The 72,089-nt window shown below is 31.3% G+C and overlaps 4 protein-coding genes, 3 long non-coding RNA genes and 1 other non-coding gene across 26 annotated transcripts; 5 read left to right on the forward strand and 3 right to left on the reverse strand.

The window, feature by feature from the left end:
- The first annotated feature begins 4,334 nt into the window (after positions 1–4,334).
- Positions 4,335–25,712, forward strand: LOC101256439 (uncharacterized). 19 transcript variants are annotated; one of them, XR_011215103.1, is made up of 16 exons: positions 4,335–6,421; positions 6,521–6,625; positions 6,725–6,821; positions 7,351–7,485; positions 7,604–7,718; positions 7,795–7,877; positions 8,739–8,782; positions 11,094–11,273; positions 12,428–12,490; positions 12,682–12,721; positions 14,579–16,632; positions 16,722–19,324; positions 19,520–19,630; positions 23,757–23,826; positions 24,794–24,860; positions 25,192–25,712. XR_011215103.1 is itself a non-coding variant. In XM_069294597.1 (6 exons), exons 1-5 carry the CDS (start codon positions 6,401–6,403, stop codon positions 8,765–8,767), a joined length of 387 nt encoding a protein of 128 aa, XP_069150698.1. In that variant the 5' UTR covers positions 4,335–6,400; the 3' UTR covers positions 8,768–8,782; positions 10,763–10,900. The 19 variants fall into 19 exon arrangements, 3 of the variants coding, with proteins under 3 accessions (XP_069150698.1, XP_069150696.1, XP_069150697.1); XR_011215104.1 differs by having other exon boundaries at positions 7,604–7,708; XR_011215089.1 differs by lacking the exon at positions 7,604–7,718.
- Positions 25,713–25,882: 170 nt separating this feature from the next.
- LOC138342260 (uncharacterized) lies at positions 25,883–26,289 on the forward strand. Its single transcript, XR_011215106.1, has 2 exons — positions 25,883–26,042; positions 26,125–26,289. It is a non-coding gene; the product is annotated as an uncharacterized lncRNA (long non-coding RNA).
- A 6,276-nt stretch (positions 26,290–32,565) lies between these two features.
- On the forward strand, positions 32,566–34,344 carry TCP5 (TCP transcription factor 5). The gene is made up of 2 exons (NM_001246863.2): positions 32,566–32,705; positions 33,035–34,344. Exon 2 carries the CDS (start codon positions 33,095–33,097, stop codon positions 33,947–33,949), a length of 855 nt encoding a protein of 284 aa, NP_001233792.1. The 5' UTR covers positions 32,566–32,705; positions 33,035–33,094; the 3' UTR covers positions 33,950–34,344.
- A 5,617-nt stretch (positions 34,345–39,961) lies between these two features.
- Positions 39,962–40,033, reverse strand: TRNAT-CGU (transfer RNA threonine (anticodon CGU)). The gene has a single exon. It is a non-coding gene; the product is annotated as a tRNA-Thr (tRNA).
- A 389-nt stretch (positions 40,034–40,422) lies between these two features.
- On the reverse strand, positions 40,423–45,756 carry TRM1/2/3/4/5 (TONNEAU1 recruiting motif 1/2/3/4/5). The gene is made up of 7 exons (XM_004233612.5): positions 45,392–45,756; positions 45,070–45,280; positions 43,947–43,993; positions 42,691–43,862; positions 42,036–42,558; positions 41,804–41,954; positions 40,423–41,374 (listed from the first exon to the last, which is right to left on the reverse strand). Exons 2-7 carry the CDS (start codon positions 45,221–45,223, stop codon positions 40,596–40,598), a joined length of 2,826 nt encoding a protein of 941 aa, XP_004233660.1. The 5' UTR covers positions 45,224–45,280; positions 45,392–45,756; the 3' UTR covers positions 40,423–40,595.
- On the forward strand, positions 42,743–44,394 carry LOC138342259 (uncharacterized). Its single transcript, XR_011215105.1, has 2 exons — positions 42,743–42,883; positions 42,974–44,394. It is a non-coding gene; the product is annotated as an uncharacterized lncRNA (long non-coding RNA).
- An 18,566-nt stretch (positions 45,757–64,322) lies between the features above and the next one.
- Positions 64,323–69,913, forward strand: LOC101255847 (putative methylesterase 11, chloroplastic). Its single transcript, XM_004232105.5, has 5 exons — positions 64,323–65,016; positions 66,472–66,708; positions 67,543–67,686; positions 68,658–68,789; positions 69,390–69,913. The coding sequence occupies exons 1-5, from the start codon at positions 64,663–64,665 to the stop codon at positions 69,660–69,662; spliced, it is 1,140 nt and encodes a 379-aa protein (XP_004232153.1). The 5' UTR covers positions 64,323–64,662; the 3' UTR covers positions 69,663–69,913.
- A 189-nt stretch (positions 69,914–70,102) lies between these two features.
- On the reverse strand, positions 70,103–71,375 carry LOC112940948 (uncharacterized). Its single transcript, XR_003245660.2, has 2 exons — positions 71,086–71,375; positions 70,103–70,491 (listed from the first exon to the last, which is right to left on the reverse strand). It is a non-coding gene; the product is annotated as an uncharacterized lncRNA (long non-coding RNA).
- Positions 71,376–72,089: the final 714 nt, after the last annotated feature.

Genomic DNA, 72,089 nt, shown 5'->3' on the forward strand with positions numbered 1-72,089 from the left:
GAATTTGGTGTTGGGTTGGAGATGGTCTTAGTCTAGCTAATGTGGAACTATCAAAATTTCTACAACAGTGTAGTCCATTGACACTTACAAGTACTCATATTTCACCTCATTGAATTAACTCTAATATTTCTCGTGTGAAATCTTGCTTATGTTCTTACTTAATTGTCATGTCATGTTCTCTGACTAAACTCCCCTTCTTTTTTTTTTTTGGTTACTTTATTGTTTTAATTAACTTCGATTTATTGCCCATATGTAGCTATTTTAGTAGTTTATTGTAGAGATTCTTTATATGTGTGCTTTATGGAGTTTACATTGCAATTATATCTCGTAATGTTAGCATACAACTTTCAAATTTCTATAATTTATTTTTCACTTTTTAATACTTATGGATGCTATTATGTTTGGTGTTAATTCAATATTATTACACAAAAATCTTATTTGTATAGATATTCTTGTGACTTGGACATTTTCTTTTATAGTGCAATCTCGTTGATAATTAAATGAGATGTTAATTGATAATTAGTAATTGTATGGAGCAACTAAAGTTATGGAAGTTTTGGTCTATTATTTATTTGAATTTAAGACTAATCTTTTCATTCTTATGTCTTTTCTCATCCTCCTTCAATGTTATTATGCAAAATTTCTAATGATTTTAGAATCTCGTACTTTGTGAATTATATTTTGTTTATTTATATATTAAGATATTTTTTTGTGCCGTTATATCTACTTTTCGGTGTATTTGAGATAATTAAGAATTTATTTTAACATTTAAAATAATTGTATTGTTACTTTGCTAAGTACGAGTCATGTTGACTTTGTGGCAGTTAAATGAAAATAACATGGATATTTTCTAGTTTAAGTGAAACAAAGTAATATGAATATGTTAAAAGTTTAAAATAAGATTTTATGGTCATAAGAGATGGATGTATTTAATTTTTGCTGTTTAGGATTAAAATTTTGAATTATAAATTTTGTAATCTAAATAGATATGTGAATATTGCATCTTTCTTCTTGCGATAGAAGTTAAACTCAGCTCTGACAGCTAATTATGTTCTTCCCATCCATAGTGACTGCAAGTTTACTTTTTATTGTATTTGAAAAATGAAGTATTCGCAAACTTTTTTTTTATTGTATTTTAAGGAGGAATAAGACCAAAAAAATGAGAATTAATGACGAGAAGAATATAGTTAGGGTCAATTTGGAAAGTCACTTGGTAATTGAAATTGGTGTAATTAATTACACTTACCTGTTTGGTTGCCACATTGTAATTACACTAAAATTACACATGTCGTGTTTGAATGTCAAAATGTAATAACACATGTTCTGTTTGTATGCATAAACGCAATCACAAAATTATGATAAATTTTAAAAATAAGAATTAATTATTTAAAATTTATACTAGACAAATAAGAAACTTTATAAATGACATTAAATTAAATAGTTAAGATATATATTCTTTTTTGAAAATATATTAATGAATAAACATATTTTCCGTAACTAATATTATGAAAAAATAATTGATTTATATTTTTAAAATTAATATCTTTCAATTGAATTGATCGTAACAACTAAAAATATGAAGTTTTCACGAACATCGTGAAATGCATGTTTGATAATAAGAATAATATATAAATAAAATGTCATAAATTATTAAATGTTTGACAAAAATGTTATCTATCAAGTCTAATTAAAAAAAATATTGTGCAATGTAAATTCAATATCTACTAAACAAATGAAACTGAAAATATGGCATAGCAAAATTTTGAACATAATACTCTTATAACAAATTTCAACATAGCAATAAATATGATTTATTCTTATTTTTCTTAGTTAAGAAAACGTAAGTCTATAAATTCTATTTTAATTAAAAATTAAAATACTAATAAAATCATGCTAATGAGAATATAAACATGGCAGATAGAAATAGATAATACGAAAAAAATTACATAAATACACGTAAAGTAAAGTTGAAAATAAGAAGAAAATAAAATATATAATAATGTAAAATAATAAATAAACTTTTACAAATTTTTAGAATAATAATAATAAAAAAAATTAAAATAATAGAAGCAAAGAAAATTAAAATAAAAATTGAAATAAAAAAATTAAAAAGTAATCAAGTGGTAATTACACCATGCAATATTAGAAATTCACCGCCTCTGCGGTTGAATTATAGAGTATAATCACCTCTGTCACTGACCAAGTAATTAAATATCCTTTCAAACAGGACAAAACAATTTAATTATATCAAATCTAATTACCAATATATCCTTCCAAACAGGTCCTAAGTTTTTGTTAAAATAGGCTTACTATCACTGAACAACTTGAAAATTAACTAATTTAAGTTAGTATATGATAACAATTTTCATATTATAAATGGAATAGTTATTTTTTAATTATTATTGTTATAATCAATGAAACAGAATTTTTTAATTAAAAAATTTGAAAAATAAATAAACAAGTACTAAAATAAAATAAAATAGAATAAATATATTATTATTAACGCGTTTATTTTTCTCCGCGTGTTCAAATGCTATAAATAAGAGCTCACTGCCCACTACAGAACTTCATACGCTATACTCACCACCGTCGCAGAACCGGAAGCTACCGGAGTATAGAACTCGCCACCGTCGCAGAAGCGGAAGCTAGCGGAGTATAGAACTCACCACCGTCGCAGGACCGGAACTTCATACGCAACCGGATGAAACCCCTAAAACCGAATCAATTTTCCCGCCGTCAGCTTCCCATCATGTTCGAATTCTTGAAAAATCTGGTAACTCGATGGTACTGTAAGATTTTCTTATCCATGTTTAAAATAATCAAAGAAATCATTCTTTATTTTAAGAAATTCAATAAATCTTTTCTTTCTTAAAAAATCAAGAATTTGTTTTCACTTCTTTAAGGAGAGAGGGGATGAATGCCCGAGACTATTTCTGTCAATGGGGTTTTCTTGGATTATTGCACAAGTGTTGTTGACTAGTTCTTATAAAACAGACTTGAATTTCTGTCAGGGGTTCCTGAATAATTTAACCTGGGTTATTGATGAGTTGCTTTAAAACAGACTCAAATTTCTGTATGGGTTTTCTTGAATGATTTTAAAAAAGATGTACTAATTTACCCCTTCAAAGGTATTGAATGGAAAGTTGTGGAGTTGTTCTTGAAGCCCCATTCGCACAATTCTAGTTTAATTATAAGAAGTTAAGTATTTTTGAATGAAGACACTCAATTAGGCAAACTTCCGTAAATGTCCTCAGTGACCAATTTCCTTTACATGGTCTATAGTATAGACCTTTTGACTTCGATTGTTTCTTCAAAATGGAAAATTGTGCCAGGTAAGAGAATGGTGAATTATATGGTTCGTGTTTTCTGATTTTGTTAATGTTTTGAGGATCTGTAGAGGTGGGCTGCTGCTAAGAACATCATAGTTATGTGAGTAACGATGAAAGTTGTGCTTTCATGCAGTTTTAATCTTTTACACTATAGTTGCACCTGCAAATTTGTGTGTTGCTTGCAAAATAGGCAGTGACCAGAGAGGAGGCTCTTCATTGAATTCTTATGTTACTTCCTTTGCTACTTTGCACGATGAGAGCATATGTTTTATATGAAAATTGATATTCTCAGATGCTCCTTTTCGGTGTATCATAATTTTCTTTATACACAACCCTTAGTTCTTTTTTCAATGAGATTTACTTCCTTAGAGGACTGTCCTTTCTATTTTCTTATGCTTATAACTTGTGTACTCTTAGTTTGAACTTTAACCCAGTGTCAACTTTCCACCCGGTGTACCTGCTATATATAGATGGATGACAATGGTAAGTTTAGTTTCTTTGACATCGATTTAATGCATTTTGATGTGCAGAAAGTTCTACTCAATTTGTATTTTACTTTATCACTTCTTTTGAACGATCTGGTGTCTCATGCTGATGGGAGAAAGATATGGTAACATTTTTGGAAAATGTTAGACTCACATCATCTCTTTTTTTTAATGATGCTGCTGTACATAATTTATTTTGCGTGACAACTATGATGTTCATAACTTGGAATGGTTGTTTAGTCTATAGGATTACATGCATTACCAACTGATAGGCCGGTTGATGGTTTGTGTACATTAATATCTTTTTACAGATGTTCTTTATTTATTGTTTTGTGGTTTTACTTGTAATTGGGAGAACTGGAATGGCTGTACACAACACAAAATATTGATGCTTACATTTTGTTTCTGCTTTTATTTTAAGATCTTCATGTCCATCACTTTCCTGGTGCTCAATTTGACCTATTAAATATGCTAAAACTGTTGATGTTTGGTAGTATTGTAGGGACTCAAGAAATTTCGAGGATACTATTTTATGCATCCTTCGTTTCAAAAGTATCAACTTACCTCCTTCAGTTAAGAGTTACTGAGTTGATATCTTTTCTCTTCTTTGAAGTAATAAAAGAGAGAGATATATTAATGACATGGATCCTAGAGGAACTTGCTTCATTTGAACACTTCTTTTTGAGAATTAAAAATACTGCTTCATTTGAATACTTTAAAGCTTCTTTAACGTTATAACAGACAACAGTTCTAATAAATACAAGAAATTATTAATTAGAATGGGACGATTAAGGAAAAGCGAGAATAGGCTTTGACGAAGTGACAAAATTTTCATATTTTTCTTTAATGAGTTGAGGAAGTGGGAGCACATGTAAACATAAGATGACGTTTAGTTCTTCTTAGTTTTCGACTGCAGACCATGACTAGATCAAACTTTAGAGCTGTTGCACTTTTTAGGATTACTGGATTTTGTTTCACTGATTACTTTGTCTGATAATGTAGACTCTTTGCTATGAACTGGATTAGGATGATAATGACTTCAATGCCATGTTATTTAATTGTTAGAAGTGCTGGTCATCACCAGCTCATAATTTCTACTTTGTGTACCATATGTAGGTTAAGAGAGGAGTGATTTGAGTTATTATCTGAAAGAAGCAAAATAAAAAGAGGTGTGTGTGTGTGTGTGGGGGGGGGGGGGTTCTTGTTTGTCTATTAGAACATGTCACTTGTTCATTTTTGTTCCATGTTAGATGTGCAATCCAATTGCCAGAATATGTGCAACATTTATATCCCTAGTTGGCACCATTGATACTGCTTCTGTTAATCTGATAAAGCTATTTTGATGTGCTTTATCGGTGAGAGCAATTCACTCGACATTTTTATTCAACTCTTAGGATTCATTGTATATGACGTTATTTGTACATGTGGCTTTGTTGAAGTATCCTTCTCATCTATTGCTATCCCATTCCCTGCACCATTTTTCAGATATATTATACCTGTGAATTATGATATCAGGAAAAAGAGGTGCAGGATCCAGAGTTACAAAGCGACACTTGAACTTCTTTCCTGCAGCCAAGAAATTGATTGGAGAATGCACTGTCAGGAGTGCAATTCGATCTTCACAGATTATTCTGTGGGGAAGTGCTTCTGCAAAGCATGATCCTGAGTCCAGATTCCTCTGTCAGATCAAAAATTCAAGTCAGTCAATACTCAAATGATTGCTCTCTTGCTCCATTGCACAATCGGTGTGAATTGGAAATCCAGAAACTCTGCACACCCCTTTCATCTAATGTTTTACCTACGGAGGATGGTTTCCTGGATAACGAATTCAGTGTTTCAGCTAGCTCCAGTTACAAATCAGACTGCCTATTAGTTCTATGACTTCCTTTTCTCTTGAGCTACTTTTGGAAAGCCTAGATAAGAATATAGTTGTTGAAGTATCCTCCTCATCTGTTGCTATCCCATTCCCTGCTCCACTTTTCAGATATACCTGTGAATTATGAGATCAGGAAAAAGAGGTGCAGGACCCAGAGTTGCAAAGTGACACTTGAACTTCGTTCCTGCAGCCAAAGAAATTGACCGGAGAGTGCACTGTCAGGAGTTAGATTCGATCTTCACGGATTATTCTGTGGGGAAGTACTTCTGAAAAGCAAGATCCTGAGTCCAGATTCCTCTGTCAGATCAAAAGTACTTCACGGATTGTTTCCACATGCTGCAAAAAGAGATCTCGATTTTATGCTTGTTCTAAAGAGGATATGAGTATTATAGGGGAAGTTGATGCTTGGGATGTTTATAGTTCAGGTCCTTCTGCATTCTATTATGATGGAGATGATTTGTCACATATACATTCTCATGGTGAAGAAAACCTTAAAAATTATTTGACACTCGAGCTATGCTCTTCTCTAGGGTGGATGGGAACTCGGGTAAATGGATTGATGCTGGAAATCGAGGTAAAACAGATGAGCTTATAAGGAAGAAGATCGGAATAAGTCATTCAGGTCATTCATTTTACAAAAGCATGAAGTTCTTTGCCACAAATGAGTCTTCAAGAATGGCAGCAGTAAATAACAAATATTATGACTGTTCATGATGCGCCGCTCACGCCAGGTAATTTGTCCTCGAGTGCTTGTTTGTATTAATAATCAATGATGCAGAAAATGTGCCCAACTAATTAATGTTCTTTTCCATCGTGCTGAAACTACATAGGTAAGGAGACTGCAGCAGTCTGCAGAGGCTATCTGCTCGGAGCTTCCACATCAATATAATCAATCTTCCACCCCAAGTCGTGGTGATGGTGTATTCTATGATGAAAGTTAGGTCGTGTTATCAACTTTCTTGGAAGGGTTAGGTTTCTTTCTGATAAGGAATCAATTATGTTAGTTACTCACACGGCCTGATGTTTCTCTCAGCAGGCCAAGTGTGAAAATGAAACTAGTTAACATCTGGAACAACAAATTACAATCTCAAGGAGAGTGTACAAGTACACACGATGAGGAGTCAATAGAAGGTAAACCATTCGGCCATTCCTGCCATTTGTTCCTGTCCTGAATAAGAGCTGAAATTTTTCTAGTGCATGTTTCAGTTAATTAGCTTCATTTCTTTCACCCAATTTTTCAAGATTATCTTAAACTACATTCTTATTAATCATGAAAGCATTATAGATTACCATGTCTCGTTACATGCTTCCTGGGCCGCATAAACTCTTTCAAATCCCATCTGATCTTGTAATAGAATTGTCATGCCCCGACATTTTTTACTTACAATTTCAGAATTCGCACCAACAAAAACTCAAAAAGTTTCTTATTTCTCGGACAAAATTTCAGAAGTTGCACCAAAAATGATTTTGAGATATTTTTCTTAATTCCTTTGTCTTTGTTTTCATTTGTGTTGGAACAATGACCCTGATATGGATAGAGTGGAAAAGATTCAAAGGAATGAGGATAAATATAACACGGCTACTAATTTTGGGGAGCAGCATAATTGATGGATTGATTGGTGATGTTACCATTCTATTTATTTATTGTTTATTTTCGTAGGTGCAATTATGCTTGGAGATGCGTTGTTACCTTCAACATGTTCTTTCATTGTTGAGGAGTTAAGGCAGACTTCATGTTTTAAGTTAGTGGAAAATTGCATTTCAGGAAATATCTGGTTTGGAACTTCATTTGATGGTATGCTTAAGAGAGGAATTCCATATTATTAATGACTGCAGTATCTTTTCCTTTGTTTGTGTGCTTAATGGGACCAACTACTGTTTCTCTTGTCAACTTGGGTTCTCTGCTTGAGCAGATTGCTAAGTTAGGTTCATTGAGTAGGGGTTCCTCCAAGGCATGGCATGAATAGCATCGTCATGAAATCAACCTAGAGCGTTTTGCAGAACAACTAAGATCATCCGTATCCTAATGTCTAAAAGCTCTTGTGTGAGTATACATAAATTTGTTTCTTCTTTCTGCCTACCAAACAATAATTTTGCACTGCAGATATCTATTTTGCGATCATCATATTGAAGGAGAATCTGATCTGGAGCACAATGCATCTAAACAGATTCAACAAATAAATGCATGTACTAATCTAACTCTAGCCTTTGGTGGCAGCAACTCTCTTTCTCTCTTCTTCACACATAAATGAAAAATTGGATGCTGCAATAGATTGACAGTTTTTATGCAAGTACTGCTACTCAGTGTATACAATATAGGGAAATGCTATGATAATGAAAACAGTAATTTGATTGGAACATCATGCATTTTGCTAGTTGTTAATACAGGATTTAGGAAGTCACTTTAACTAATAGGAAATAAGAATTGGGATTAGGAATTATTGGGAATAAAGCTACACTGAGTTATAAATACACAAGGGCTGAGAGAGATTGCCCACCTCTGTTCTCAAACCTTTTACGACACTTTATAGCTTATTCTCTTCAAATACTCCTCTTTTAGAAGGATATATTTCTGTATAAATGTGGAAAACAAAGCATGACAAACACTTCTTCTCTGGCTAGTTATTCCATTTTGCGGTATCAATACCAGAGTTTATATTAGTTCTGTGGTCCATGTTAAAAAGCAAGAAGGATCTTTTAGGATTTAAGCCTTTCAAATGTCATTTGTGCGCATTGTCTCTTTATGTCCATTTTGTGTTTTAATTGGATTAATTATAAAAAGTGAATTACAAATTGTGAGTTCTATCGGAAGAGCTTTTTTGTTGTAGTACCATCAGGTACAAGATGATGCTAGAGGTTCTCTCTCTTTGAGTTATAAGGCCTTGAAGCTTGAATAAATTCCAACTTAATTTGGAAAACTATTCATGACATCGTTCATGTTTTAGGAAATACTCCACTATCTAAAAACTAAAAAGATTCTCTTGCAAATGTTTCAAAAGAAAATGATATTTGTTTTTTTTATAATACATGTGGTTCCGTGTATTTTAGGCATTAATTCAATTGATGTGGACCTGTAAGAATTTCTTCAACAGGTTAGTCCATTGACACTCACAAGCTCTCATATTTCACTCCTTTATTTAATTAGTCTTTCTTGCTTAAACGTTGTGTCATGTTCTTTGAATTAACTCCAACATTACCTCCTTCCCCAATTAATGCCTTCCTTTAGTTTATTCTACACCTCTTTTTTTTTTTTGATGATCATACATCAACAAGAACCGAAGAAGCCGAAGGCTCCCAATGAGATTCGGTAAGATGCTGCTTTTATACCTTTTTGCCCTTCAAACTTCATCTTTAGACAAACTTTTGTTATTCATTACTTGTATTTGTTTTCCATTTCAATTTCCCCTTACATCATCAACTATTTCAAAGATGAAGACAAATGTGTAGTTGTTTGTACTTCACGCCACTCTATGAAATTATTTCTATGTGGAATCTGTTTGTCGCCAAGTTAAGGTAAACAACTTAGGTGACATTTATTTACAACTTTGAAGAGTTCGACTATTTGGTTATTCTGAAAAGGTGATTGGTACATTACTTTTCTATTTTCTAATTCTGATAACGTAATTGGAAGTTCCTACTAATGTTCAGACCAAAAATATTACTTAATTCATTCAAATTGAAGTAATACTTACAAAATGTATGTATAAAGATAAAACAGATGAACAAGGTTATTGTCGATGATATTGACAGTTGATATGTATGTTTCTTTTGTTTAAATTCAATTTTTTTTAGAAATTTTTAAGCTTGGATGCTATTAAAAGCTAACAGTTACTATGCTTTTCATTGGGAGCTAAAAGGATTTGGTAGTTTCTTTCTAGAAAAAGAAAAAAGAAACATCGATGGTCTTACCTTTCGTAGTTTTTTTAGATAAATATTAGTGTTTTTTAGTGATGAATGTTGAGGTTCAAGAAATAATGTTGTTCCTTCTATGTTTATTCCATATTTAAATCACTATATTGCATTCATAATCATTATATTCTTCTTTGTTGAAATGAATTTACCTTCCATCATGAATTCATGTATTATACTAATTGGCCAAATTTTTCATTAGTTTCACTTTTTTTTACAAAAAAAACCGCATCCACACATAAGCCACTCACAAATACAAACTATTCTTTGTTCTTGAAGAAAAAAAGAAATTCATAGATCATTTAACTACAAGATATAGAATGGCAACACATATTAGCATTTTATAATTGATCATAATATCATTTTATAATTGATCATAATATTTCAAAGCTACTATATATTTAGAATAACTTATATTGCCAAAATATTCAAAACAAAAGTACTATTTATCCTAATAAATATAAGCAATGACAACATAAACAATAACAAGGGAGTGAACCAAATACTAATTATCACGATTCAAGACAATCTTGAAAAAAGTAAAAAACATTTAATATAATGCCAAAAATGGAATTAACTTTCTTTTTTTGGTCAAAGAGGAAAAAATTAATCTTCCAGAGCCACTTGCCGCCGCAATAGCCATCTTCCTGGCTATATTCCCTTGTAAAGTGTCCTTCTTGTCCGCATTTGTAGCATCCCGCTCCTCCTCCACCGCCTCCTTGGCTACATTCCCTTGTGAAAGAAGGAAGGGGCTGCTACAAATGTGGGGAAGAAGGGCATTTTGGAAGGGATTGTAGGCAGAGAGATGGCTATGGGAGGGGCGGAGGTGGCTCTATATCATTTGATTATTCGCATTCTATTACATGTTTTTACTTTTTTCAAGATTGTCAAGAATCATGATAATTAATATTTGGATCACTCTCTTGTTATTTTTTATATTTATTAAAATAAATAGTACTTTTGTTATAAATATTTTTGCAATGTGACTTACTCTAAATGTATGCTGCATGCTTTGAAATATTATGATCAATTATGAAGTGTTAATGTGTGTTGTCATTCCATCTTTCTGTTCTAGATGCATCAAAAATGATTTTGAGATATTTTTCTTAATTCCTTTGTCTTTGTTTTCATTTGTGTTGGAACAATGACCCTGATATGGATAGAGTGGAAAAGATTCAAAGGAATGAGGATAAATATAACACAGCTACTAATTTTGGGGAGCAGCATAATTGATGGATTGATTGGTGATGTTACCATTCTATTTATTTATTGTTTATTTTCGTAGTTGCAATTATGCTTGGAGATGCGTTGTTACCTTCAGCATGTTTTTTCATTGTTGAGGAGTTGAGGCAGACTTCATTATGTTTAAAATGAGTGGAAAATTGCATTTCAGGAAATATCTTGTTTGGAACTTCATTTGTTGGTATGCTTAAGAGAGGAATTCCATATTATTAATGACTGCAGTATATTTTCCTTTGTTTGTGTGCTTAACAGGAGACCAACTACTGTTTCTCTTGTCAACTTGGGTGCTCTGCTTGAGCAGATTGCTAAGTTAGGTTCATTGAGTAGGGGTTCCTCCAAGGCATGGCATGAATAGCATCGTCATGAAATCAACCTAAAGCGTTTTGCAGAACGACTAAGATCATCCGTATCCTAGTGTCTAAAAACTCTCGTGTGAGTATACATAAATTTATTTCTTCTTTCTACCTACCAAACAATAATTTGGCACTGCAGATATCTATTTTGCGATCATCATATTGAAGGAGAATCTGATCTGGAGCACAATGCATCTAAACAGATTCAACAAATAAATGCATGTACTAATCTAACTCTAGCCTTTGGTGGCAGCAACTCTCTTTCTCTCTTCCACACACATAAATGAAAAATTGTATGCTGGAATAGATTGACAGTTTTTATGCAAGTACTGCTACTCAGTGTATACAATATAGGGAAATGCTATGATAATGAAAACAGTAATTTGATTGGAACATCATTCATTTTGCTAGTTGTTAATACAGGATTTAGGAAGTCACTTTAACTAATAGGAAATAAGAATTGGGATTAGGAATTATTGGGAATAAAGCTACACTGAGTTATAAATACACAAGGGCTGAGAGAGATTGCCCACCTCTGTCGCGAAGCGTGGTAGGCCTGCGCCGGGGGAGCATACCATAGGGAGGAAAGGGAGCTCGGACGGTGGAAGAGCCAGGGGAGGCTGGGTCATTTGACGGAAATGGAAGGCTTTTCCCTATTAGAGAAGGCCCTATGGAGTAAGGGGAAGTGGATGAATTCTTGGAAAAAGAGGGAGCTGTTCTCAAACCTTTTACGACACTTTATAGCTTATTCTCTTCAAATATTCCTCTTTCTGAAGGATATATGTCTGTCTAAATGTGGAAAACAAAGCATGACAAACACTTCTTCTCTGGCTAGTTATTCCATTTTGAGGTATCAATATCAGAGTTTATATTAGTTATGTGGTCCATGTTAAAAAGCAAGAAGGATCTTTTAGGGTTTAAGCCTTTCCAGTGTCACTTGTGCGCATTGTCTCTTTATGTCCATTTTATGTTTTAATTGGGTTAATTATAAAAAGTGAATTACGAATTGTGACTTCTATCAGAAGAGCTTTTTTGTTGTAATACCATTAGTTACAAAACGATGCTAGAGGTTCTCTCTCTTTGAGTTATAAGGCCTTGAAGCTTGAATAAATTCCAACTTAATTTGGAAAACTATTCATGACATTATTCATGTTTTAGGAAATACTCCACTATCTAAAAAGATTCTCTTGCAAATGTTTCAAAAGAAAATGATATTTTTTTTTGATAATACAGGTGGTTCCGTGTATTTTGGGAGTTAGTCCAACTTATGTGGACCTGTAAGAATTTCTTCGACATGTAAGTCCATTGACACTCACAAGCTCTCATATTTCACTCCTTGGTTTAATTTGTCTTTCTTGCTTAAATGTTGTGTCATATTCTTTGAATTAACTCCCCCGGTTTAACATTATCTCCTTCCCTAATTAATGCCTTACTTTAGTTTATTCTACCCCTCTCATTTTTATTTTTTTTGATTATACATCAACAAGAACCGGAGGGGATGAAACCGAAGGCTCCCAATGAGATTCGGTAAGATGCTGCTTTTATACCTTTTTGCCCTTCAAACGTCATCTTTAGACAAACTTTTGTTATTCATTACTTGTATTTGTTTTCCATTTCAATTTCCCCTTACATCATCAACTATTTCAAAGATGAAGACACACGTGTAGTTGTTTGTACTTCACGCCACTCTATGAAATTATTTCTATGTGGAATCTGTTTGTCACCAAGTTAAGGTAAACTACTTAGGTGACATTTGTTTACAACTTTGAAAACAGACTTTTCTAACTTAGAGTTCGACTATTTGGTTATTCTGAAAAGGTGATTGGTAATTTTCTAATTCTGATAACGTAATTGGAAGTTCCTACTAATGTTCAGACCAAAAATATAACTTCATTCATTCAAATTAAAGTAATACTTACAAAATGTATGTATAAAGATAAAACAGATGAACAAGGTGATTTTCGATGATATTGACAGTTGATATATGTATGTTTCTTTTGTTTATAAAATTAGAAGTTTTTAAGCTTGGATGCTATTAAAAGCTAACAGTTACTATGCTTTTTATTTGGAGCTAAAAGGATTTGGTAGTTTCTTTCTAGAAAAAGAAAAAAGAAACAATCATGGTCTTACCTTTCTCAGTTTTTTAGATAAATATTAGTTTTTTTTAGTGATGAATGTTGAGGTTCAAGAAATAATGTTGTTCCTTCTATGTTTATTCCATATTTAAATCACTATATTGCATTCATAATCATTATATTCTTCTCTGTTGAAATGAATCTACCTTCCCTCATGAATTCATTTATTATACTAATTGGCCAAATTTTCCATTAGTTTCACTTTTTTACAAAAATACCGCATCCCCACATAAGCCACTCACAAATACAAACTATTCTTTGTTCTTGGATAAAAAAGAAATTCATAGATCATTTAACTACAAGATATGGAATGGCAACACACATTAACATTTTATAATTGATCATAATATTTCAAAGCTACTATAGATTTAGAGTAACTCATATTGCCAAGATATTCAAAACAAAAGTACTACTTATCCTAATAAATATAAGCAATGACAACATAAACAATAACAAGGGAGTGAACCAAATACTAATTATCACGATTCAAGACAATCTTGAAAAAAGTAAAAAACAATTAATATAATGCCAAAAATGGAATTAACTTTCTTTTTTTGGTCAAAGAGGAAAAAGTTAATCTTTCAGAGCCACCTGCCGCCGCAATAGCCATCTTCCTGGCTATATTCCCTTGTAAAGTGTCCCTCTTCGCCGCATTTGTAGCATCCCGCTATTCCTCCACCGCCTCCCTGGCTACATTCCCTTGCGAAAGAAGGAGGGGGCTGCTACAAATGTGGGGAAGAAGGGCATTTTGGAAGGGATTGTAGGCAGAGAGATGGCTATGGGAGGGGCGGAGGTGGCTCTGGAGATTAATATTTCTTCTTTGACCAAAAAAAGAAAATTAATTTGATTTTTCGCATTGTATTAAATGTTTTTACTTTTTTCAAGATTGTCAAGAATCATGACAATTAATATTTGGATCACTCTCTTGTTATTTCTCTTATTTATTAAAATAAATAGTACTTTTCTTATAAATATTTTTGCAATGTGACTTACTCTAAATGTATGTTGCATGCTTTGAAATGTTATAATCAATTATGAAGTGTTAATGTGTGTTGTCATTCCATCTTTATGTTCTAGATGCAAGGTATCTTGTAGTTAAATGATATATGAATTTCTTTTTTTTCTTCAACAAGAAAGAAGAGTATGTATTTGAGAGTGGTTTATGCGGGGATGTTTTTTTTTTTTTTTATAACTTAAAGTGAAATGGATGAAGTTGGTTGACATAGCATGCCCTCTATGGAATCCTCAGCATTCTCTAACATCCAATGGAAGGAGCGGAAACCACACTGGATCATGAATCAGGTGCTGGAATACTTTCTGATTTACTGCCATCTGTAGCTATTTTAGTAGCTTAGTATAGCGATTCCATACATTGGTTTTTTTTACGGAGTTTACATTGCAATAACATTTCTTTTCATAAATGTACTACTGTTAATTGCAAAAAGATGTAATCTCACTTATTCCTGAATAGAGATCTGTATCATGTATCAATTATAGTACTCACATACTCTGTTCCTCTAGCTTATCTCTTTATTATAGAAGCAAATCTTTGGTTGGTATTTCGTGTACACATGCTTGGATTAGTTTCTATGTGGAAATAGTTGCTTGAAAATCTAAATAAAATGAAAAGACACTTCTATTATCTGGTAACTTATAGTTATCCCCCTTTCAGTAGTTAGTAGTAAAGATTTCTAACTCACAAGTCACGGGGTTTGATTTTCTTCAAAAGTGAGTTTTAAAACAGACTCGATGCTGGTGCCACCAAGATGTACTAATTTACCCTTTCACAGGTATTGAGTGGAAAGTTGCGGAGTTGTTCTTGAAGCCCCACTCGCACAATTCTCGTTTAATTATAAGAAGTTAAGTATTTTTGAATGAAGACACTCAATTGGGCAAACATCCGTAAATTCCCTCAGTGACCTTTCTGGCTTTTATTGTTTCTTAAAAATGGAAAATTGTGCCAGGTAAGAGATAGGGGAATTGTATGGTTCGTGTTTTCCGATTCTGTTAACGTCTTGAGGATCTGTTGAGGTGGTCTGCTGCTAAGAACATCATAGTTATGTGAGTAACGATGGAATGTCGTGCTTTCATGCAGTTTTAATCCTTTACACTATAGTTGCACCTGCAAATTTGTGTGTTGCTTGCAAAACAAGCAGTGACCTCCCAATTGGGCAGTGACCAGGGAGGAGGTTCTTCATTGAATTCTTATATTACTTTCTTTGCTACTTCGTATGATGAGAGCATATGTTTTATATGAAAATTGATACTATTTTTTCTCAGATGCTCCTTTTTAGTATCATAATTTTCTTTATACACAACCCTTAGTTCTTTTTAAAATGAGATTTACTTCCTTATAGGACTGTCCTTTTTATTTTCTTATACTTGTGTACTCCTAGTTTGAACTTTAACCCAGTTTCCACTTTCCACCCGGTGTACCTGCTATATATAGATGGATGACAATGGTAAGTTTTAGTTTCTTTGACATGGATTTAATGCATTTTGATGTGCAGATAGTTCTACTCCGTTTGTATTTTGCTTCATTACTTCTTTTGAACGATCTGGTGTCTCATGAGATGGAGTGGTGCTGATGGGAGAAAGATATGGAAACATTTTTGCAAAATGTTGGACTCACCATCTATTTTTTTTTAATGATGCTGCTGTTCATAATTTCTTTTGCCCGACAACTATGATGTTCATAACTTGGAATGGTTGTTTAGTCTAAAGATTGCATGCACTACTCAACTGATAGGCTGGTTGACGGTTTGTGTACATTAATATCTTTTTTGGATGTTCTTTATTTATTGTTTTGTGGTTTTTCTTGTAATTGGTTGAACTGGTATGGCTGTACACAACACAAAATACTGATGCTTACATTTTGTTTCTGCTTTTATTGTAAGATCTTCATGTACATCACTTTCCTGGTGCTTCATTTGCAATAAAATGCTTTCTTTACCTGTACCGCTTCCCCAAGAGGGGTTTTGGTTGTTGAAGGGGGGGGGGGGAGATGATTTTTTTTTTTCTGTTGTTGATCACTACTGTTAGATGATTTGATTATTAACTCTAGCTGAAGTTGACCTGGAACATACATATTGGTACTTAAACTTAAGTACTTTAACTATGGTTTCATATGCTTGCTTTATACCTGCGAAATCAAAATACAGCCATTCCGATGATATGTGTACTTTCCCAAATCCCAGCAAGCTTTGGCTTTAAAAGGAGAGCCTTTGAGCTCTACTTCTAGAGTTCCTTCGTGGGAAATTATTACTAAAACTCATGGGAGCCAGTATTGGAAAGGTTTTGAAGGTAAAGTTCTTTTGAGTTTTAGTTGGTAGTATCCAATAGGATAGGTATGAAACAACTAACCTGGTCTTTATTCCTGCCATTGTTTACAGGATGACAAGTGTTTGTACCTTGGAATTGATGATTTCAGACAAGATGTTGGTACAACAGGTAATTTCTAGGGATTTTTCTTTTTTGCAGTCATTGTTCAGTGATGTATTTTACCACCAACCAGTTCAAAGGAAGCAATTGCACTCCAAGTACTTCTAGCTTTTCAAACTTAAAACAAGAAAAAGAAAATTGATTTATGTACTTTACTAAAGCTGTTCTGTGATCTGATTGCTCTTTTGGTTTGCTATACAATCTGGAAGGCCAAAGAGGGTCTTGCATTCTCTGAAATTGTCTTTTTTAAGAATCGACCTTATGCATCCCAGTGTCTCCTTCAAATTTGTTGATATTGAAAGGTCATCTTTGATACACCAGTAACTTAAGGATATTTCCTGTCTAGTTTTTCCGATCTTGTTCATTTGCATGCAGTAAGGTTTGAGCTTCTTCTTAGACCGTTAACAAATTGAGTGCAAGTGATGGTTAATTCAAGCTTTCAGGATACCTCTCAGGTCCTGATGTTTATACAGTGCAAGTATACAAGCATAGATAAAGTGATGTGATAAGTTATCTTCTGTTCTCTTTGTTTCTTTGACAACCATGGTTTAATTGTCTGGTACTTAGGTTTTTCTGCATCCACTTATTTCAGTATATTGTCTTGACAAAAGAAACAGAAAACTAATTCTTGGTTTAACTTTTACTTTATCGAATGCTTGTTTTTTACAGTGTATTTGTTTTCCTTGACCTTCTTATTGCTGATATCAATTCAAGATTTTTTTCCCAAGGACCAATACATAAATTACTCAGAGCATGTTTGGATTGACTTGTTTTAAGTGCTTTTAAGTACTTTTGGAGTATTTGGAGAATTTCAGAAAGGGCTTATAAGCACTTAATTTTAAGCTAAAATGTTAAAATAAGCCAAAAGTCATCAGTTAGAATTTCTAACTTATGGCTTTTGGCTTCGAAGTTAAAAGTCAAAAGACAATTCAAACTGGCTCTTAATAACACCAACGATGAGTTTCGACAGTACTTCTGAAATAGAGCAGCTATGTAGATATTGATATATCCACTGTTTTTGATGTACCTAAACTGCCCAAGATCTTTATATGTTTAGACGTAGGCATTTAGGATTTAATTTTTTTTGTAGGGTTTTAGTGTGCAGGTCAACTAGTACTACTTATCCGTGAATCGCTCATCTTTATTGTTCAAACCTTACAACAGTTGAAAAGTTGCAGGAGTCAAACTGTTATGATCCTAACAATGTTCCTGCAAATGCTATAGTAAATATTATCATGAAGTGCTCTTGTGGGGATAGTCATGTTTCAAAAGATTATGGACAATTTATAACTTTTCCTCTTTGCACTGACCAGAATTTGGTTACATAGCCAATGAACTTAATCTACCACAGAAGTTGTCGGAAGACTATCCTGAAGCAAATTTCAGCAGGGGAAGTGGTCTGGCTTCTATACTCATATTCTTTGCATATTTTAAGTACAATTAGTCAAGTTCGGATTAGGATTAACAGAATGGTATGCAGAACCATTAAAAGGAAACCTGCTCGTTGTATATTATCGGGAAGGAATAACTTTGCATACTACAATCATAGTTAATTTTCGGATGATTTGACATTATGTCAAAGCTGAGAATTGTCACTTGGATATCCGGTACTATATATGCCAAGTGTTAGCTGATATAGTTTTCTTTTAGATCTCTGTTTCTGAAATTTATTGCAGATCAAAATGGAACTTATCCACTATTAAAAACTTCTATAAGGTATTCCCCAACCCCAGTGAGCTCCTAATCATGCGTATATTGGTAGCTAATTGTTGTTTCTTGCTTTTCACAGCTCAAAAGGTTGGTCTTTACTACTATAATGGCACTGTTTTCAACTTATCAAGTCTGAGGTATCAAAATAGCTCTGAATGTGATTGTAATCTACTAAACACATTGTGTTATTGACTGGAATCCCAGGTGGGGCAATAGCTGGCATACGGGTTGTAGCAGTTCTTGTGGTAGTCCTTTTAGTGTCTTGCATGTATCTTACCTTTTATAGAGGCAGGAAAACGGAAGGAAATTGTCTCTTAACTTGCAATGTTACAAACACAATACTAATAAGAGCATGTTCCTGGTAATTTTATTGATTTCATTCTTACTGATGTATGCTTAATTACCCGTCAAGCTCTATGGTGGAGATTCCTGTTTCTCATTTCTCTTGCCTTGGGAATGAGGAATCATCATCATCTTCATCATAATGACTTGTTAGAGGTATTATTCTTTTTTCCATTTGTTAAAAAAAATATAAGCTTCCTACGATCGATCCTGGAATGATAAAAGTATGTCAACTGTTCTGTGAAAGTAATGTGTTTGGTTCATCCTTAGAATAAACCTTTTAATATCTTTAAATGACTCGGGTCAAGCAAATTTCGAGAATTCTTCAGAAGGGGGACCTCTTAATAACGGTGCTTCTTCAGAGGTCCCGAGGTTTGCTGTGGATAAATCTGTTGAATTTTCATATGATGAACTCGCTAATGCCATTGACAACTTCAGCACATCCTACAAGATTGGCCGAGGTGGTTTTGCATCTGTTTACTATGGAGAGTTACGAGGCGAGGTTCGTTATATTGTTGTTGTTAGATTGAATAATTTACAATTATTCGGATACTCGGATTGATCATCGACCTAGTTCTAGCTGCTTTATTATGTGACTGTTGCACCATTCACATAGTCGTCTTGACTCGGCATGCATTTATTTTCCATAGTCGAAGTTACTCCTGCTTCTAATCTCCTTTGTCTTAATAAAATGCAGAAAGATGGTATCAAGAAGATGGATATGCAATCAACAAAAGAATTCCTTGCTGAATTGAAGGTTTTGGCACATGTTCATCACTTGAACTTGGTAAATTCGTTAATCATACTGGTATACTATCTTTTCCTACTTGATTATATAACCTCTCTGGCACCTGCTCAATTTAGATTGTTCATTATCTTGCAATCATTTTAATTCGTCCACTTTCGATTATCGTACTACATTCTTTTCATAAGTATATCATTTTCACCTTAGTATTAGGTCTAACATTCAAGTTATACACAACACACCAACTATTCACATGAGAAATTATGCACGAGTCATCACATAAATTAGAGTGAATGGAGTGAAACGATGATGATGAAAACTAAACCAAGTAAGCACGATTTAAATCCAAGAAATGAAGATTTTTCTTAAAAGTCACTATAGCCTCTCGAAGATAAGTACAGACGTCTCCATACAGATTCTCAAGACTCTACTTAGACTCGGCTTGTACACACGTGAGACCTACGAACTTGGGGCTCTGATAGAATTTAAAGGAGCTAGAGCTATAAATAAATAAATTAGCGGGATATAGTGTAGCTTTCAGAAGGAGGTGAGAACAAGGATATTTATGCAGTAACGCAGATTGTAAGAGTCAAAGATGTCAAAAAGTGTGGATAATTGAATTCAAAGATATGTGGTTTCATTTGTTTTGCCTAGATTATTATGATAGTTTTACGGGTTCATCATATTGGTTAAAAGTTGTTGGATAAGATTTGAGAAAGAAGTTTTCATACGTTCAACTCGAGTGTGATTATAAGTTTATTTCGTGGTTTTGAGCTTGGTAATGAGTATGATTGCTTTTTTTGTGTGTGTGAAAGATACGATAAGATCAATGGAGAGGCGATCAATTATAAGCTAAGATACGTGAATTCATAAAAATCTTCAAGGTATGAGCTAATGGTAAGCGATAAAGAGATTGAGTTACACAATTGAATTCAAAATTAAAGTTTTTCTTGGTGAGTTTAGGTCTGTGGTAGTGTGCATTGTCAAGTTATGAATTGGTAAAGTATGAAAGGATCGATCACATTAAGTATAAAGCATTTGGAAGGACTTAAAAGTTTAGTAATACAGTTGGTTACTTTTGATTGCTACACCCAAGGGGGATTTCATATAATGTTAAGTTTTTTAGGATAAGGTAAGAATATCATAAGTTGGTGGTCAAAAGATAAGATTGGCAAGCGAGTCAAGCAAAGAGAAAAAGATTTTGGTGTATTAAAGAGTTCAAGGTAGAAAAATGGAGGAACACTACCTCTCGTATAAGCCCTTGGTTTGTAGTGGAAGAATTAATTGATTTTTTACTGTGACATGTGAACTAGTTCGGTATAGACTTACAAAGAAGTTATCATCGACTTTTCTAAAGATTGTGTTTTGGTTGGGTGACACGCAACTAGGTGTAGGAGATTCTATGTGTTTATGTTGAGTTAGATTGTTCAAATTATGATATGTAACTTATTGATGTTGAACAATGTAAGCCTACAGTTTTACACGAGTAATGAGGATTCAAGGGGATTGAAACTACTTTGTTGATGGGATGATACAAACTGTTATGATGTGTTACGTAGGCATTTGATAGTGAGTAGAAGTTATGAGCTTATAGTATACCGAAGTATTGGAGTGACCAAGAATTTCTTAAGTTTTGGTATGATATGATGGTTGTGAATCTTAGTTAATTGAAATTTAGTATCTGAAATATTATGTGATGTTGACATTGTACGTGATTTAATAAACTTTATATTGATTGGAAAAGAAACTTTTATATTTGAAATTAGTGCTATCGGCCTTGGGTGGGATCTGTATCTGTTATGAAATACTTAAATGGACAGAGAGGGAACCATAGTTTGAAAATTTTGGAGGCGATAATGTGTTTGTTAAGAATACTTTAATACTAGGTTTGAGAATAAGGTAAATGGCTGGTATGGCTATGAAGTTCTGTTATTATTAAGAGTATTGACCTTAGTGAAATACTGTAAAGAGCATTTGTGGTTCGATAAAAGAAGTATGTGAGCAATTATAATCGAGACTAAATTGGTGATTGTGGATAGATAGAAAATTAAGAGACAGAGTCATATGAATGAAAATGTTTGATATGGGAACTATGGAAGAAGTATCTAGTGTTATTCGACTTTGGTTCTGTATATTCTTATATAAGCACCTACTTCGTTTTGAAATGATTTGAAGTGAGGTTTGCTACCTATACCCACATATTTTTTCATATCTATGAGTGAATTCCTAGTGGTGGATCGGGTGCGCCGATCCTGTGATTGTACTCTTGGTAGGGTTGAACCCTTGGTTAGACGGTTCATTTTAGTTATGGAAGACTTGGTGTGTTGTTTAAGATAGTGTAAGTAGCTAGTGATTCTACACGCACAACTTTGCTTAAGAACTCATACAAGTGCTACCATGGATACTTACAGTTGTCTGATTGTCTTAATATTCATCTTGTCATTGAGGTCACTTTTCGAATATGTGTGATTGAATGAAGGGAGCATTGGGTTTTAGCTCTACTGTTCTTAAAGGTTGTATACCATAACAACTATTGATCTACCATTTGATGGTGTTGTTATAGGTTCTGTTAGCTTGAGTGTATATAGCTAAGTGCTTACTTCATCTTGTTCTTCTTTGGGTTAGATAAGTTTGATTCTTACTTGATGATTACCCGATGTCTAAAGATCAAATTTTTATAACTTGAGCTCGTGAAAAGCTTGAGTTGTGAAGAAAAAAGATCTTGATAAGATTTGTGATGGTTTGTGCATTATGAGTGTCACGGTTGATTTAAGATTACTTCTGGTTGTAGTCATTATTGATTCAGAAAGTTATCTTGGTTATGTGAGAAAAGATTTGTCATGATGATTGTGCTAAGATCTAATGGATTTGAATTTGAGTTGGGTTTATGAGTTAGTTTATTGCCTGATTATCACTCTTGAGTTATAGATCTATCAAATTGTGACTCAAAAGTTCAGTTCTTAATAGTGAATCTTGATGGAATGGTCTTAAGGAGAAACTCACTTGGAGGGATGAACACCGACTAGTAGCTCATAACATAAGATTTTGGTAACATGGTTAATCTTCCTTCTATTTCTTTATGTTCGAGGACGAACATGATTTTTAGTGGTGGATAATGTAATGACCCGGAAGGTCATTTTTGGGAATTTTCATAAAATTAGCGTTTTACCCCCTTAAAAGTTGCCCCGAGTAATTTTTTTGATTAGCCGGTATATTTTATTTGAAAATTTTGAATTACTTGATAACTACAATTATTTAATTAGTGGTAAGTTTTAAATAATTAACCATTTAAGTTGTTAATGGGTCAAGTCTATAATTTGATAACCCTATACCACTTGGCCCTATATTAAAGGTTATCATGTTAAAGAGAAAATATCATCAATTACTTCTAATTAGAAGCAGTTAGAACACGAAAGTTACAGAGTATTTTTCATGCGTAAGCCGCCGAAACAAAATTCTCATCATAGTCTAGGTAAGATACTTCAATTAAATTTATTCCTAAAGTTATAAAAATATCAATTGGAGGACGAGTAGAAATCATGTGGTGGTCATATACTTAACTACTGCTTCTGGTATTTTCTTGATTTTGCCGTATGAATTTGTATAACAATTTGGTCATGTATGATGACTATAATTATAATTAATTATTGTCCAATAATGATAGTGGGTGGTTTCTGGATGATTAACCATGGAAGAAATATCATTTCCATAACTAATAACTAAAACATTGATATCCTATAACTAGGTCTGTAAATATTATTTTGTAATTTGTTAATTGGGCAAAAACCAAAGGTCGGAAGATGATAATGATGTACGTGTTTGGAAGAAGGTTTTAAACTTGGAAACAAAAGGAAAATATATTATTATTAAAGAAGTTAATGTTCTGTTTATTCTTTTTCTTTTCAAATGAATTTGATGATCCTATTCTTATATAATTAGCATAGCTTTGATACAATATTATCTTTAATTAAATTAAGTGTATTATATTATAGGAAAGCTATTAAGATGGTAGTTTTTGGAGAAATTATGACTTAACTCTATATTTGAAATTAGAAAATATGAGATTTGACCTATTGATTGGAATCAAGATTTAGGAAATTTATTATACCTTTGAGTGAGTGTTGGGTCTAAGTTTGACGTATGAGTGTTGTTAATGTCGAAATTTTATTATGATTATCGATTTGAATAGATTGCCTTGAGTTGGAAGTTCAACGAAAGGGGAAGGCTAAAGTCTTGAAGTGACAGTTCGACTATTTGAGGCAAGTGGATTTCTAAACCCTTGCGAAGTGTATGAAATATGTGTATTTCCTTATGGTATATGTTTTGGAGTAATAAGATTTGGTGAAGGGTTGACTTGTCCACATTGATTAATACTAATGATGAAAAAGGGTAATAAAAGGCAATTTGAATAATTGATTTTTGGGTAATGTGTTCATAATGAAGAATGGTTTGAAAGACTTATTGAGTCATTATTGATGTTGTTGTGAATTGTGCAGTGTTATGAATGTGTTCATAATGAAGAATGGTTTGAAAGGCTTGTTGAGTCATTGTTGATGTTGTTGTGAATTGTGCAGTGTTATGAAAATGGTCATATCCTTTTTATTTGTGTGAACATGTCATTTGCATTATTTTAAGACATGATTGTAACAAGTGTTACATGCATTGAGAAAGAATGAGAACTTAAAGAGGATGTACCATTTAGAGGGACATATCACGCGCCGCGATGGATACTATATTTCGAGGGACGTATCGCGCGCCGCGATGGTTACTATTATCGAGAGTCGTCTCGTGTGCCGTGACAGATGCATGGACAGATAAGTCCCTTATGGGTCCCGGACTGAGAGACAGTGGGTGTGTATCACTAGGTCAGACATGCATCATTATACTTGACATTACATTCCATTACACTGCACATACTTATCATTAGTGAACTTGATATTGTGTTTTGCTGATCTAATGATTGCCTTTTTGCGGAACTTGTGATTGTTGAATACTAAGCTTGTCATTGAGGATATCTAATTTGTCTAAGTGTTTTTGTTGAGTTACGTTTTATGTAAACTGTGAGCTGTTAGGTTGGGTTGATTTTAATGCAGGTTGTAGTTGTGGAGGTTCGGTTGGGAGTGGTAGGAGTACCCGTATTTCATCCCCTTAGCTTGTGTTTAGAGGTTTACTTGCTGAGTACCGTGTGGTTTGGTACTCACCCCTTGCTTCTACAAATTTTTGTAGGGTATGAGCCTGGATTTTTGTTGTAGTTGTCACTCTTCTTTTCCGAGACTTCTTGGAGATTTGTGAGGTAGCTGTTTCCATCTCAGCATACTTTCTTCTCCATAATTGTGATCTTGTTCTATTTTAGAAACAAATTCATTTGAGACTTGAGTTTTTCTTTTGAATCAATTGTAATACTTTAGAGGTTTGTACACGTGACTATCAGGTTTTGGGGTTTTTATTAAGTTACTTAAATTTTATTTCCGCACTTTATTGTAATGGTTGAGTTTAGGCTGACTTGTCTTGGTGGGATAAGTCGAGTGTCATCACGTCCATTTTCGGGTCATGACAAAATATTCATTCACCCCATATGTCATAAAGATTACGAGATACTATTTCACGTGTTGAAACAATTGCAGGTACGTTTAATAGGATATTGCATTGAAGGATCCTTGTTCTTACTTCTTAGTATATGGGTTCATTGAAAATGGAAACCTAAGCCACCATTTGCGCCATTTTAAGTATGGTTTCGTATGCTTGCTTTTACACCAGCGACATCAAAATACAGCCATTAAGATGATATGCATGCTTTCTCAAGTCTCAACAAGCTTTGGCTAAAGGAGAGGGCACAGAGCTCTATTTTCTGATGTTTCTTTGTTGGAAATTGTTACTAAAAGCCCTAATGAATATCATAAGGTTTTGAATGTAAAGTTCTTTTGAGTTTTAGTTGGTAGTATCCATTAGGATAGGTATGAAACTACTGACTTGGTCTTGGTCGTTGTCATTGTTTACAAGACGACAAAGTGTTTGTACCTTGAAATTGCTGATTGTAGACCAGATGTTGGTACAACAGGTAATTCTGTGCCAACCTCCTACCTGATACATGAGTTGACTTCTGTTTGCTAATAAGGAATTCTTGGGATTTTTCTCTTTGCTATCATTGTTCGTGATGTATTTCACCACCAACCAAATTGAAGAAAGAAAATGCACAATAAGTGCTTCTAGTTTTCTCACAATTCAAACAAACAAAAAATATTGGTTTACATACTTCATTTCTAAATTTGTACTCTGTTCTGATTGATCTTTTGGTTTGCATACATAATCTGGAAGGTCAAAAGTCTTTGCATTAAGCGGCTCTACGCAGAGAATCACCCTTGTGCATCTCATTGGGTTTGGAATTCATCTGAGTTCCCTTAACAAATTGAATGCAAGTGGTGGTTCATCCAAGCTCTCAAGATACATTTGAGGTCATGATGTTTACACAGTCAAGGTATACAGGGCCCAAATTGATGTATAAGATAAGTATCTTTTCTACACTTCCGTCTCCCTAACAATCACTATTTGATTTACAGGGGCATATAGTGCATATTTATTGTGTGTACATGGGTAATGCTTGAATAATGTTTATGTCCTGGGTGTTGAGAGTTGCTCTGTGAGACGTCTTATGTGTGACGTCTTAAAGAGTTCTTTTAAAATGAAATACTTGATTGGAGACACAGTTTACAATTATAGGAAAAGACGATAAAAAAGAAGAAAGAAGAGATAAAGCGATGTACAAAAGCACAAAGTTGGGGGGGGTAAAGCTATAGTATTATGGCCATGAACAGGAACAGAATAAGAAAGACGAGTGTTTTTGTTGTTAAAAGGAATAATAGTACGATAGTCACGCATGCCCCAAAAATCCAACAAAACATTGTTTTATGGCTCACATGTTAACCCAATTTGGAAATGAGACAGCACTTTCCTTTACCCTCAAGTAAACTCAACACTCTTTTCGTACAAATCCAACTATCAAATGTTTCAATTATTTCTAGGTCTATATATATCATATGTCTTTCCATAAAGTAGTTATGTGCTTTATTGCGTCCTTGAAGAACTATAGGAAAAAAGAGAGCCCCCCTTTCAATTCGAGGAACCTTTCAAATTAGTAACGAAGTCAGAAATTTTAGTAACGTCTCTTTTCTTTTGGGCCATAGTCACTAGTTTGCTTCCCAGAAGAGCAAATTGAGAGAAGAGCAGCAATTATTGAATGTTGTGTCTTAAAATTTGTCTCATCTTGGTTATGAGTTGTTTATGATAGAGAGCAATTTTAATTTTGTCCGTTTAAAGTAAGTGAAAAGAAATCCTAAAATCGAAGAGGGTGATGTATCAAAGTGAGATTGAATGAGTAAAAGTGCAAGTGGCAGTGAATAATGCAAAATATAGCAGAGAAACTGAACTACTGCTACTTATGTCTTAATAATCCCAAGACATAACTATTTAAGACCTTTTGTCTTTCCTTCTGTATTTCTGCATAGATTTAATTATGCTACTTCTCTTTATTTCTATCTTGTATGATATTTGATCATTTGAGAATTACTTAAATTTGAACTTATTTGAAATCAAGGCGTGACTAAAGTATAAGAAAAATAAAAAAGATTTTGGAGAACTTGCAAATATTTTTTGGACAACAGAAAGTAGAAACCCTCGAACATGTTTAAGCATAAGATAAAATTGATTCTTCAGTCGATCATCTCTGTCTCCACCTACCCAACATCGGGTGAGACGGGCCCTGCTCTAATACCATGTTAAATTAGGTCTTAGGCCTAACTCACACCCCAAAAGCTAACTCAAAGAGAGGAGGATTGCCCAAGATCACCGATGTGGGACTTTTGTCATTATTTAAAATTCTTCTATTATTAGGTCCCTTGTGGGTTCTGAATAAATTAAAATGTAACTTATGGAATTCTTGTTTGATACGTATTATACGGATCTAACCACCAGCCCTCCTTGACAACAACGATCAGATCAGGCAAATTGATATTATTTTCAATTTATTTTTAGAACTCTGGATATCAAAAAATCTCTACTCTCACGATAAAATAAAAATTCATATAGCAAATTGACTATATCCTTTTTTTTTAATCAGATTATTATTTTGTTTTGAGGAATTTCAATTTTCATTTAACCGACAGATTGAAAGAGGAGCTTGAGGGAAATATCCCAAGGGCAGTATATTGTTTTGTGAGAAAGCTATAGTTTGTAAATGAGTGGGAATAAATTGTACTCACTAGCAATTTCTTCTTCATAACATATGGGTTGTGTAACTAATTATTAATTATCGAAAGGGAAATATGACTGACCATAGTGTTTTCTGATTGCAGTCAGAGTTGGTAAATTTTTTCCTTTTTTTCTGAACATAGTTAATCATTAAAGCAATTTTACTGGATGCTTCCAATCAGGTCAGTTTTTTTAACCTACCGACATGCAGAGTCCTGACATGAGAATGCAATATTTTTTTTCTATGTGAGATTACAATTGTATATTACTATACTACTATCATATTTTAAACCATGGTGCCATATTAAATAGTCTGTCTTGGCACAATATTATTTAAAATGGTTAAAAATAAATTGATTGTAATTTAAAAATTATAGGAATTATAATACTTTTTATATAGTAATTATATGTAAAATTTGCTTTTATAATGTGAAGGTTATGTACCAAATCACATCGATAATTTTATCAGAATGTCACTTAAAATGAAAAGTATAATTCTATCGCGAATTGCCTAGTTAAATATTTTCTTGTAAGAACTAATCGTACTTTATAACCTTGATTTTCTTTTGACTTAAAAACCCAAATATATCAACTGGAATATTAGAGTGTTCAAAGCCTAATAGGTATAAATGTTAACAAAAAGTATAATTCTATCGCGAATTGCCCAGGCAGCGATTTGCTTTATAGTTTTTTCTTTTTTCTAATTTCTAATAAATAATTTTTTTTAAAAAAAGACTAATAAAAAATAGTTTTAAAAAATCTTATATTGTAAATCGCTGCCATGGCAACGATTTCATTTAAAAAAGAAATCATTAAATTTAGCAAATCGCTGATGTTGCAGCAATTTTGCTTTTTTAGACGAGTAAAATCGCTGTTCCACCAGCTATTTTCGCCATTTTGGTTAAATTTAAAATTTAAATATCATTTTAAATTTTTTGTTAACATTTTATAGTATAATTTTTTATTAAGACTTGTTGTATGACGAGATATCATATAGTATAATTTTTTATTATGACCAAAAAAATGCACAGCCACTAAGAGCTGAATCAGTATCGAATGGGTAAGGAAGACTTCGATCTGTTCAATTTAAATTCAAAACCGGTTAAAAAAACTACATCAGTAGGGTTGGACTCATCATCCCAAATCGAAAATGAAGGGTGTGGTATCATATAGTATAATTTAATCAGACAAGATTTGATCAAAAAATAAGATGATATATTTGGTTCCTTTCCCAGCCTTTATTAATTTCTAAACTCTGATCTTTTTTTGTCCCTTACTATCTTCACCTTCAGCAGGAAAAGTCTTAATTGTTGATTTATTCTTTTCCTTTTTGGCACAAAAGTTACTTTGTATTACATACTCATAAGCAACTTTGTTCCCCCATCCTATAGATATGCTTAATACTAGGTTACTCAACCCGCAATCAAATATGATTGATATATAATAATGTAAAGTATTCAATTCCTCACTAGATTGACGCAAGTTTGTTTATATTTTCATAATAAGGGTCAACATCAATTTCTAGTTAAAAATATTACCAACTTTAATTTGTGTCATTTTCAATTCTCCCTACCAATTACCCTCTCAATCAAGCTCTTTACACTGACTTTATCTAATCCTACTTACATTTTTTATATATATGTACTTTTTCTGTTTAAAATAGAATGACTCAATTTTTATTTTAGTCTGTTTAATAAAGAATAACTCATTTCATTTTTTGGCAATACCTTAATTTCAATTTTATACGTGATATGTTTAAGGTTATAAGATTAAAAATATTTTGATATAATTTTAATTTAAAACTATAAAATTAAAAAAATTCTTTTTTTTCTTAAATTTCGTTCTAAACCGATCTATTTCATTCATTTTGAAACGTAATTTATTGTACTTTTTAGTTTCCCAATTATCCATTGTAAGTCTTGATCAATTCATATAATTGGGGCTAGCTGGCGTATATAGTACGATTAATTATAGGTAGCATTGCTGTAATACTACGTATGTACTTTTTAATTTGGCATTGACAAATTGGCCGATTTAGTCGTTATAGTTTGGCCAACGTCACTTTTAATCTGATTTTGGACTGCAGCCCCTATATATTTATCATCATTTATAATAATAATAATGTAATCCTCTATTATAAAGTAAAAAACAAGGTACTGAAAACTACAAATAACTAAACGTCAAGAGGAAAAGAAAAGTTGAATACGGAATCCAATTCATTAGCTTTTTATCGATGCATATGATAAAGGTGCCAGAAATAAAAATAGGGCCGGGTCGGTTGAACTTGCGGCTCTGGATCGAACCAAAACTCGTCTATTCTTATACGATTTAGTTTAACTGAATATCGTATTTTTCTAAAAAATCACAATATAATTTTAAATATGCAGTTATGAAAAAAAAAATGTAAAATTTGAAATAGAGGAGTAATTGTATATTCAAATGAATGATGAGTAGCTGGGGATAACTGTGTAGTGGCCATCATTGATCTGGCAACTATAAATCACGTCTACAACATATAGCTTGACCTAAGAATAACTAAATGGCATATCATCTGTCTCTTTTTATTTACTCACTCCTACTCCTAGCTTCTTATTGATTTTCCCCACCCTCTTAATTCCTCGTTCATACTGCATAGCAAACAGGGACTTTTTTGAGTTTTATATACCCTATGTACATCAATGCATAAATATTCCGCGTTTAATGTATGTGACATTATTTGACTTAACAGAAAATTTAAGAAAGAAAGAAAATTTTTTGAAATTTTTGACCTAGAAAAATCTTAAATATTTATGTGACTAATTATCTAATTATAGAAAGACGATATTTTTTTTTAGACAAACTATCGTAACAGAACCCTACTACTTCCCTTACTCTCTTGTGCTTTCCTTTGATCATAAAATATCCTCTCAATATATTACTTCATTTGTTTCTGTTTATATGACTTTTTTTTTAACTCATTTTAAATGACATTTTTATATATCGTTCTTTTTTAAAATTTTATATCTAGTTAAATATAGTTTCTCACAAATAATTGAGAGTGAAACAGTAGTACACGCAAGAAACAGGTATATACAAAGAGTTTGGAGGTTTGTAACCACTAAAACGTGTTGAAATCTTTGGTCCCAAAATTTGTAAAAACTCATGTCTCCTTTAATATATTGCCTCAAAAGTATTAATTTAAACTCATGATAAAAATGCATATATTTGACATAGGCAGAGGGAAAAAATAAACCTAATTATACGTCTTTTATTTAATTAATTTAGTTAAATTTAAGTCATAATTATGCATATGTGAGTTGTTGGTCCGTGCAAAATCTCTCTGCAATACAAAATGTAGTGTGGTCCTTGATCTACATATATTGAGTGGGCATTGTAAACAAAATGATCAGTTTGGTCCCTCCTCTTTAAGGGAAAGTCTTCTCCTCTCCCTTTCATCTATGTACCTAATTTCATGTTATTTTAATTTCTTCCACTAATAAATTGAACATTATACTTGTCTGTTCCTTTTCTTCTAATTATTATGAGTTAGAAAGCAAATTAATCTATATGATCTTCATGAAACTATAGCTCGGACAAGAATTAAACTATTCTTTTCGATTCAATTTATGTGTGATGTTTAAGCAGGGGTACTGACATTATATAGACAATCCTTCCACTTTTGAATTGAGTTCGATTATTTTTTTTAGTTGATTTTGACTCAATATCTATTTAATTACATGGTATTTCTTCGGTTTGAATGTCTGTATGGGTGGTCATGAAGATGATATCCCACATCAGTGAGGGATAAGATATTTGTACTCCTTGGATATGCCTCCTTCAGTCGAGCTAGTTTTTGAAACATAAGATATTTTATGTAAAATATTTTATAGAATAAATTAAATAGAAATATATGAGAAATAAAATAATACTATCGTTTATTCATATCTTATTAAAAAGCTTGACAAATGTAAACCTAACCATGAAAATATTTTAAAAGATAATTAGATGTAACTTGAAAAATAAGAGAATTGAGATACTTAATATAGAAACAAATTATTTAGAGTTAGTGATAGATATTGGTGAGACATTTAATTAATGAGAATGGCAAGGCGTGCTTCAGTCGACCCATGTGATATATACGAATTCAACCTTTTGTTGTTGTCGATAAAGCATCGACCCCAACTTTTCTCTCTACGTGAATAAATGGTCCCCAACATTTCTTTTATTCTATCGTCAAAAGATAAAATTTAATTCATAATCGAAATTCCTTTTACTAATTAAGGAATTGTTTCTAACTGCTAATTAAACTTACTTCCTATTTTTGGAAAAATATTAGCAAAGAATTAGCCATGATAGATTAGCATGCGTGATGAGCATTTGATAAGAAAATTGACGGGCACAAAAACTAACACTTTCCCCTTTTCAATTTATTTTTGTTACATAAAATTCAATTTAAACTTTGTATCAAGTTAAAATCAAAACATTTAAGCATAGGACATAATAATTGTACTTTCTTTGTCCCAATTTATATGACATCTTTTATGTTTTGAGAGTCAAAGAGTTTAAATTTGATCGAAAATTTGCACATAGAACTTTCAATTTTTTTTAAATGAAACTTATGAATTTATAAACTACGTAAAAAATACTATGAATCATGATAATGAATAATTCAAAATATTTATATGATCTATAAAAAATTTACGGTCCAAGATAAACTCTTGACATATAAAATGGAACGTATGTATTAGATATGCCTAAATTGTACGTGGCAAGCTGTGGTCCATTGCTTTCTAATATGTAAATGGTCGGTTGGAGTCCAGCATCTTCTCTCTTGCTAAAAAATCAAAATTTCCATATATTGTTTCTTCTCTGAAATCAAAGAGAATTTCTTCTTTGCAACTGTTTGCTGAATTGAGTAAGTCTGTTTACTCTGCTATATACTGCTACTAAAATTCTAGGGTTTTCATGCTTTTAACTACCTTCATATCATCATTTTTTTTCACTTTCCTAATTAGAACCAAATTTATACAAAGAAAGTATTATATTATCTTATCTAAGTGTTTATAACACTAGCAAAAATTTCATGATTTTCATTTTCTCATGGATATATATATATATACCTGCCTTAATTTTCTTTTAATGAGTATCAACATCGCAAGTTTTGCTTGATACTCAATACTTATTTGAGATTACAAGTCTTAATTGTGTATACTAAATTGTTTTTTTTTTTTTGGTATGAAACAGAAATCGGGGAAGAAGGCAGTTTAGTGTGAGTGAAAAGGTGTTTTTTGGGTGAATTATGAGATGATTACAAGAGAAGAGAAGGGGAACGTTGTGAATGATGATGGAAATAAGAGTAAGGCATGTACAACGTCTACTTCAACAACGTCATGGACAAGGTTAAAGGATCCAAGAATAGTTCGCGTTTCGAGAGCATTTGGAGGAAAAGACAGGCACAGTAAAGTTTGTACAGTAAGAGGGCTAAGAGATCGTCGTGTAAGGCTTTCAGTTCCTACTGCTATTCAATTATATGATCTTCAAGACAGATTAGGGCTTAATCAACCAAGTAAAGTTGTTGACTGGTTGCTTGATGCAGCTAAAAATGAAATCGATGAATTGCCTCCCTTGCAAATTCCTCCTGGAAGTTTGAACCCTAATCTTTATCCTATGTTAGGTAATGCTCCTCAAATTACTACTAATAAAGAAGGTCGCATTAATTGGGATAATAACATTCCATTGGAACCACCTAATAATAATGCTTTGGGCTACAATCCCAATTTTTTTAAATGGGATCCTTCAAATTTATCCTTAGCTCATTCAGAAAATTCATTATCTCATCAACATGATCATCATCAAAACTTCAATTTGATGTCTAGTATGCCATTAACTTCACATCATCAACCTGTTGTTTATCCACCAGGATTGCCTCAATTTTTCCATCAACATAATAATAATATTAATGTTGGAGCATCGTCGTCATCAGAATTTGATCCCAAAGAAATCAACTTCCAAATGTTGAGTAACAATTCCGGTTCAGAAAATCCCTTGTCAACTAGTACTAATTCCTTTAGACATTCTATTGACTCCACAAACCAATCTATAAGACCTTTCCATTTTCTGCCTTCTCAAAATTGTGATGACACGGAGCCTTCCAATTAAGATCATTTACTTCCTCTCTGCTCTTTATAACAACTTAAGTTTTTACACAAAGTATCGTATTGGTCATATAATTTCAACATGATAACAGAGCAGATCAACATATTATTGGTTGATCGGATGTTTCATTAAGCTATTCCACTTTCAAGATCAGAGCAAGTTATCAACTGTATGTTCCCCGGTGAGTACTGAATAATTTGATACTAGTATATATATATATATATATATATAACAACAATTGTATGTTCTTTTGGTCATAATTATTCCTATAGCTACAAGACTCGTGATTGGATTGTTTGGGATGCTTCAATGTACTCCAATTTCAAAATGTATTATGCTATATAAAGTTGTACGTACGGTTATTAAGAGACAATATAATATATATATTTTTGGCATCACAATGAAGCAGTTAATTAGTTATGGTTTTATGCAACATTTTCTAAATGCATAACCCTAGCAAGGAGCCCTAAGCTAGTCATGGATCCTTCTTTTTTAAAAATTTCAGCATTTTGATCTTTTAGATGAGTTTATGTTTTGTGCGCTGATAACTTAAATAATTTTTTTTATGTGTGAGGTTAAGTTGACCAGTGATAGAGCTAAAAATGATGAAAGGGTTCAATTGAATCTCCTCCGTGAAAATTGTATGTTGTATATAAGTAAGAAGAGTAACTTTTTTTTGTCTTAAGTATAAATTGTTGAAACCCCCTACTTAATTTTTTTCTTTTCATTCAGCTGAAGTTAACTTGCTACATAATTGATAATTCTCTATACCAATCTGGCTAAATTGTACTGTTATTTTAAAATGAGTTTATCTTGACCATATATTCTTCAATTATGTATACATCTTCTACATTTAGAATTTAGATTGTTAACTGTTATAATTTATGCTTTCGATAATATGACTATGTAAATTTCATCATATCAAATAATAAAATTTGAAGATTATATGTTTAAATTCACCGCAAAAATTAGTCAGTTTGACCCTCGTACTCCAAACCACAGATATGGTATAGACTAGTTGTTGTTGGTGAAGAGAAGTAAAGATGTATAGGGATAAGAGTAGATTTAGTACAAAATGGAAGGGTGTTCGTTAAGTTGGAAAGAGACAGATGATAGATTGAGATTTGAAGTATATAAATAAATACTACTACTAGTATATGTTATTTTTCCTTGGGATCCAACAAAAAATATACATGTTGTAAGCTTAAAATGGAGTGAAATGAGAAGATAGTTTTGTGGTCCTGTTAGTAATTCATGAAAAGGATATGACTAAAGAAGATGAAGAGATGACTGAAGAAGTGTGGTACAAAAAGATAATTAGGGTTTTGGAAGCTTTTTCCATCTTTTATTTTTATCTGTGTACGTAACAAAAGAAAAGAAAAAAAGGACCACATGCATGCATTGCTTTCATATAGGTAGGTCCCCAGTTGCATATTTGCTTCTCCATATAATATTAATAAATCCAATTTTCTTTTAGGGTTTAGTCACCTTTCAATTGACTCAATTTTTTCATTTATATCTCATCGAGTGTTCAATATCAGTATCGAGTCTGAGTATTCTAGAGTTATATATACTACGTAGGACCTCATTCGGAGTTTGGAAAGGGATCTTTTTATACTCATGACTTAATTTAAGATCTATAATTAAAAGAGATTTAGTCTCGTTCATAGTTCACTTGGATACTTTAGTTTCAAACAAGTTTAATGGATTTGGATTATAATGTATGAATCATATACGAGACTATATGATAACAAGATTATTTAATAGATTTATTTTATTTTATATCCGATAATCTTAAATACACTTTTATTTTTAGTTGGGAAAAAAATATTTTTATATTTTGATTGTTTTATCTCGGGATTAGATAATCTTGGTTTTGGGAAAAGAGATTCCAAGTTAGTTATATTAAAATAAAGATTCAATCAAACAAAAAATAAAATAGTTTCATATTTTATTCCTGTATATAAAACAATCACAATTTTTTATTTTATTTTCTCTTTAGAAATTATGTCTGCTCAAATGTCATATATACAGTATCACATATCGTCTTTTTTTTCTTATTTTGGCTGTTGCTTCTAATATAGATGTCTGCGTGTATTAGATTTTGAAATTTATCTCAATTCATATGACATTGTAAATATTAAAATTTAGATAAATTTATTTTAAAAAATATATGTATAGGACTTATATAGCATCTTTTTACAATAATAATGTACTTATTACTAAACTAGTACTTTATTTATCCTTTAGCTACCTAACCCTAGCTCTCTTTTCAACTGTAATAATACTAATACAACAGTACAATATTGTTAACAAATTAAAAACATCGAAATTTATTACTAGCACTAGTCTATGATCCAGGGTTAGTTGATGCTAGCTAGGAGTAATAAAAATACTATCGTCTCTATCTTATTGATTATTAGTTACCCTATAAGGGGTGATTAATGCTAAATATATACTTCATCCATCCATTTTTATGTGTTATTTCATAAATATAAGAAGTCTAATATTTTCAAAATGAATTGTAGTACGTAATAAAATAGGAATTAAATGGTCTTAATTTTTAAAATTGGACGAGTAAAAAAAATGACATCATTCATATTTACTTGTCCATATCCTTTTATATTGTTCCCTATTTACTTGTCCATTTTAACAAATCAAGAAAGAACAATAATTTTTTTCCTAATATGCCCTTATTTAATTATAAAAATTTCTAATACTACTGAGTTGTAATGTATGCTTTTTGGAACGAGAGTTAAGGGTAAAATTATAACTAACCTATGATAAGATTGATGCATTAATATGTGTGTCACTTCTAAAATAGACAACTAAATAGAGAGAAAGGGAGTATAATTTTGAGATAAGGCATAAAAACTAGAGTCCGAAGCCTATAAGGTAAAAAAAATATTAAAAATTTCAAAGGGGTACATCAAATTTTTTTTAATCAAAAGGGAAAAATCGCTACTGACGCAGCGATTTTATTTTCACGCCGTTAAGTTTCTAAATCGCTGACCTACCAGTGATTTTGTTCATATTTTTTTCCCTTTTTTTTATAAAAGAAAATCGCTGCCTAGTGATTTTTTTTGGGGGGAAACATTGCTGTCTCAGCAGCGATTTGTGTGGAAATATATTTTTCATTTTTTAAAAAACAAAGTCACTGCCTTGGCATCTATTAACGTAAACTACTTTTTTTTTAAAATATAGCTGCCAATTATTTTTGAAAAAATTATTTAATGTTGGGGATTTTTTGAAAATAATTAAAATCAGTCTTTTTATAAAAAAAAAAGTTGTTTCTTTTTAATTAAAAAAATCACTACTAGTAAATTTTTCTTTTTACAAGTATCGTTGTCAATTTTTTTAAAAGAAAAGTCGTATTAAATATTGGTGATTTTTTTTTAATTTTGATCAAAATAAAAATCGTATTACAGTTTTTAGTAAAAAATTCACTAAATGATCCTTTTTTTTTAAAAAAAAAAAAACATTTTTTAGAAATCACAGCAATTGCAGCATTTATATATATTAAAAAACAGCATTTTAGTGAAAAAATTTTCTTGACAGCAATTTTTGTGATTTCTTTTATTATTAAAAAAAAATTAAATAGTGCCAATTTTTTTTAAAAAAATTGTAAAATTATTTTTTAAACACCAACCTTGAATAAGAATTTTTTTAAAAAAAAATTGGCAGCAATATTTTAAAAATTAGTTAACTAAAATAGCTACCAAGATTTTAAAAAAAATCCACATAAATCGTTGACTTGGGAGCGATTTTCTATAAAGAAAAATAGTTTTCCACTTAAATCCTTGCCTAGACAAAAAAAAAAAGAGATTTCAACAAAAACACTGTAGTCTCAGCGATTTTGGTTTTATAAAAAGAAAAATTTTGAAAAAAAGAATTCGCCAAAATCTCTAGGTCAACGATTTTGAACTTTTAACTTAACGACGTGTAAATACAATCGCTACGTCAATACAATTTTGCCCCTATGATTAAGTCTTTTTTTGATATATACCTTTAGAATTTTTGACATTTTTTTTTTCTTTAGACTTCTGGCTCACAAGAACTATATGAACTTAATTTTTTAGTATATTTTCACACCTCTGAACTATACGAGGAGCTTATTACTTCCCCTGAAGTAACTTAAGAGGGGTGGGGGTTACAAGAGTCTCGTATACTTTAGGTGTGTAACTGTTCAAGAATACATTTATACTTCATACATCCCTACATTTCTAATAGTCTGTGTTATATATATTGGTGGTCTAAGAATTTATTTATCGGTTGATGTATAGTATGTAATCACTTTACTACAATAACTTTTTTTTAAAAAAGTAATTACTTTAATACAAATCACACATTTTAAAAAGAAAGTTTACTATAGATATATTTTAAATGACCTGACAATGTGCAAAAACTCTTCACGCTATAATAATTCCAGAAGAAACAAGAAAATGATAAAAACAAAAGATCCAAACTGTCTCAGCTGCTTCAACCTTTGTAAACACATAATTTGAAAAATATCGTAATTTCATATGGATTTTATCTTTATATATACTAAAACATAAAAAGTAAATGGAAAAAACTTATTCGCATCGGATACTTACATTCAATTTCTATTTTATTAATTTAATGAAGTAAAACACATATTAATTATTAAGTGAAATAAAATAAACTATAAATATAAAGACATAATATACATATATGAAATTAATATAAACACTCGATATAAATAAATTTTATCACAGATGAATATAGCTCAATAGTTGTAGGTGCTGCCTACTTATTTATATTTGAAGTTACTAACGGCATTAATAACTGATGATATAAATAGTCATATTTAATTGCATTTATATGATCATGATTTATGAGGGCATAATTATTTCAAGAAATTAAATATTTCTTAAATGCCAAACAAAATCTAAGTAGCTCCGCCTTCTTTGATAAATACTCCTTACGTTTAATTTTACTTATCCCATTTTATTTTATAAAAAGTTAATTTGATCAATTTTGAAATTTAATTAAACAAAATTAATTTAATATTTTGAAGTTTTGATATTTTAAAATTATGCAAAAAGAAAAATATTATAAGTTAAAATCTTTTTTCATATTAATATATATAATATAAAATGTTGATAAAAATTCATATAACTTGAGAAGTGAAACAAAAATGAATTAAAAATATATAAATGTCAAATGAATAAGTTGGAATATGTATTTAGACATGTTAAAATAAGTCAAATTAAAAACAATGTGGTGGATTACGACCATTCCGATGTTAGCCTAATTGGATCAAATAGGCAAATCAACCTCAAGCTAGCTAAACTATGAGTTGTAATTCAATCATCAGCTAAATGTACAGCTTATATAAAATCATTTTTCCAATTTGATGTTTATTTGTTCCTTTATAATTTGACTAAACCCAAACAAAACTAATAAACACAATTCTTTTAGTTTGTCAAGACCATATCAAACGGAGATATTGACTTCTCTACATAAAGCTATGTCGGGAATATCGAAAGAGGCAAAAAATAACGAGGACGTAAAATAATTGAATCTCCAAATAACTTTTAAGTCCCAATTCATGAATTTTGGTTTATTTTTTTCTTCGTCTTTTTTATAAGATGTCATATTTTTAGATTGTATTTTCATTAAGAAATTAAGTAATTTTACCTTTCTATCTTTATTTAATGTTTTCTTAAATTAACTTTTCAATAGATGATGAATATGCTAGATTTCAAAAATTAAAATACATTTGAATGTCTATTAAAATTCTTGAGTTTATTTTTACTTTTATAAAAATAGTGAATGAAGAGAGTAACTAATCAATTTATTAAGTTGATATTTTCAAAACTAATTAACTACGTTATTAAAGATATAATAGGAAGAATATGAGAATGAGAATTTGAGAAAGATAAAAATGCCCAATTTACTTGTATGATTCTTGTGCCCAATCGAAAAGGTTCTTTGAACACAAAGGCCCAAAATAGGTTCCCGGCCCAGAAGGAAGCCCAAAAGTAAGTAATAAGCTCCCGGCGAGGATCGAACTCGCGACCTTTCGCTTACGAAGCGAACGCACTACCACTATGCTACGGAAGCTTGTACATCTTCTATATCATAGTAAATTTTATTTATTCATTATTATTTAATTTTCTATATACTGAAAATAATAAAATTCATCTCTTTTGGACGGTCTCTCGATTCAACAGAAGCTGTGGTGAGGCTATCAAGGTAGGCGTTAGCACAAGTTCGAGTTGGTGAATAAAATCTGGAAATGCTCATGTGCAGGACAAATATATATATAGATATATATATATTGGATAGTTTGTGAAATTGCATTTACAGTAATCTCTCGAATTCGTAACCCTAGATAGATCATTGTTAGAATTTGATTATCGAATTCAGCTGTACAATGCGATGCCGAGAGAACTTATATTATGGATTGGAATAACTTCAATTATTAATGATGGACAATAGACACCCAGAAATTTGGTTAAAATATGAACAGAAGCATCTCTGTTTATGCAAAATAAAACAGCATAATTTTTCTGCTTTACATTTGCCTTGGTACACATTTATATCTTACTTTTGCTAGCATCTCATATGTAAAAAACTAAAACATTAGATTTGTACATGAAATAGAGCACAGAAGCCTGATCATTTAGTTGGTAAATAGTTGCCTACAATGCCTTTTTGTTCTTATCTGCTGCTCTCTGGCCTCATCACTTATTATTTCTGTAATAAGGTCTTTATATATTAAGCGCTCCACATCCAAAATCAACGATGGAATTTCACTGTCACCGTTTGTCCAATCTTCGGACTGATGCCTTAAATCTGCATTTAGGATACTTATCAAGTCGTCTTCTTCAGAATCCATGCCAACCTTTTTAGCATTGAGTAGGTCTATGTCTGACTGCACTTCCTTCTGGAGCTGCTGTGCACTTAAATGATCTTGTCCCTGCATTAAACAGCTTTCTGATGCTAGTTTGCAGGCAAGTATCTCATCGACTGTGTCAAACACGTTCTTTCTGTGCATTTTCTGATTAAACTCAATCCGAGCACTCGTTTTGCTGTGTTCAGTTGCTGGAATAACGCGCTCCTCAGTCTGTTCCAGGATATGAAACAACTTCTGATCGATCAAATGGCCGGATGAATGAAGCTGAATGGCCATGGAGACGGAGTCCACATCCTTGAGAAGGCCAGATGCCAGTAGTATTTTGGTGATGTATCTGTGGTCAGGATTATGATTCTGGCTCAAGGATCCAAACTGGTCTGTACTCGCTCCATAGCTGGAGTCCAGTAGTCTGAGTTGGTTAACCAGGTCCTTAATGTGCTCTAATTTCTTCTGGGTGGTGGCCTCAGTGCCAAGATCTATCCTCTTGCTGTAAGGTGAGTGATCCTGGTATTCTAGGTACCATAACTCATCTGTAGCATCCTCAACTGTTCAGATGGAAAGGACATAAAAAGATTATTAGGCAAATCTTGCTTGTACATCAAAAATCAATTGTAACATAATTCTGCTCTGGTTAGTGAAAGGAAAATAAACAGCTAGATCACTCGGTCGTAGGAGCTTGTACTAACTTGAGATCTCATGAAATCACTACTCAATCCTCAGCCAAGTTATGACAGTAAATAAGAGATACCAACATGCTTTCTGTGAACACTTAAAACTAGCTAAACTAACTGAACTACTTGTGTTGAACATTCAGTCATTTTTCAACAAAGCAATTTGTTTGATTTTCCTTCTCTTTGGCGACGTGCTTACCATTCATTTCTTCTTGTTTATTTCTGGAAGTCATGATTTTTTGTAGTTGGCAACAAAAGCAGATGTTTTACATAAATGTTTTACAGAACTAATGGTAACTATACCTCTAAATGCAGTTGTTTTCTTCTTCACAGGAGATGGTGAATCTTCTTCATAGAATGTGGCATCAAGCACTGAGACAGGACTTGGCTGTTCAATTGTAGAAATTGCAAGTTCAGCCATTGTTCTGTCTTCATTGAGCCTCAATATGTCACTCTGGATCAAGAAAAAGTTAAAAGTCAGTTATTGGCCATGTGTAGGATAAAATAGATATGTACACGAAGATAAGTCACTCACTTTGTCTTTAGAATCCTCTAGTCTTTTAGCATTAACCCTAACGCAGTGATTTCTGCTTGTGACTTCTCCCTCTGCATGTGAGCTCAAACTGTTGTTGCTTTCTGATTGTAAAGAAGCTGCATCACTTTGCTCACTGAAATTTCTTGTGCTGCTGCTAATCTCACTCGATTCCTCATCAACTCGGAGCAGATTGTTGGGCTTTGCTTGCAGTCTCCTTTTTGAAGAGCCTGATTCTTTGGATTGCTTAATTGATTGCCGTCTGACCCTGCTGAATTCTGGTGATGTAGTGGTTGGACAAGATTGCTTCTTCTTCTGTAGTGGTCTTGGACTTGCAGTTCCAGAACTCCTTCCTATTGCAGGATAGCTTCCTTCCTTTTGTTGGCGTAATGTTGGGTTTTGAACTGCCCTTGATGTTCCTTCTTTGGTCTTCCTGTCTGGTGAAGGAAGAAGCCAACCAGAATCTCTGATATTTTTCGCTCTAGGTGTCACATCTTTCCAAGTTTTCTTGTCAGCCGTATCCTCTCTGTTATATACAAGGTCTTTAGTGAAGAGTTCTTGAAAATTGGGGACATTTGCAATTAAGAAAGGGGAACATGCAATACAAATGTTATATCTTAGTGTGGATTGTTTCATAGTTATATTGAAAGATTCTGACCTTTTTGGTGGGCGAGTTCCCTTTATGGTTGGAGAGAGCAGATTGCATTGCTGCCTTTTCTGCACTATTTCCAAGTTCGCATCAGAGTCTGCCAGCTCTTCTGTTTGGACATCTAATCTTGCTCTTGTCTTCTGCATTGCTTCAAGAATCTGCTTCAAAGCTCTGAGATCCTTTCCGGACTTCCTGAACTCGAGTTCAGTTATCCTTTTCTCCATTTCACCATACACCGAGGAAGATAGCTTTGGACTCTGAATTGACAGTTCCACATCTGTATTTCTTGCAGATGACTTGAGGGGAGTTCTGCAGGCCTCCGGTTGCCTCCAGGGAGCAGGTTCTAGTGGAAGCCGTGAAGTTGATGCTGCTCTCATGATTGAATTGGTAGATTTCATTCGTGGGGAGCCGAAATCCTTTTCATTAATCTGTGAGAACCGTGTGACTTGATTATTCTTGCTCTTTTCAGCTGTTTTTATTGATACTGAAACAGAATTATTGGTAGAGAAAGACTTAGGTATCACTGTATCGACTTCATTTGAGGGAATGGAATTTGGTAAAGCCTCCAAGCCCATAAGCTTTGCTACAACACTGGAAGATCTTTTGTGATCCCCTAAAAGAAAATTTGATCTGGATTCAGAGGCTGAGCTCCTGAAGGACTGTTCTCTACTGTCCAGTGAAAGTCTGGGAAGGTCCTTTAGCCTTATTGAAGAACGCATCGCTTCTCTCGAATCTCTTTCATCGTACGAGAAACGTGGATGATCTCTTGGTGCATGCTTTAGATCATCTTTTGAATTGCGAGGTGCATCACGAAATTTAGCAGTTACATTCCTAGTACCATCAGATGGCTTCCCACAGTTTGGCTGCTGAAATGGCCTTGGAGAATCTATGTGCTTCATAACATGGAGTTTACCTTCTACTTTGGTGACAGTTTTTACAGATAAACTACGGGCTTCCCTGTGCATCGAGTCCTTGACAACATCCCGGAAGTCAGGAGATTGCCGTCCAGAATGAGATGGAGAACTTGGTTGCTTGTATGACAGGGTTTTAGAAGGAGATTCTGGTAAGTTTCTTTGACCGCAAAGAGGTTGCTCTTCTTGTGGTTTTTTACTTTGTTCAACTTTTGGGTTAGCCTTGGATGACTCTACTTTGTTCCTGGCTACATCCCTTGGAGTCTTTTCCTGCAAATGCAATCACATATTGGTAAGTTTTTCATGTGCTAGTTTTAATGACATCTCGATGAATGAAATTGTTCAAAATCTTACCGTAGCCAATTGCATTGTACATTTGGTCTCCATCTTGTCCGTAACACCTTCAGGACACATGAACCAGTGGTGAGATTTTCTAATTTAATTAAACTAAAGGAACTAACTACATGACTTATAATATTTATATCAAGATAACAATGTGGGTGCGGAAGATTTTTTGTGATTTAGAATATTTAAGCTAGTAGAAGTGCGGAAGTACATCATTATGTTTCAGCAGGAGAAAATCCAAGTTTTTGTATGCTCCACTACTTAACTGGCGTCTGGAAGTAGTATATCTGTATTTAGATATGTAAACACGAGATTGTTTTTTAGCTTATGAAAGTATACAGGAGGCAGAAAGAACCAGAATGCTGATACTTGTAATTAGCACATTTTAAAGATAATTGCTTAGGTTAAGTAGTCAATTCTGAATCTTAATGTGGCGTTTCTTTGATCTTCTTTGAAACTTGAATATGCAAATTTCTTTTTTAAGTATTTGTTCCACTTGTTCTTTAAAGACTTGAAAAACTGAGTTTTTGAACTTTAGTTTATTTAAAAACTTCTAAATAAAGCCAAGTTTGCATAATGGATTCCTTGATTAGGTTCCTACATTTCCAGCGTTCCTAAACCAATGTGATGTATAACAATCTTGAAAATGAAAACAATTTGATGGTTTACTTTGTAAAAACTTCTAAATAAAGCCAAGTTTGCATAATAGATTGCCTTTCATCTCTTCTTGAATCTAGGTCCTCAAATTTACCCTGATTACGTATTTCCACTTTTTTCCTAATAAAGATATTATTCCCTCGTACCAAGAAAATGATAGGATTGGACAAATTATTTAATTTTTGAAAAAACAAATTTCGTGTTTAGAAACTTCACAAGGACTATAGATCGATGACAATATAAACTATGACTACTCAAGAAAATCATCCTAGTCACAGAAAATAATTTGATTTCGGATTACCAATGGTGTCACGACAGAATTAGTTCGACAAAAAACGAGTTCTGCACAATGAGTTTAGAGGGAGAAAAGAACAAAATTGACAGAACTGAGAGGCTTTATGGTATTTGATTTATTCACTTGCAAGATTGCAGAACAGGAAAAATACATTTTTTTTTGGTCAGAAAAGAGTAGTACCTGTGAGTAGCCTTTTGTGATTTTGACCATGAAGATGTTTGCCAATGAGGAAATGATGTCTATCAAACAATTGGAATAACCCATTCATGCATCCAATTTTCTTGTGCAGATCCTTGTTGTCCTCTGTTATAGAAGATAACATTCTTGCTGACATTTTTGTTGCTTTCTCAAAGTCCAAAATTGGCAGAAATCATATGGCCTTATGCACTTCCTATGAACAACAAGCAGAGGATATTGAAGAAGAAAAAAACACTATAAATAGCAACTCATTTTCTTGATTTGCATTCATTATTTGTTTTTAGATATGAAACTTAAGACTTACCAGTGAATAAAAAAGGAAGCTTCTTGCAGGTAGAGACAGAAAAACGTAGTCAGAGTATACTTAGCACAAATGTGGTGCTTCGAGATTGAGAATAATATGCAGCTGCAGAGTAGCAGAAATCTCCAGACCCAAGAACAGATGTTTTATTCATACAACAAAATGGTAAGAATGTTTCTTGCCTAAGAAAGGTTATGTTCTGTGAACAGAGAGAAAGAGAGTTTTTATGTGTGTGAAATGTGGAAATATTAGCAACGAATGTGTGGCATATGCATTATATATATAAAAAGAAACTGGCTTAGAATGATAGAGAAGATGGCGGGCAGAGAGATAGTTAATTATTCTGTTTAGACTAAATCACCTATATTTATCGAATTGATTTAAAAAATAAATATGTATTAGCATAGAAAGAGGGTTATGTGGATACGGAGGAGGTGGGTCGGTCTGTCTAGTGTGGGGGAGAGGTGGGTCATTTTCTACACAGTTTCTCATGTGGACAAAATAGAGGGGGTTAAGGAGTCTGTAGAATGGATCTCTCTTTTTCAAGTCACTACTAGTTGTATTAGATACATGGGCATGTGGAGTTTGTCAGATTAATTGTAAGAAAGTGGAATTATGTACTGGCAATACTGCCTCACAGAAGCCTTTAAAGTCCTTTTGTTCAACCTTACACAATTTGACCTTATTGCCCTTGTAAAAACTCTATGAACATGAACATGATCATCATCATGCTGCCATATGGCATTTGGCAGATAATGCTTTCAAAAATTTCTCTGTGGGTTTTCATTTAATACTCTTAAATATATCTGTTCATCATATTATGCCTCACATTCACAGCCTGGCTATGCCTAAATATTTGTCTATCGTGTTTTATTTGGAGCTGACTCCTTTACCTCCAAATATTCCTGATACATTTATAAATATATATATATATATCATGTTCCTTCTCTTTTGTTTCTTTTTATTAAAATAAAATGATTCTAAACACCTTTCACTAAAATCTGCAAGTTCTCATGTTTGCTTAATACTTAGTGAGTAGCATTACTCAATACTAATGTGAAGAAAAATAGCAAATAATAATCGGTAAAATAGTCTAAGTGCATTAATTCGTGATATGCATTTTTTTGGCATGTGGACAAAGCCTCCCTTGATCATATGGGTGTTCATCTTTTTGTGTACGAAGCTTTGCAAGTTAGCTATGATGCTTTTTTCGTACTGTTTGTTTATCCCACTGAATTGAACTGCGACTCTATTTAAAGCTCATGTGTCAGTGATTTTTACTTGTTGTTTACTGAGGTAAAATTTTGTTATTCAAAAACTTTCTCATTATTTTGTACTCGATGGGACACTTTTAAATTCGACGTAAATTATTAGTTTTATGTCTAATTATTAATGATTTTAAAAATATTATGTATTTAACTAATTGAACTCAAACATACTTGTGTTAAAATAATCTTACGTCAGTCTAATACTCCATTTGTGTATAGTTACTTGTTTACTTTTGAATTAACACACTTGTTAAAGAAAACAATGATTGTCATAGTAAATTTGTTATTTTAGTTATGTTAATTATGAAGTAGATAAATTATATTCAAAATTTTCAAGAAATTCTCAAAGTAATTAATTGAAGATGTAGTAGAAAAAAAATATTCTTTTTTAATATATCAAAATGAACACGTGAAAATGGATAAATAATTAAAATGTATAATTTAACCAGTTATTGTAAGTTTAGTTGATCATCACTTGAAGGTTACTCATCCACACTGTAGTTAAACAATTACTTACCTAATAATAATCAGCATTAAATGGTTCTAAAGGTACATATTGTATTATACTCTAGCAAGTAACATCCATTATAATACAAATTTCAATTCAAAATTATATAATGGCGCTTCGTTTATTATTTTTGGCTTATTTTAAAGAACCCAAAAGGACCGCTGAATTATTATTTTTTTGCTTTGGTCTAAGGTGGGGGCGGGTTCGGGGATTGATTAAAAAAAATAGTGCCAGTCAATGCTTCATTTTTTTAATTTTTCTCATTATTTTGTTTTCGTATTCATTTTCTTATTCTTGACTACATAATAATAAAATAAAATTATTAGTATTTCATAAAATACATAACATTGACTGGATTTTAAAATGAATTGAAGAAAGAAGTCGAAATAACCCCGTAATTTCTAGCGTATATACATTTATTCACTAAGTTTTCTCTAATAGTAAATTCCAATAATTTACCATTTGATGACAATAAAAACATATTGTTCAAGTAGCAGTAATAGATAAAAGGTCCAAAAAGTTCTAGGGCTTGTTAATGCCACTGTTCAAATTCACTGATTTAGCTCATTGACTATCAAAATTAAGGTGTAGTCGGTCCATTACTACAAAATGTTCATTAGTTTTTATATATATTTTAATTAAATCAGTAAGAAAATTTAAAAAGAAAAATCTTTTGTTATTTCAGTGAGATTTTTTCATGCATAATCAATAATAAATGAGTGAAACAAACATGTTTTATAACATAATTTTTCCACTTGTAATTAATCAAACATATAGAACATCAAAAATTAATTTACTATGGACCTCTTTATCCAAACAGCTAGTACAATTGGGATGGCATTGACCAATAGAACTCATTGAATGTTCACACAGAGAATTTACTAATAATTTGTTTTCCAATCAATGTACAGATTCTAAGTATAATATTTATTATTAGCTGTGTTATAATTTAACGCGTTATAGAAAAACACAAAAGGTTAGATTGTTCTAATAAGTACTACTACAAATCTTCAATTCCAATATCTACTATTTTCTTCAATCTTTTCTAAGCTAGCTGGTGTCTGTACTGAATATTTGTTAAATTGTCATATGCCTCTCCAACACAATTAATCCTTGTCGAGTTTTGTCACCGATGTATTCTTCTCAGACAATGACATTACTCAATTCAAGTTGCTATCCAAATATAATATTTGATCTGATATGTTGTTACATTCGAATCTTAAAAATAAAAAATTCTTAGCAGAAAGTGGTTTAATTCATTTTTAAAAATAAATATGAGTGTGAAATTTAAATTTATCGAATCAATAAATTTAAAATATAGAATACCTAAACAAAACAAAATAAAATAGCAATATTTGATAATCAACCCATCCTTGTCAGCTTGTTTAGTTAAATGACAAAATTATTTCTTTATCTTGTATATTCTTCTCCGCTATATTTTAAGTAAAATATTGTAATGTTATTAGCTTGTTCATCATGGAATATATTCAATTACTTTTAAATCATTCACACTTTATTTTTAATCAATTGGAGCTATTAAATATTGTTAATGGCATAATACTTGGAGAAAAAAAATGTTGGGAAGATTTTCAATTATCATTAAAAAAAGGTCACAAATTCCGGAAGAGATTTTTTATTTTTTTGGTAACAGGAACATAATTCTTTGGTATGTTAGGAAGTAAATATTGCTCTATTATAATAGTCGATTGATAAAATTTCTTGCAACGAGCTTTATATTTGAGAGATCTTTTGCTCAATCAATTTGATGATTTCATTATCGTCAAGTTGAATAACCAATTACTTTAAACCAATTGTTCAATTATTTGGGTCTACGTAACAGTGACGATCTCTCAGTATATATTTACTGTCTCTATATATACTATATAGTATATTTATACTAGTTGTAAATTAAACAATGGTTGGTAGGCATATCGTGCATATTTTTATTTCTAGCTCTAATTCTGTGCAGTACAATTATAAGTATAATTATTAATTTCAACCATGCGGATTCAATTATGCATGGGACGTATTTATACAACAAAAAAAATGGACCCCGTGGTATATTCATTGTCATTATTATTAGTATTATTATATTAATAGCATAAGCCTATAATAAAGTTGTAACGGACCCTATAAGGAATTTCATTTTTGGACGCTATATTACTTGAGCTATTTAGCTTGGAAAAGTACAATTGTGTGTAGTATTAATCAGTACCAAATAAAGGTAGCTCACTAGCTAACTATTATTGTTATTATTTTTAGTTCTCTTTGTCTTAACCACAATTATAATCTATATATATGTCCAATTCCTAAAAATAGGTAAGATAGCTTTTATCATTTGTGTTGGATTTAAGTGACTGTTTAATTGCAAATAGCACGACCCATGCCACATGCTTCCATGTTCTGTTGTTATGAAATTTGTAGGGTTATCTTTTAAAACAAGTTTAATTAGACCAATCCCCACCCCACCCCCACCCACAACAATAAGAGACTAATTAATATTTCAAGTTTGGATTTTGACATTCCTCTTGCATATTTTGTTTCATAAAAAAAAAATCTTATAAAATTTTTGAATCTGTCATTCTCCCGTTTTACTATACTTAAAAATTTATCATAGTAAACTAGAAAAAAGTATATAAAGAAGTAGTAGAGGAAAAAATATAAATAGGGCCAAATTCGTATACCAAATTTCTTGAAGAAATTGAAAACCTTCATGACCACTCAAAGTTGAAAAGTATGGACGAGCTTACCTTATATTAATTTGAGGAAAATTATTTGAAGATGTTGGATATGCATGTGCGTTAATTAACTGTAATGTATTTAATTTGTTTTATGCATCATGATGGCTATATAGTGGTTAGGTTACATAGTACTATGAATGCGCAACTATATATTTGAAAGCGATCAACAACCAAATGGTTTAAATTTACTATTTCAATTTATTTTCATTACATTTATTTGTATTTAATATTTATGTCAAATCATGTTAATTTATCACGATAAAATAACAAATTAATGTGAAGGCACATGCAATATATTACATATATAACTATCACTATACATAAAAATCGGAAAAGGGCCTAAAATATCTTCAAAGTATTAGAAATGGTGTAATTACCCTTCATCCACTTATTGACTCCAAAATGGCCTTCCCACCTATCTATTGATTCCAAAATACCCTTGTCATCCACTTTTGGGTTCAAAATTGACCTCTTATTTGACGGTTTTAAATTTAAACTATTTATATATATATTTTAAATATGTGACACTCTATCCTTTTTTATAATTTAACTTATTAGTATAATTCATAAATCAATCCACTACTCACTCATTACTAATTGCATCTCACCAAATTAATAAACCTGTCACATTACTAAGCAAGAACAGAAAAGCTATTGTCAATGAGTTTTTTAAAAAATTTGAGGCGAAAATATCTATAAAAGTAAATTATCATACATTCAAGTCTCTAAATAAAAATTACCAATAAACATAAAAGTCTAACTATGTTTATCTTAATTATTTTTTCATCTCAATTATATGATGTTACTTCATATATAACTTTTAAAAAAATAATATATTAAAAGTTTTAAAACAAAACATAAATATTTATAAAATTATATTTAAAAAAGTGCATGAATTAATTCGGGATGTACTACTTCTACCTTTAATCATAAATTTCGAATTCAAAGTTGAAAGAAAATCCTATTGAAAGTTTTCTCCTAAATAAGCGGCTCAACTTAAATTTAACTGGGTTTCAATTCGGACTTGAGTAATTTTGGGTGTCCTTTTCAGGAATCTATGATTTCGTCGTGTTTTAGTAGTGTTTATGACGATTTTGATATTATAATTGGTTTATTAATTGTGTGGAGTTTAGTTAGTAATGAGTGGGTAGTGCGTTGGTTTAAAAATTATATTAATAAATTAAATTATAACCAATAGTTGAGCGTCAAGTATATTAAAAAATATTTTAAAAATTTAATTTTAAAACCATTAAATAAGTGGTCAATTTTAACCCAAAGTTGGATGACAAGAGTATTTTAAAGCCAATACTTCGAAGATATTTTAGACCTTTTTCCATATAAAATTATGTGTCTGATATTTATTAAATCAATATAAATACTGCATGTGAATTAGTATTTACCATAAACTTCTAAATAGTTATCATATAATAGTAATAAACAACAAGCTTGTAAATTATTTTTTTAAGTGCGCGATCCAATTTACCTAACTCTAGTTAGATGGTCAACTCTTTTTTAAGCCACTAAAAGTGGTTGACTTTTATTATCAAAGAAAATGAAATAAGACAATATAGAGGGGAAAATTTGGCAAAAATTAATATCAATATTATTTGATTGGAAAAAAGAGGGCCCTCAATTATAAAGATTAGCATTAAACTAATTAATTAAGTCAAAAAAAATCTAGCGTGTTTCTGGATTTTTGCTTTAAGTCATGTCATAATTAAAAGGCCTCATTAGGAGGATCAATATTCATGAGTTGATTAATGATTTTGGATGTCCGCAAAAACCTATACATATTATCTGCTTAGTCGGAGACTTCGTGGTTGGTTAATTAAATTATTTTTTTAATTAATAATTTTTAAAAATAATGCAAAATACAAATATTACAAGTAAAATGAATTTGGTGAAAAATAGAACAAACACAACAGATGTCATTTGACTCATAAATAAAGATAAGTTCATTATATTATCCTCTTAGCTAATATATTTTAGGTGTAGTCATCGTCTTTGACTAATCTATATATAGTTTTTTACTTTAATTTATTCGTCGAATTTTGAATTAATACGAAATTTTAAAAAGTAATTTAAAAAAACTTTAAAATTTATGGTTAAAAACAAAAAAAACCGAAGAAACAAAAATACCCTTTAATTTTATAGTGTATACATGTTAGGGATAACGCACAAGTATTCCCTTAACCTATACCCGAAATTTCAGAGACACATTTATACTTTACTAAAGTCCTATAACCCCCTGAACTTATTTTATTAATAATTTTCTACCCCTTTTTGGCCTATGTGGCACTATCTTGTGGGCCCAACGTTAATTGATTTTTTTTTCAAGCTAGTGCCACGTAGACCGAAAAGGGGTAGAAAATTACTTATAAAATTAGTTCAGGAGGACAATAAGACCTTAGTATAGTATAAGTGTGTCTTTGGGATTTTGGGCATAGACTGAGGGGATATTTGTGCATTTTTTCCTACATGTTGTATGAAAAGTTGAAATTTAAGAACTGTCTACAAAGAAAAAGAGAATTTATTTATATAAACTAAAAAAAAAAAGATAAACTAGTTGAAATAGAGACTATATATATTGGTAATAATTAGTTAGAAATTTCAATATTAATAGAGGTAAAGAATGATTAAATTTAGCATTTGAAGTCTCTATCTAAGATTAAATTATTATAGTAATAAGTAGTACCTAAAGAGGGAACTAAAAGAAGTGATAGTGATAGTAAAAGGAGGTATACAATATATCTTGATATCACATGCAAATTGGCATGAGGGATGTAGGAGTTAAAGATAGCAAGTTACCCCACAACTATACCTATCCTAATTTCTCTTTCTCTTTATATTATACTATGTTCCAAGAAACCTTCTGCCCCATTAGTCTTTCATCATTGCCCACATGAATACCCTACTTATCACCTTTCTATACCATGTGCACACACACCCTCCCCTCTAATTCTTTATTAATCACTAATTAATTAATGATCATCAATGACATCTGCCTTATATTTTATTTTATGTATATATAACTTGTTAACTAATTAAGGATATTCTGGCTTGGCCTAGTGATTAATAAAGTGGATGGAAATTTAGAAAGTAAGGTTCAGATTTTAATTACGTATAATACAAAAACATGTCGTGAGGTTTCTTCTAGTAATTTAACATTGATGGATAGAGTAGTTATGTTATTCCTCTCTTGACAAAATAATTGAGATACGTGCAGATTAGTCGGATATTATTATTATTTTGAAGAAAATGGTTGTTAACTTATTAACAAGGTTTGAATTAATAATGTTCAAAATGACATTTCATTTCAAGGAAACTGTTTCACATTCTTTTGAGCTAAGCAAAAAAAGTAGTGGAGATAAATTATTAAACAAAGCATGCTTCTAAGAGGGGTTGGCTTTTGAATATATATTGTATTACTGTACAAAGTCAAGATTCCATATTGTTGTTATCACAAACATGATCACATGAGAGAGGGGAAAACAAGCAAGAAAGTTAATGGATCTGAGCTTTCCCTATAAGAAATCCACTTTTAGTATTTTTCAAATTAACTTCATAAATGATCCACTAAAACAATTCACATAATATATACTCTTGCTCCAATTTGCCAATACAATGAAAAAGTCTATCTTTAAAATAACGCATAATAGATAAATATACCATTTAACTTAGGTTTATCTTCTAGATATATTTTTTAATTTTGGGTGTGCATAAGTGAAAATTTAAAGCTATACAAAATGAAACAGGTTGATATATGCGCTATGTGGCATTCTACGTGGCCCAATCTGCATTTTGTATGGTGTCCTAACTGTATTATGCTAGGTAATACGTGTATATACTTGTTCAATATTATACAAATTAAATATCTATTCGTGCATATATATCAACATTGTAATAGGAAAAAATATATGAAGTACCATCATGAATGTTTAGTATTTTTTATACACAACTTCTTCTAGTTATTTAATCTGCCCCATTTTAAGTTTTAATTCCAAGTACTTTGCATTTTTTTATGTAACTTTATCTGCCTACATATAAATTAAAAGAGAATTGTGCTGAAGATTTTTATCACTGGAATGATACGTTTCTCTAATAATTGCAAGGTTGACTTTATTGATACAAGGGTTGCAAAATAAAAGGAGAGACATGTTAAATGGATCAAAAGTGAATAAATGACTTGATACATTTCTTCATGATACATAAGAATCAAGCAAATCAAGTGATGGATTGAGGAGAATTAGTCCACCATAGGACCATATGGGGTGTTAATTTGGACCATATTGTGGTTGCTTTTTTTGGTGGTTTCTATTTGAAAATTTGCCATTTGAAAAAAAATGTTTACATTTACCTCTATATTACTTGAAATTGTCAATTTTGCCCTTCATTACTCTATTGGTACATTCATGTTCTTGATAAGAGAAAAAACATGAATAAATATCTTAGTTTCAAGATGATTTTTTTTTTCAAAAAAAAATTGTAGTCTTTGAAAAATGTGGTCAGTTTGATAATTAAAAGTCTAATTATACATGAATAAATATCTTAGTTTGACCTTAATTAACTAACAATTAAACACTCTAATTTTGAGAATGCGCATCTAAAGATTTTAACTCAATTTAAATTGAATCATAAGTATAATTTTTTGATGCGCATTCTCAAATTATGATGTATATGTGTGCGCGCGTTCTTAAACTTAAAGAGTATTTATGATAACAACTTGAATCAAGCTAAGATAAGATTGCATTTTCAAAATTTAGATATATTAATTGTTTGTTTAAGTCAAGTTAAAATATTTATATATAAAAATTTACTGTCATCAACAAGTTCAGTCAATTTCTAAATAGTCGTAACACATAATTATGATTCTTAACTTGACTTCAACGAATAATTATCCACTTCAACTTTGAGCGTGCACAAATAGACACGTAAACTTATATAAAATTAAATAAATAAACACACTTATCTTATATAACATAATAAACGACACGATAGACACAAAATTATTACGTAAAATATTATATAGAACAAATACATCTATTTACTTAATTTATACAACTATAAATATTTAGCTATATATATTTAAAATCGAACACCATAATTATAAATTAATATCAAATTAAAAATCATATTTAGTATTCTAAATACATGGCCTTTTAATGAGCAACCATATGGGGGGTGAGATGCAATGAAAATGGGAATATCCAAATTGTATATCATTGGGAACCCAAATTTAGTCATCAAAGAGAGCACATGCAAAGTTGGTAAAAATTGCAGAGAAGAAGGCAAAGTGTCATCCACACTGATATCCCATTGTGATGAAAACCTTCCTCCCATATCTCCTCTCTTTTGGGATTTGCGCCCTCTGTCAGAAAGATAAAAACAACTCATAACATCCCTACTTTACATGTGCAAATATTAGGATCTAAATTCGTACGTCGAATCAAAATTTTAATTTTATGAATTCAGATCGTTAGAATAATTAATTTTAACTTGATATGTGTATATTTAGTAGAAAAAAAAATCAAGAATCATATTATTTTAGTAGAAATTATTGAGTTTGATTTAACCGTAGCTAATTAAGTTGGAGTAAATTATAGTATTTGAAGTGTCAACTGGCTCCTTTTCTCATGTCTTCAAGATATTTCATCATTAATTTAATCAATAACTCACATGATCCTAGTATCTTAATTATTACCCACTGTCACGTTCTGTTTTTATTCAGATTATATTCCTAGACATTTTACAAATATAAATGTTGGGGGTAGGTCAGGAATGAGGTCATGATCGATAGTTTGAATTTCAAAGTGTAAATTAAACTACCTTATATAGTATCAACTAATATTGTACTAAAGATGAAAAATGATGAAAATAATGAAATTGAGGAGAATTATACGTATACATCAATAATTGATGACAATTGTGAGCAAAAAAGTCATGATGTAGGATTATTGTACTGCAAATCAAATAGTAGGAGTAGTAGTAGATGATGAAGTTGTATTGTTTTTCAATATTTTGGACCATGTTGACGTTGCTATGTCCTTTTATTTCTACATCATTCTTTTTTTTTGGAAATCAATATTCTTTCCCGCCCAATTTAACGCGTTTTTTTGTTTTCCTTTTGAATTTATCCCAAAAATAATATTTTCCTTGTTCTTTAGTAAGTTTTCAATATCAATATTCTGAAGGCAAGTTTTAAGAATGCGGGATTTAAAGGATTATATATTTTTAAATTGAGACCACAAAATTAAAAATTTACTTATTCAGTTAAATCAAGACACTTGAATTGAAACATACACATTTTTTGATACACTTTTGCCATTTTGCACCCTAGAACTCGTATATCATGATTTTGAGGATATTGTATAGTCTTGCTTATTTAGACAACAAAAATAATAATATTATGGAAGTGTTGGATGATTGAAATTTGTAACCCTAAAAATAAAAAATACAATAGAAAAATTTAGAAAATCCAATTCATAAATAAATAAAAAGAAAATTAGTACATGCAAGTACACAACTCATTTGTTTTTCCTCCTCTCTTTTTTTCCAAATGGCAAAAATGCATACAACTCCAAAGAACATGAAAACCATATAATTCTAAGAAAAAAATCTTTCTATATTCCAAAAAATAATAATGCTAGACTTGTAATGTAGATACATGTATAATTGAATTTGGCTCATTTCTTCCTCTTTTTTTGGCTGCTTGTAAAACTTATTCCCTACTCCACAAAGTTGTAACAAATAATGCTAAGAGGCCCATTTAAATCTCCTTGTTTCATATAGATTATAACTAGCATGAATATTTATGAGATGGCATCCTCTATTATTATATATATGTATATATTGTGGAGCATATCCCCTATTATCATCCACTCAAATGATTAACATTATCGTCATAATAATCATACTCCAATTATACTCACTTGTGTGGACATATGTCCCCTTTTTTTTCTATGTAGCTTTTAATCTAAAAAAAAAAGAAGACGATTATGTATTATTTTTTATGTAATTACGCGATCTAAACAAACTATAATGCAAGAAAACAGGATTTAATGATAATTCACAAATTGAAAAAGATTTATAATGCACAATGACAGTTGGGTTCTAGCTAGCAAAATTGCCTCATGAAATGGGCTCGTGTGCTGAAGATGGGCGGGGATTGATCCATTCAAACAGGCCCAATATCTATTTAGCTATTACATTAACCAACATGTTAATGGTCTTGTCTATAGGAAAGATTTCAAAGGAAAAACAATATTTATACGAGTTAATTATAATAAACTATAACAAATTTTACGTAGGAAAAATTATGCGGCTAAGCAAACTTAATTACTCATTATAGTTATAGTTTCTATAATTATCACTTGTGCCTAACATTATACATTTGTATATGTATTATACAAATACATATGTATATATAGAGTTATCTAACTGATATACATATACAATTCACCTATTTCTCATTCTCTGCACTCTCTCAATTGTAGCGGCGGACCAAGGATTGTTATTAAGGGGTGTCAATAGTTCTAGTAAAAAATAAATATGAGGATAGTATGACTAGAAACCATGACTTTAAGATTTTCACAAAAAATTTAACCAGCACACTATAATTATAGAAAGTAATTATGCTATTTTTGAATACGTGAAAATTCGTCGATTAACGTTACACTTTTTTTTATTTATACCGCAACCGTGAGGTTTTATTGTCACTTTTTTATGACCATAATGAATAATATCAATTATTAAGTGATATATCTCACTTGAGCATATTTAAATCATAGCATTTTTATTTTATATCATTGGGACACTGAACAGGGTATAATACAATTTTCTTCAATCGAAGCTCAATATTAAATTTATTTTAGCAAACATAATAGTAATCAATCATATTTTAAAGTATTTTTAAGTTCATAAAATTTAATACTACCAAAAGGAAAATAATTTTTGTACTTTTGACAAATAAAAATAAATAAATTTTATTAGGCTACATTATTACATGTATTTGAATTGATGTTAGGTATGAAACGGTTTATAGAGAAAATTGATTGTTAATATGTAAAAAAAAAGGGGGGGAAATCATTGTTGCTTTAAATTATTTTTTTTTCTCCATCCAAACCACGCGATTTGCGTGTGTTTTACCCATTTAATTTCAATCCTCTAATTATTATCCAGTATTAATCACCATATTTTTTTCCTTTAATATCTTTCTAATATATTTATTGTTCTTCTATCTCTGAAATTATATGACTATTTGATAATTTGATCAAACTAGCCAAATAATTCTCTAAGATAAAACATTTTCAAAATCAAAGAAAACACAATTATAAGTTGTGGACTATTTAGATCAATTAAAAATCGGATGTTTCTTAATTCTTGCCCTTGGGAGTGTTAATGGTTCGGTTTTGAATTAATTATTAGTTAAAATTAAAATTAGATTTATGTAATCATAAATTTCTAAAATCAAATCAAATAAAAAAAATTGTCGATTTGGTTCGATTTCTTCGGTTAAAAAATAATAAGTTTGTTAAGGACATATGCATCTCGATAGACATAAATACATAGTACATGAATAATTAATCAAAAAAAAAGTTATACACATGATTGCTAAATGTACCAAGTTTCAAAAACTAAAAAAACTCATTGTCAATAGCATAAAGTTGGTTCAATACGTGGAGATCTCAATATCTTATTAATTGGCTTTTCAATAAAATTATGACTTAAAATTATTGACAAATTACTTCTAACCTAATCAATTACCAGCTTCATTAGCTTGAGATTTAAATTATTAAATATTGTGTTAGAAAAATTTATAATTAACAAAGAAAATGTGGTATTCAAAGTAATGAATATTTAGGGATTTGGACTTACAATTTTAATAGTTGGACTAAAATTTAAGTGTTGGGCTTCTGAAAATAGTAGGATTAAAGACGTTAATTACAATTTATCAAAATACTTATACTTCATAAATAATTATAAAATTTATATTTACAACTTGTTGGTTCAGTTTGGTTATTTTTATGGTTAATTTTTAGTGGCAACTTTCACATATAGCAAACAAAAAATTTATATTTGTATGCTATAACAAACTTTGCATAATTGCTCTCCATAGCAAACATAAAACTGTATAATTTGCTATACATATACAATTGTATAATTCGCTGGCCTGCAATTGTATAATTTGTTTTGCATACAGTTGAATCGAATTAAAATGTATGTATATTGTATAATTATAAGTGTATAGCAAGAAGATATATGTTTTTCTCGCTTTATACAAAAACAGAAACACAATATACACACTTCTGTTGTATAAAACTAGAGAAAATTGTATTTCACTGCAATTGTATAATTCGCAATTGTATAATTCGTTGGCCTTTTTCTCTGCAATATTTCAAGTAAAATGTTTGTAAATTGTATAATTAACTGTATAACACGAAGATATACATTTTTGCATGTGTATATACAATTTTCTCTCACTTTATACAAAACAGAAACAGAATTATACACTTCTGTGTATAAAGCGAGAGAGGCGAGCGAGAATGGAGAGTGGCGAGCGAGATTTTTGGGAGAGAGACGCTGACAAATTTTAGCTAATGTTTGCTATGGAGCACAATTAAATCAAACCCTAGCTATTCCATTTAATTTAGGTTATTAGTTTGATATTATATACAATTTTTCCAAATTCACATAGTATCGATTTTTCAAAATTTAAAATCAAACCTAACCAAACCAAACCAAATATCAGTTCTTTTAACTGATTGATTTGAATTACGATTCAATTTACTTTTATAACCAAAACCATGAACCTTTCACTTACTCCATGCTGCCACAATATGATTGATAAAAGTATCAATTTAACGAAATAACTACTTAATCTAACACGACCATCAAATAATGAGTGTATTGACAAGATTTATTCGTCATAAAATATAATATTTAGTTATGAATTGATTTATTTTTATATAAAAAATCAGTTAGCTATGAACTGATTTGTTTCTCTAACAAATTGCCACACGGTTATGGGCTTGTTACTTGAAGATGGCCTGAAGCCTATGTGTTTTGCTAGGAGTAATATTTAGGGGAATTTATCTTGCAAATTTGTTCATACATTATTATTCTTTGCGATAACCAACCAGTTAATGGTCTTATAGTCATTAGAAAATTACCAAATGTAAATGATAATTATGATTCATAATTATATTTTATTGTGATACTTTTAAATAATTATAAAATATAATTATGTTATATGTTTTATATTTTATAGCAATATATGTTGATACATGTATCCTAAATTGTATGCGCAATTCTTGTATATCAATGTATATACGTTATATATACAATATATCAATGTATATATTGCATTGTATATCAATACGCTTTTCGCTTACTTTTTTTATACCTTCTTCTACGCTTCTTCTTTGCTTATTATACACACACACAAAAAAAAAAAAGGACAGAAAAATAAAAATATTTTCCCATGAGAGCTATAAAAAGCTTTGAGTTTTTTGGCTTAATTAATCTATGTATTTATTATTCTTATATTCAGGAAAAAACTAAAACTTCAATGCTTATCTCTTTTTCTTTCTCTAATTCTAAACTTATTCTAATTTTCTCTCCCTAGATAACTAGTTTTTTTTTTTATAAGTTTTATTTTATTTTTCCATCCAGTGTCTGGTATCAAAGATTGAACCTCGACTAAATCTGAATTCAAAATGAGAACTCCCACATTGAGGAGGCGACTCCGTACACAAGGGGACTTGAACCCGAGACTTTTTGGTTAAGAACGAAGGATTACTTATCACTCTATTACAATCTTTGTTGGTCACTCTGTAGATAACTTTGTCAACCATTCCTAGAAAAAAATTAATTTTTCAGCAAGAAAAACAAGGTCCAAGTGATTAATCTAAAATACCTAAAGAGGGGGAGAATTTCTAAGCTACCAAAAGATGGAAAATGAGGTGATTTTGTTATTGGATATATATATATATATATATATATATATATATATATTAGTTTGGAATTAACTAAATAGAAAAGAGAAAAAGAAAAAACTATGGGATAGCCTTTAAATATTTTAGTGGTTATCACTAACTAGCCTTTCCACAGCCTTCATGCCTTGTTTAGGTGAAAAGGCAAGAAAACTATCATTATTGAAATCAATAACGTGTAATTGTTTAGATTTGAAATCAATAACATGTAATTGTTTGGATATTGGGTGTTTTGAGAAATCAATAATGTGCAATTTTGAGTATTTTGATGCTTGAGAAAATATGTGATAGTTAGAAAATTTGAGAATATAGTTAATGCTATATTTGACTACAAATATACATTCAAATTTATTAATTAGATATTACTATGAAAGAATTAATTATTAATATTCAATTATCAATGTGTTATAATAACCTTATCAATGACCCTTTAATTCATTTCTAACCGTAATTAAAATTATGACAATATTCATTCATCTATTTTAAAACTTCATTAATCCTTTTCGTCTATATATAAACCCATATTTTTTTTGTGGGATGCGATCAAGAATATGAAATATTATATATATATATATATATATATATATATATATATTCGGATGGTTTTTATAGATCGAATCAAGTATTCTTAAGGACTATAATTTTCATGATCCAACGATATTGAACAGAAATGAGGATAAAAAATTAATAACGTATTTTTTTATCTTTCTATCATATTTTACTCTTGTCCTTCCGAGTGACCGACTTTGATATACCTTATGTCACTCAATCCTCGAATGTTATCCTTATAAATGGTTTTAACACTGTTATCATCAAATACGAAAAAGAACTAGCCGATTTTACCTTCATGTACATTCAATTTAATGAACAAATGTATAAAAATTGATGGATGATCGTAATAATGAAACAATTCCTTTAATCAATACAACATTGTGTATATCATTATTAGCATATGTATATTTTAGTGAATAATAGAAAATAGGAAAAAGTATCATGAGGCATTATTCAACCACTACCTAGATCTAGCAACTATAAATGAGTTAGTTCAATTGCCCCCCAACCATAAATCATAATTAGGCCGTACAATGAAATGGGTTGCCAAACACCACCTAACACCTATTTGAAGAAACGGCTAAATGAACGCTCAAACGCACAGGCGATTTCGTTAGTTAATAATACTTAAATCTCTAGCTACCAGCATAAAGAATTATAGAGCTTTTATTGTTTCTTTAAATGTTTGACGTAGAATCAAAATCTAATATTTTTTTATTTGATATTCGTGATTTGACTTGTATTTGTGTATAGATCGAAAAATAATTTTATATCTGTCTGATTAAATATGAATTAATATCATTTTTATTTTAATCTAATTCGTCACGTGTAAGCTGTTTTCTTTCATTAATTTAATTAACAGATAAACAATTTATTGATGGACAGAATGATGCAGAAGTGTTGGTTAAACTTGTAGCTTTTGGACTAAGCTATCAACATTAACTTATTTTTAAGAAGTGTTCCTTTTTAAAAGTATTTTTTGTTTTTGAAAATATTTTGTGTGAGTAATGTCATTTGGATAAGTAAAAAAACATACTTTTTTTCTTCAAAAAAATCCTACATCAAATAGTTTGCAAATCTTATGTCTTTAATTTTTTTTCCATACTCTAGTCATTTCTCACGCTTATTATATTATACAGTACAAGTGCACGATAAATAATTTTTTAAAAAAAATATTTTTTATTTGCCAATTAAATATAAAAAAATAAGTCAAAAATTATTTATTTTTCAAAAATACAATTTCTAATGGTTAATTCCGAATTCTATAAAGTTACTTCTAAGATCTCGTAAATTTGATTTTTTTGGTCCTAAAAATATCAAGAACACTTAAATTTTATTTTTTCACAAAGAAAATCTGTTTTCTCATCATCTGCTTAAAAGCTATCGTAAATATTAATTTTTTTAATGAAAAACCTGGCCAGACACCCTTTTCTAAACTAAATGTAATTTTCTACAAAAATAAAGTGACATTTTGGCCGAACAAGTTATTCTCTTAAGTTATGTGGCGGAGTTGAATTTTCTTAGAGTCGTCTACATTTTTTATACAGTTTTTTTATACATTTTAAATAGTTAAATGGTTAATTATTATGATTTTTATTATTTTAAAGTAGTTTTTAAATCAATAAATTTAAATTTTTGAAATTAAAATTTCTATACCTAAATTCACAATAAAAAATAAAAATATTAATATCAAAATTTCAATGAAACTGCATAAATTGAGAAAAAGGAATTTTTTCAAAAGGTACTTGCTATAGGAGATCTAAACTTGGTCTAGAAGTCCAAAGATAGTAACTAGTAACGTATATTTTTCAACGATACATTAATTTTTTTTGCTCTTTTCCACTATTTTACCAGAAATTTAGTAGGGACAGAAAATCTATAAAATAAAAAAGAGATAAAGCATTTATATTCCCAAGGCCTAAAATATAATCCGAATAAATTATAAATATTTTAAAATTATAATTATAATTTAAGCGATATCTAAGTAGAAGGAAAAAGTAATAATAAGTACTTAAACTTTGGTTTGTTAAGGAATAAGAGAACATCATGATTCATGAGGGACTTAAAATAAAATTCCTCTAGTTTCTATCCCTTTTGTACAATGAAATGACATATATTCCAATTTGAATTTTCATTCCACCAATTCTATACTAATTAAGCAATAATAATATATTAAGGAGCAAGTAAAAAAGAAGAAAATAATTAAATTAAGTAAAATGAGATGTAAAGTGGAGAAAAAGAAGAAAAAAACATGTGTGTTTGTTAAAAGGAGCTTTCGTTGTGAGGTGGCACGAGCAACTTAGTGGGAAAACTTCTCTAAGGTTGGCAAAAATCTTACTTTTAAACTCTATACCTTTTTTTAAAAAAAATAAAAAAATAAAAATTCCTAATTTAATTTCAATTAATGAAACTATGTCCCACACACACTCCAAAGACCAAACTATACCATTTGTTCCCCAAATTTTCTCTTGGCATTTATTGCCTATTTGACCTTATATATAAATATATATATATATTACTTTAATTCCTTTAGTTTGGAAAATAATGTGAACATAAAAATTATTACAAATAAGTTGAATTTTAGAATTCAAAATTTGAAAAAACACTTTAAATTACTTACAAAAGCATAAAAATAATTTAAATTGTATTTGAGTACTGATACATGATAAAATATTTTTATCAATCATATCGGTATGCATATTTTAAGAAATCACATATTTTACACAGTTAACTTTACTATCTAATAAATATTTAAAAATAATTTTAAAATTTATAAAAATATTTAAATTTAAATAAATTAATTAAAACTCCGATCGATTTATCAAACGTTACATAAAGTGACAAGAACTATAAATGGAAAATAAAATAAAAGAATGGAATGCAACTACCATGACCCATAACGAAGACTTATCTCCCACATATACACACGTCCCCCGTTTTATTTGCAAACGGCAATAGAGAATTAAAAGGTTATTTTAGTAATATAAGTCAAAAATTATGGGCATTTTCATATCGACTTCTCACACACACTTTTTATCACCTTTACTTGTGAAAGCAGTTCTAAACAAATAAAGCAATAGTGGTATTGCTAACCATCTTCATCTCTCTCAACTCTCAACTGCTTTGGGAAAGCATCAAATACTTGTACGTATACGTAATTCTTATTGTACATATCTCTGTAAATCTGTTGCATGTGAATATCAATCAATCAGAAATGGGCATGTGTTTATCACGGAGTTCCGGCCCCGTGAAGAAGCGGCAATCCAAACGTTTAACGAATCAATCGGCGGCCGCCGTTAATGGCGGTGGGAGCAACAGGTGGTCTAGGAATCGATCGTCTAAGAGAGACGATTCCATCATTCAGGAGCGAGCTCTCGCCGCCGCGATTCTCCTACAGCAGCAAATGCAAAACGGCGGAGGAGGTGGTGCTGCTCCTTTTGATCGTTCAGCTTCGCTTCGGTATCCGAATTCGAATTCTAAGAAGAATCAACCTCTACCGCGTTCCTCAAGCTCTAGGGCTCGCTCTCTTACTGATCCTCTTCTTCAGCCTCACCAGCTTGTGAACCAGGTATCTGTTTTTTTTCGCACTTCTATTATTTACTTATCAATCCTGGCATTTTCTTGATTTGTATTTTCGTTGTTGATTACCTATTTATGGGCGATGAATCCGTAGCTTTTGAGAGTTTGCTGTATTTCAATTGATAGATTAGATTTCCGTGCATCATGGGAATAATGCACTAAAATAGTGGAAGAAAATTTGGTCACAGAATTAGACTAATATACTAAGAATTGTTTATTATGATGCTATTTAGAAATGCCACCGGCAGACAGTGAGATTTTAAGATGATCCTCTGTTCTACTTTGACATTATTTCTTTATTAGTCCATTAAAAATATAATCACACATTTCGATATATTATTGATGAGAAGGTATTTTAGCCACAAAATGCTCTAAAAAGATTAAGATCCCAAGTTTCAAAAGTGTTATAGCCTATATAGGACATGAATGTTTAGAGGTATATATTACTACCTCAAATTTCAAGTTTATTTTCTAAAAAAATTCATGACAAATCAAACTATGCAAAAAAATAAAATAAAGCAGAGTCGTATTCATTTAAGTCAAAACTAACTCAAGGCTGGTAATTTTTCAATGCATCATTAAGTAATTCTTGAAAGTATTCTAATATGCAGGGTAGCAGAAAATGGTGTTCATTCTTTCTTTTTACACTACCTCACTGTATAACCAATACAAATACATTTATGAAGATATATAACAACATTGGCTTAAGGTATTAATTTTAAGAAGACAAAAACAGTGCTATTATAGGTTTTGGAAAAAATGAAAATAACACAACTAAGTGCTGCTAATGTAATTTGAACATATACATCATTTTAAACCCCAGAACATTGCTTTAATAACTTCATTGTGAGTTTTCTGTTGAAATTCAGTAATATATGTAACACACAATTAATGTTTTATAATGTAAATCATCTATATATAAAGCATTTTATGACCAAGGCAACATTGAACCCTCTTAGTAGCATGCAGATCCAAGAAAGCTCCGGTCTGTGGGTGAGGCTGTGAGGATAATTCATTTTTCTGCAAAAGTGGGCATTTTAGTCCGACATCTTTGGTACTAATCTACCCGCAATCTGAAATAGAAATTGCGGAGGTTGAGCCATTTTGTAGGTTTAGCTTAGACTTGGTCAAGAATGTATGTTCATTTGTAGTGGTTTCAGCAGGAAACCGCAAATTGATGACAGACTCATTGCACTTTAGCTTCCTTCCCGTTTCTTGTTTTTATGTGATCATACATATGGCAATTGGGCTACTTTTTCCTCCAGGAATCCTAAGAGTAATCTTTTGCTGTCCAATTTCATTCCCCCCCCACCCCCCACCCCCCAAAAAAAATAAAAATAAAAAATAAAAAATAAAAAATTAAGAACACTCCATTTGCTTTCTACTATGGTGTCATGGGGTGAGTTTGTCTAAGTTCAGTCTTTTTGATGTTTGTCTTTGGCAGGAAGTGAAGGTTGATGATTTAGAGACGAACCATTTCGTCCTCGTTCATGGTGGTGGATTTGGGGCCTGGTGTTGGTATAAAACCATTGCACTTTTAGAAGAAGCTGGATTTAAAGTTACTGCAGTTGATTTAACCGGTTCAGGCATTCATTCTTTCGACACAAATAGCATCGCAAGCCTATCGCAATATGTACAGCCGCTCACTGATTTTCTTGAGAAGCTTGCTGATGGAGAAAAGGTTAGTTCTGTATCATTTCTAGCATTCTGTTTCCCACTGAATCCACTATTATATCTTGCATTCTTTTGGAAATTCAGAGCTTTAAAGAAAACCACTTGCTTCTAATTCTTGGGCACTAGTGGAGATTGTCTGGTGGAGTTTTTATAAGAATTGAGTATATTAAAAAAAGAGTGATTTGTAGGAACTTTTTATTCTTTGCCAAGTTAGCTGTTCCAAAACTCCGGTACCTGCAAAAGCGCATTCTTTTCCATTATCTGTTGTGATTGAGAGAAGACCATGCTCATTTTTGCTGTAAGAGGCGGTATTCAGTACAAACAGCCTTCTTCCATTCCTTCTCCTCAAATGAGGTCTTATAGAAGGATAAGCATTCACATCTCTTTGAAGCAAAACTTCACTGTTTCAACATGATTCATCTTAAATTAAACTAAATACAAGTGACCCAGAGTGCGAAATCAGGAAACAGGGGAACAAGATGGAAAAGGTCATATCATCAATAATCATAGGAACTTTCTGTATGATTTAACTTAAAGTACTCTGTCCCTAGCCAAGTCTTTGTTGCATTAGGTAGGTGAAGATCAGCAATTCATGATAAAACAGAAAGGAAAAGTTTTCTTACATCGGATTAATCTATTTTGTTATGCTCATTGGGCAAGTTAATTAGTCGCAAAGTGAGGCTTGGATATATTACTTCATGATACTTTTAGATATGAATACTGAGTTTTGTGAATCTCCAAATCCCAACCTAACTACAGTGGGAAGTCCTTATCACCCTTCATAACTATGTTTGCTCTGCCGTTGTTGAATTAAAGTTGGAATATTTCTTTAAACATGTAGGTGATTTTGGTGGGACATGATTTTGGCGGTGCCTGTATATCCTTTGCGATGGAGCGCCATCCCCTTAAGGTTTCGAAAGCTGTGTTTGTTGCTGCTGCAATGCTCACTAGTGGACAAAGTGCCCTTGATATGTTCTCACAAAAGGTAAAAGTTGGTCATTTTGATCAACTACTTTCAATTGGTTCTTTTGAAATCTGCACTGCACACCCAATTTGACCTTTGTCCGTGTAAGTTTATGTTACATGTCTCCTTTGGTTATTGAGCTCATTGATCATTTATTCAGGTGATCTACACTTATCCCTTATCTTAGTTTGTGATCAGATAATCTCTGGCAGATGTAGAAGTAGTTTTCTCTTGTGAATATTTGGGGCAGGGCTATGACAGTTGAAACTACATGATACAGATGTTGATTTCACTGTTCCTCTAGAGACCAATTAATGGCTCTTGGAGCTCTTGCTTTAAAGTCAATCTCATTTTTACATGGGTTACTATGTTTCAGTAAGCATCGGCATCAGTGCTTCATCATTGAGGACATAGATGCCATGATATACTCATGGACAAATTTAAACTTAAGCCTTGAAGATTAGGGATGTCACTGCTGTGCAGTTTTTCTGTGACATGCTTCAAGGAATCCACTATTCATCATGATAAACCACTAGAACACATGCTATATGTTTCAGGTGAAGGAGTGAACTATGTGCTCCTGTATAGTTTCTCCAGGAACTGTCTGTAGTTTTTAGGAAAACTTGTGAATGAATCATCTCTGGTTTCATGGAGAAACTTTGCTTATTGAAATGAGATCTAGAATATTTGATGAAAATTGTCCCAAAATCTGTCTCTGGCAAGGTAATAAAGAAAAAGAGAGAGAGAGAGAGAGAGGGAGAGAGATATTGAAGGTGACTTACCTCACGCTAACTTTTACAGTCCCTCTCGAAATTGGGTTGACAAAATTCTTGATACTGCATTTGGTATTGTAATTCTAGAATGAAGTGAATTAGAATTTAAAAGGATCCCTTAGTATCTGGAGTTGTGGTGGTTGAAGCTCTTAAGCTGCTTGTTTGACTAATTGAGTTTTAAGTTCCCCTGTTGTTAACAAAAGTTCATATTCATTGCAGACAGATTCAAATGACCTTATGAGACAGTCTCAAATATTTATTTATGCCAATGGGAACGACAAGCCTCCAACTGCTATTGATTTGGACAAGTCACTCCTCAGGGACTTGTTATTCAACCATAGTCCTGCTAAGGTATGTTGTCTTTGAGTTATAGATGAAGTATTTAATGTTTCATAAAATCGCAAAATCTACTTTTTCAGCTCTTCCGTTGATGCTAAAATGGACTCTTCCAAGTAGTACTTTTATTTTCTAATCTAAAACATAACTTGTGAAAATCTTTGTAATTTCCGTTACTGGTCAAGAGCACTACAAGTTGGGAGTCGGGAGAAAATGTTAGGGAACCAATATGGGTTAGCAACATATTTCTTTTGGGGCAGATGTCAATGGTGCTTACAAGTTGAATATATGGGCTCCTGAGTGTGGTATATGTGACTCCACATTAGTAGGTTAGTTATCCTGTGACATTGCCTGAGAGCACAGTTAAATTGAGAGTCTTATCTAATTCCTAACCTGGCTCCTATATCTTGACATTAATTGTTGATCATTCAGTGGATACCCTAAACCTGTAATATGTCTTGCTAATTGTTGGTTTATTAGAAGGTAAGGGAAAGATGTAAATTGATTTTCTTTATGAGGTTTTAAAATGGGTAAATTTTTTCTGTACTAGTATATAGCTGTGGGGAAATTGCCATTTGTCAAACTCTCTCTTCTTACCATTTAAGTTGTGTGCAGGATGTTGCATTAGCATCTGTGTCAATGAGGCCAATTCCCTTTTCCCCAGTTTTGGAGAAGCTTTGTCTATCCGACTCCAAGTATGGTTGTGTTAGGCGGTTTTATGTAGAAACGACAGAAGATAATGCGATACCAAAAGCCTTACAGCAGAATCTAATTAGCAATAATCCTCCAGAACAAGTTTTTCATCTCAAGGGTGCTGATCACTCGCCTTTTTTCTCCAAGCCTCAAGGTCTACATAGGATACTGGTAGAGATCTCCAGGATTCCATAAACTTGGAAGTTGTTTTGCTGAATTCCTTATTATTAGAAAAGTCACACCGACACAAATGTAGCAAAGTTATTGTTGTGTAAATTAACCATGTGGAATGCCTATTGGTGTACATGTTCGGTTTATCCAATTACTTTGTTCCATTTGCTATACTTGAGACAGTGAGAATTCCCTTTACTCGGGAAAAAGAATGCTTTAAGATTTGAATGTCAAAAACAAGTTATACTCCAGAAATAAACTTGATTCTTTTTAAATTTTAATGGGTTTTTTTACAAAGTTAATGATCCTTTTTAAGTCAAAAACTATTCGAAATGCGAATTACTATTTGCCCGTTTAGTCATAAAATATTAATTCAATATCTCGGATGTTGAACTTTAATGTTCGAAAATTAAGTGAAATATTAGAATTCTTCTTGGTACATTTAGTGAGAGGTATTTGTCGTCTGAAGTTCCAAAGTCTTTTTTTTTATTCAAATTCATCCTACCCTTAAAAAAGAAAAGAAAAAAGGGTCAAAAATATCCCTTAACTTTAATTTATAGTTTGCTCGTTGTTAAAATAAAATTAATTTTATCCCTTTTGTTATTAATTTCACCAAAAGTCTTTTTCTTCGAATGCTCAAAGACTCAAACTCTCTTAGTTTTTTTTTCCTTTTCTTCGAATGATCCTTTCATTTCTTAACATACTTTATGTTTCTTTAAGGACACCAATCTGTATGGCTTCTCGCCCTCGAAAACACATCTTATGGGGCGGGTTGTTCTTCTATCTCGTCCTTTTGCTCTACTTTGAGAATTCCCACTAGGATTAGTTTGAGCATGTTTCTTTTAAACCTCATCTGAAATTAGAATAAAAGAAATATGGTTAAATCATTTAATGTGACAACACATATCACAAATTTCTCATAAAAAGACAAGTAATTGTTTAAGAAATATTAGGACTAAACGAATACACAAGACCAATAAGATCCTAACGAGGACACATATAAAAAAAAAAAAGATTTTGAATAGGATTCTAATATGTAAATTTGGGTCATAACTCAATCATGTGAACCGATCCAATCTGTTTTAATGAATTATTTAATTAATTAGGATAAAAGACTCCTAGAGGAAGCAGTTTCAAAGTGACCAAAAACATGAAACGTGATAATGAAAAGTGAAAAGAGAGAGGAGAATCTGTAAAATAGCAAATCAAAAATAAAACGTTCAATCTAGAATCAAAAGTATTGAGTTTCTCGGGCAAATTCATCAATACACAACAACAGACTTGTAGTTTGTGAACAAAATCTCTATTTTCTATTGATTCAAAGATAGGAGTTAAGCACAAAATTGTCAAAGAAGCAGATGGATGATTTCCGCTGTAAATTACAAAGATAAACATCTTGTTATTGATTCCTCTTAATATTCCAACACATCTGGATCTGGAGGATAACCTATTTTCCTTTTACCCATTCTGTCAAATTTTCCTTTACTTCTTCTCCATTATTCTTCACTATATAGAGAGAATCTGGAGCTCAACTTTCCAAAACCTGGCGGAAGTTATATGGAGCTCAACTTTGCTGAGATTTATAATAAAGTTTTTGAAGGTGATCCAGCTACATTTCCTAAGGCGATTCACTGGTTTGAGGCTTGGAAAGATTGTGAATTTGGTGATTTGTGGTTGAAGGAATTGGAAGGCAAAGGAGAAGGTGATTTAAACCAACATTGTTTAAATCTGGATCTCAACTTTGTTGGATTTAGAAGGAGAAGTAATATTGGAAAATGGGATAGAATGGGTAAAACGGCAATGGGTCATTCCTAGATGCGACGGGGGGTTAAAAATAGGGGGAATCAGTTTTTTTTTGTAAAAAATTCAATTAAGTTGGGTCAATTTTGAAAATTTCATCAAATAAGAAATAATTTTGATGGAATTAATAACGAAAAAAATTAAAATAAACTTTATTTTAACAATAAAAACAAAATTAAATTATAAATCAAATTGAAAGATATATTTAATCTTTTCCAAAAAAAATAAAAATAAATTATGTCTGTATGAATTTAGATTAGATAATGGAAATTTTCAGTATTTAGGTGGACTTCTATTCTAAGGTGTGGCAAAGACAAAAGGGAATGCCGACTCATCTGCCACAATAATTTTGTCATCCCACCGACGAAATTTGGAACAAATTGTTGTCAGCTTTTTGCTACGTAAAGAACTTGATGCAATATTCTCAACAAATATCCTATTAGTAGCTTAGCTGTTTCCACCGCGAAAGAGCGATCGTGAAATTATTTTATTTTTAATTAAAAATATTATTATTAAATCTTTATTATAATATTTCTTTCATAAAAAAGACTTTTTTATTAAATTTATTCAAATAAATTCATATTTTAATACTAATATTAAACGACACGAAACAAAGCTAAGGAGGGGGACCCTTTAGCTGTTTCCACCATA

The sequence above is a fragment of the Solanum lycopersicum genome, chromosome 2 (genome assembly GCF_036512215.1).
Source record: "Solanum lycopersicum chromosome 2, SLM_r2.1".
In the NCBI taxonomy this organism is placed as follows: domain Eukaryota; kingdom Viridiplantae; phylum Streptophyta; class Magnoliopsida; order Solanales; family Solanaceae; genus Solanum; species Solanum lycopersicum.

What these genes read in the sequence shown, in the direction of transcription:
- LOC101255847 (XM_004232105.5), top strand. Translation starts at nt 64,663, where the DNA reads ATGGGCATGTGTTTATCACGGAGTTCCGGCCCCGTGAAGAAGCGGCAA. An exon ending in TTGATATGTTCTCACAAAAG is followed by an intron (nt 67,687 to 68,657) that starts GTAAAAGTTGGT and finishes TATTCATTGCAG; the next exon opens with ACAGATTCAAATGACCTTAT. An exon ending in TCAACCATAGTCCTGCTAAG is followed by an intron (nt 68,790 to 69,389) that starts GTATGTTGTCTT and finishes AGTTGTGTGCAG; the next exon opens with GATGTTGCATTAGCATCTGT.
- LOC101256439 (XM_069294595.1), top strand. Translation starts at nt 6,401, where the DNA reads ATGATGCGCCGCTCACGCCAG. An exon ending in CGATGAGGAGTCAATAGAAG is followed by an intron (nt 6,822 to 7,350) that starts GTAAACCATTCG and finishes TTATTTTCGTAG; the next exon opens with GTGCAATTATGCTTGGAGAT. An exon ending in GTTTGGAACTTCATTTGATG is followed by an intron (nt 7,486 to 7,794) that starts GTATGCTTAAGA and finishes TTTGCACTGCAG; the next exon opens with ATATCTATTTTGCGATCATC.
- TCP5 (NM_001246863.2), top strand. Translation starts at nt 33,095, where the DNA reads ATGATTACAAGAGAAGAGAAGGGGAACGTTGTGAATGATGATGGAAAT.
- TRM1/2/3/4/5 (XM_004233612.5), bottom strand. Translation starts at nt 45,223, where the DNA reads ATGTCAGCAAGAATGTTATCTTCTATAACAGAGGACAACAAGGATCTG. An exon ending in GTACAATGCAATTGGCTACG is followed by an intron (nt 43,863 to 43,946) that starts GTAAGATTTTGA and finishes TTGCATTTGCAG; the next exon opens with GAAAAGACTCCAAGGGATGT. An exon ending in TAGAGGATTCTAAAGACAAA is followed by an intron (nt 41,955 to 42,035) that starts GTGAGTGACTTA and finishes TTCTTGATCCAG; the next exon opens with AGTGACATATTGAGGCTCAA.